Source organism: Bos mutus, chromosome 24 (genome assembly GCF_027580195.1).
Source record: "Bos mutus isolate GX-2022 chromosome 24, NWIPB_WYAK_1.1, whole genome shotgun sequence".
Lineage (NCBI taxonomy): Eukaryota > Metazoa > Chordata > Mammalia > Artiodactyla > Bovidae > Bos > Bos mutus.
In genome coordinates, this window is record NC_091640.1 from 26098818 (window position 1) to 26155961 (window position 57144).

At 39.9% G+C, this 57144-nt stretch overlaps 1 protein-coding gene across 4 annotated transcripts; it reads left to right on the forward strand.

The window, feature by feature from the left end:
• Positions 1-18410: 18410 nt before the first annotated feature.
• On the forward strand, positions 18411-56835 carry DSC2 (desmocollin 2). 4 transcript variants are annotated; one of them, XM_070361529.1, is made up of 17 exons: positions 18411-18928; positions 27205-27289; positions 28455-28654; positions 29761-29880; positions 31267-31422; positions 32650-32794; positions 33997-34163; positions 38257-38391; positions 38962-39147; positions 41341-41591; positions 41941-42074; positions 48188-48415; positions 50946-51182; positions 51568-51695; positions 53324-53614; positions 54149-54194; positions 54283-54420. In XM_070361529.1, the coding sequence occupies exons 1-16, from the start codon at positions 18860-18862 to the stop codon at positions 54182-54184; spliced, it is 2568 nt and encodes an 855-aa protein (XP_070217630.1). In that variant the 5' UTR covers positions 18411-18859; the 3' UTR covers positions 54185-54194; positions 54283-54420. The 4 variants fall into 4 exon arrangements, with proteins under 4 accessions (XP_070217630.1, XP_070217631.1, XP_005901100.2 ...); XM_070361530.1 differs by having other exon boundaries at positions 29770-29880; XM_005901038.3 differs by lacking the exon at positions 54149-54194 and having other exon boundaries at positions 54283-56835.
• Positions 56836-57144: the final 309 nt, after the last annotated feature.

The following is a 57144-nucleotide window of genomic DNA, read 5'->3' on the forward strand; positions in this document are numbered from 1 at the left end:
TGTTTACTTTTAGAGAATGGAATACGCTGTTATTTGGAAAATATTCACAATAGTTGTTCTAGAGTTGAGGACTTTCATTATCATAGAGAGGAAAAGCTAACTTTTTTGTTGTGTGTTAGTTATACAAGTCCTGTACTACTTGAAATTCCTCAATTAGATTAATGAAACAAACTGTATATTGCTGCATATTTTTGGTCTCTTTTATCTGCTTTTCTAATAAATCTGAAGGAACATTTTTCATTTGGCCAGACATTTCATTTGTCTTACTACAAGGTTAGATAAAAGAAAAGAGGACTATTTATAGCAGCAGAAAGCATTACTAAGAATGGATAGACCTTTGCATACTTCATAGGGCCTAGTAAATTTGAGCAAGCATAGTTTTAAAAAAATTCTTTGAAAGGATAGTGTTGCATGAGAAGTAAAAACCACAGTTGATCTCAAATCCTTGCTACTACAAATGAAATGATAACCACTTTATAATATATAAGTAGAATAATTGTTTAAGAAATGTTATCTGCCAAGTATATTTATAATATGCATTTCATTCAGGTAGATCAAATTATTTTAAAATCTTTACTTCTTAAAGTAAGTGTTTTGAACAATAGGAATAAAATGTACTCTATAAAGTCAATCTGTAAAGAAGATGATTATTTACTAATGTTAGAGGAAAAACAATTAAAAAATAAGTGTGACTGTCTTCTGTATTTGGCCTGAGAATACATGAGATTTCGAAATGTTTAAAGTTTAATTGTCAGAGTACAACAGTGAATACCTATAATCATGGAGTGTTTTTATTTGTTCATATTTAGGGACCGTTAAATGCTAAAACATGGAATTATTATTAAAAAGAAACTTCAATGCTTCCTTTGAGAAACCTGAGTTTTTACCTAGAATTCATACCAAAAATTCAAATAGAATTATTTTCTGCCAGGTATAGTTCAGGAAAAACTAAAAGGAACCCTCTGATCCAATGTGGAAATGAAAGAATTTTCTTGTTTTGATTTTGTCTTTCTTAAAATATATAGAAAACTTAGAAATTAAGAGTGAATGACATTTATATAATTCATTTACACAAAATTTAAAATCCAACTTCACAAAGACCTTTTGTCCATATTAGGCATTCCACAAGAGGGACAGATTATTGTTCTATACTCACCATATTTCTCACCTCTTGGAGATCCATAATGAAATTCTAAACCGGTGGTTCTTGAAGTGTGCTTCCTGAACTGGCAGCATCAGCATCACCTGGAAATGTGCCAGAAATGCTAATTCTTGGGTTCTTCCTCAGATTCACTAAATAAAAACTCTCAGGGGAGGCCCTCCAGGTGTTTGCAGTGTACAAATTCACCTCTGTACTGGGTCTTTGCTACTCAGTGCTGTTCACAGCACCTGAAGAAAGTGGATTCAGGCCCCACCCCAGACCTATTGAATCCTCTGTACGTGAAATTTTGACATGCACTGTGTAGATGACCCCTTGATTGGAACCTGAAAAAACTAATAGAAGAACAACATGATTAGCCAATTAAAGTGAGTGCCCAGAGTCTCAGACAGCAGGTCTATGGCTGCCAAGGGTAGGGAAACTTGTCCAGGCTCACCTCGCGACTCCAGTTCAAGACCAGCTGTCTTCTGTCCCCCCACACAGCAGAACCCTCCACCCAACGCTGTGTTATTCTGTACTTGGATAATTGACTCTCTGTGAATTTTGTACCTTATGGTGCCATATGTTGGAGAATATACAATGGTAGATTTTGACATTATTTCTGATCATGTCTAGGCAACAAATTTACCAAATTATGTTTAAAAATCAACTTGAATAACCTGGATAGTTTAAGCAATGCATGCAGTACCCTGAGATCATTTTAGCAAATAGGTGTCTTGACATATTCTTTTCTTACTAAGCCAGTTCATCACCACGTGCCTTTTTAACCTTTTATTTTTCTGGGTGTAGCTGACTTAGAGCATCATAGGTGTGGCTAGGAAGCTGTCAGAACCAGTTGTGTTTTACTGACTAAACATATGCTTTCATTATTATTTCTTTTAGTTTCAAACTGGAAAATCAAGCAGAAGAAAATGAAAACAAATTTTCAGAGTTACTTTCATTTTAACAATTTAATGTTTATACATGATTAATTAATATTAAATTAATTATATAATGTTAAATATATAACAAATGGACTTCCCTGGTGGCTCAGAGGTAAGGAATCCATCTGGCAATGCAGGCGACATGTATTGGGAAGATCTTTTGGAGAAGGGAATGGCAACCCACTCCAGTATTAGTGCCTGGGATGTCCCATGGACCAAGCAGCCTGGAGGGATACAGTCCATTGGGCTGCAAAGAGTTGGATATGACTATCTACTAAACAACAACAAATATGACAAATACTTATTAAAAATTAAATGTTAAATTGGTATTGATGTTTTAATATTAAACCTATTTAAAGCTAAATATTAGGGACTTCCCTGGGGTCTAGTGGTTAAGACTTTGCTCCCCAATGTGTGGGGTTTGACCCTTGAGCAGGGAGCTAAGATCCACATGCCTCACAGCCAAAGCACCAGAACCTAAACAACAGAAGTAACATCATAACAAATTCAATAAAGACTTCAAAAATGGTCCACATCAAAAAAAATCTTAAAGAAAATAAAGTTAAATATTAAGGAGACATTTGACACTGACAAACATATATCCCTTGATAGTTTGTGAGAGTCGACTGGGGGACACTGCTGATTGTCTACCAACTATCCCCTAACCTAGCTATCTCTTACAGATGGAGCTTAATTTCATTTGAGATTGCTATAGGAGACCATTATGTCCCAATCCCTCTAACTAAATTCTGGTCTGTGAGAAGTAAGTGAATTGCTGTGTCTAAAATTTTTGAGTAGGTCTTTTAAAGGAGCTGATTCAGCTGGAAGATGTCTATAGTTTTTGTGTTTGTTTCCCTTGGTTGCATTTCATGATTTCTGGAACACAGATGTGATACCTGGTGCTCAAGCAGCCATTTTATGATGCTGAAAATGGGAAACCATGAGCCACTTGTTGAGAGTGGTAGAGCACAAAGACAGAAGGAGCCTGGATCCCTAGTGGCTTTGTGGAGACTGGACTTCATGCCTCTAGACGTGTCCACTTGAGTGAATAAAGCTTTCTGCGTTTAAGCAAGGCAATTTTAGATTTTCTGTTAAAAGTAGCTAGTCTAATCTGATGTAGGGAGAATAGAGGTTGGATAGAAATAATTGTTTTACTTAAGTCATGATTCAATAAAACTAAAATTAATCTGCATTGGGAACTCATTTTCTTTAGGCTAAGATGTCAAAAATGGTTGATTTCGAAGATAGTTCAGTGTTCTCTGAAAAGTCCCGAGACAAAGTATTAATTATTTGTTGTTGTTTTGTTGCTTAATTTTGTTGGACTCTTTTGTGACTCCGTGAACTGTAGCTTGCCAGATTCCTCTATCAGTGAGGTTTCTCAGGCAAGAATACTGGAGTGGGTTGCCATTTCCTTCTCCAGGGGATCTTCCTGACCCAGGGATCAAACCTATATCTTCTGCTGGGCAGGTGGATTCTTTACCACTGAGCCTTTTCTGAGTCATTTGAACATACTCTTATTTTTTTTTTTTAACTCTTGAAGCCTGACTTTGTCAGAATCCATGTTTCTAGCAGTAAAAGATCTGGATTCTTCTATTAATCTGGTGTATGATCTTTAACAATTCATCGAATCTCATTTAATTCAACTCTTCAACTATAAAAAGGATTTTACTGTTGATTTTATCAGCCAAACAGATGTTCTTCAATGCAAGGATGATGTTTCAGCCATCATTGTGTTCTCCCTTACACCTGTGCTTGACAAGGGTTTTTATTTGTTTGCTTGTGTGTATGTTTATAGTATATATACACGACATTTAATATTTAATTGATGCATTAAGTTAAAATCTTTAATGAAAATATCTTCCCTAATTTTAAAACACACTTTTAAAGATTTAGCATACTATTTCTACTGCTTCAGTCTCTGTCCCTGTAAATTGTGTGATCAAATGGATGTGCTCCTTTAAGTCTGAGGGATTCAATGTTTGTTTGCATTCTAATATCCCAAGGCATTGTTTTTCACTTAATTACTATAGGTGTATGCTAAGTCGCTTCAGTCATGTCCAACTCTTTGTGACTCCATGAACTGTAGCCCACCAGGCTCTTCTGTCCACAGGATTCACCAGGCAAGAATACTGGAGTGCATTGACATGCCTTCCTCCAGGGGATCTTCTTGACCCAGGGATCGAACCTGCATCTCTTATGTCTTCTGCGTTGGCAAGTGGATTCTTCACCATTAGTGTCACCTGGAAAGCCCCAATTACTATACAGATAAATAAAAATAAATGCAATTTATTTTCCTATTAATCAATCCAACAAATTACATCACAGTCTAAAATGCTTCTTACTCCAACTCAACTAGACTTCACAATGAGTAAAGGTGAGTTCAACAAACACAGAAAGTTGAGGAGCTTTCAGCAGGTGACAAAGAAGACAACTATGGTTTTGCTGTATGACAAGTGGTGATTCCATATACTGATTGACTTAGATGGAATTCTATTCTTTCATATTAGAGACTATACAAAAAGATATTTTTAAATTGACCTCAGTGAATTAGCTAGGACTTGCATTAGACTACTTGATGACAGAGATAAAGTGGTTTATTTATTTATTTATATTTAAGTCATGTACCATCTGATCCTGCCAGCTCAGGGCATAGTGTCTTTCAGTAGTCCAAGCCAGAACCATGGGCATCACCCTTGACTCCTTCCCCCACCCCAGTATCCTGCATAGAATTACAGCCAGTTCACTCTACCTCCTAATTATCTCTTAATCAATTACTTATAAAGTGGTTTAAGAAAATCAACAGGTAAAAGTTGATTTTCACTGATGTAAAACAAGTGTAGAGAGTCTTGGACTTGTACGAAGGCTTCTTAATGCCATCTGTGTTCCAGGAGCCTTCCCTTTTTCTGCTCAACCATCCTCTGTACAAGTTGCTTCACAATCACAAAATGGGTAATGCAATGCCAGCCATCACATCTGAGTCTGGAGTAGAAACACAAGGAAGGAGGAAGACTTTCTTTTTAGGGAGCATTTCCAGAGACTTCCTCCAACAACTGCCTACATACACTTTGTAGAACTTAGCCACTTGTCTATCCCTATCTTCAAGAGAGAGTGAGAAATGTGGTATTTCAGCTGACCAAAGTCAGGGCACTGTAACTAAGGAAGATGTTTAATAATGATAGGAGGTAATCTTGGGTAAATACGATGGAAAAATATAGTTTCTTAGTCTTTTATAAAAAATCTAATTTTAATTTTTCTGGTTGTGCTGCACTGCATGTGGACAGAGCCTGCAACCCCTGCAGTGGAAACATGGAGCCCTAACCATTGGACTACCAGGGAAGCCCATGGTTTCTTATTCTTAACCAGTATTATCCTGCTCCAGGCAAATAAGGGGCTTCCCTGGTGGCTTAGACAGTGAAGAATCTACTTGCAATGCAGGAGACCTGGAGTCGATCCCTGGGTTAAGAAGATGCCCTGGAGGAGGGCATGGTAACCCACTCCAGTATTCTTGCCTGGAGAACCCCATGGAGGAGTCTGGTGGGCTGCAGTCCATGGGGTCACAAAAAGTGGGACATGACTGAGCGTCCAATACTTTCACTTTTTTTTAGGCAAATAAGATTCTTAGCAAAATATTTATCCCTTATATAATAGTTAAGGGCCTACAGAGTAGTTAGGCTGAAGGGTCATGCTCTTTCACTTGTCAAGTTTTAAAAAAATATTGCAAAGCATAAGTTTTAAAAGTCACATAAATAAAACCTCAGTTTTTTTTCAGAGATTAAAACCTGTTTACATCCTTAAGCCAGATGTGACCTGCAAATTTTGTTGGGGGAGGGGAGGGAGGAGTTGAGGTTGAGGAGAAGAGAAGCTTTTACAGTTGAAAATATTACGAGTAAACTGCTATGTTAAAAAACCAGGACATTTCATTCCACGTGCAAATTTGTGACTTCCCTTGAAAAATTGGCAGGTGTGGCAACACTAAGTCCATATTCCCAAAGGCCACCAATTGCTAAGAAGTGACAAGTGACTTCTTGAGGGCCCCCGCCAGCGCCCATGCCCTCTGAGGCTTGCCATTTCTGTCTCAGATAAGAAGGCTGTCAACTGCCATTTATCATGACACTTGTACTATTGTTCTCTGAAGGTAGATGTAGGAAAGAAAAGAGACATATTTTCTGTGCTTCTATCTTCTCAAAAGACTCTGTGGGAGAGGGAGAGGGTGGGATGATTTGGGAGAATAGCATTGAAACATGTATAACATCATATAAGAAACAAATCGCCAGTCCAGGTTCGATGCAGGATACAGGATGCTTGGGGCTGGTGCACTGGGATGACCCAGAGGGATGGTACGGGGAGGGAGGTGGGAGCGGGGTTCAGGATGGGGAACACGTGTACACCTGTGGCGGATTCATGTTGATGTACGGCAAAACCAATACAATATTGTAAAGTAAAAATAATAATAATAAATAAATGATAAATCGTTAAAAAAAATAAAGAGAATGCATTAATGGCCAAAAAAAAAAAAAAAGGCAGAGTAATGAAAAAGGACTGCTTAAACCAACCTAATATGTTTATTTTAATTACTTTCCTGGACCCTGCAGGCATTAAAGGTTATGACTGCTTGCACTCCATGTTTTTCAATATAAAATGGATTATGTTGCCATTTGCTATACAGTGTAATTTGCTTCTTCATTACGTTTGTTGTTATTGTCTTCACTCCCATCCTCACGTTTGAGTGGAAGCTCTATGAGGGCAGAGATCTTTGTGTCTAGAACAGTGCCTGAAACATGGAAGGAGCTCAGTAAATATTTGTTGGAGACATTTATTGAGCCCCTACTATGTGAAAGCATTATAGGATACATATACAAATGTTATCTCATTAAAAAAAATTATTAACATACTTTCAAGTTTAGATGTTTACTCTTCCTTTGACCAATAAGAAAACTGAGGCTGGGAGAGGTTAACTCAACTTAAGATCAGACTGCAAGGCTTCCGTAGAGCAAAGATTTAAATCCAAGTCTGAGCAAAGATGACCCCATGAGCGTTGTTCCTGAAATGGCCGTCTCGGGTCCACAATACAGTGGGAAAAGCATTTTAAGCTTATCAATCCTGAAAGAAAATATGCTTCCTATGAATCTGTGTTAAATATTAATATTTTACATACAACCTTCTATAATGTAAATTTTGATCTTCACCTGAGACATTTCTGTGGCCAAGAGGAAGACACATCATCTTCCTCACATCAGATCCATTCTCTCCACATCAAAATCAATGGGTTAAATAGATGGCTTCCATTTGGAGTTGCTCTTAACTCTTCGTATGCATTTCCAAAGCAGATGTCTCTCTTGAATTCCATATCCATACTGTTTATTCCAGGCTTCCCTGGTGATTCAGATGGTAAAGAATCCACCTGCCAATGCAGGAGACCCAGGTTCAAACCCTGGGTTGGGAAGACTCCCTAAAGAAGGGAATGGCTACCCACTCCAGTATTCTTGCCTGGAGAATTCTATGGACAAAGGAGCCTGGCGGGCTACATTCCATGAGGTAGCAGAGTCGGACACAACTGAGTGACTTTCACTTCACTTCACTGCTTTTTCTGATCTGACGGCTCCCAGAAATCTCAAATTCAATACTTTCAAAAGCAGGTGATTTAACTCCTACATGCACTAACACTTTCCTGCCATCCTTAACTTTGTTAGTAACAACACCATTGCCTCTTTGTCCAAACAAATATCAAACCCAGAATTTTGCAATTAGCAGGGCATAAAAAGAATAGCACATGAATGCATCCAAAGGAGGCAGATTAATAAATTGAATAATTACAACACTTTGGCCAGATAACAGATTACAGAGGCACACTATGAAAGCTAGTGAGCACACAGAAAACTCACAATGCTTCCCCTCCATGGGCAAGTAGAGAAAGCTCCTGAATAAAGTGGTAGAAGACATTCTAGGTGGAAAGAAAGTAAGGATTCCAAAACCAAGCAAAGTCAAAAGCAAGTGACCCAAAATGAAACAAGCAAAAACCAAGGTCTACTTGAGCTCCAAAAACCACAGTTTGAAAACCACTTGGGGGTGGGGAGGTGGGGTGGGCAGTGGGGTTGAAGAGCTGGAGGACCAGTGAAGATGGTCCAGAGAAGAGATGAGGGGTTAAACACAGCAATGAATCTGAGACTGACAGTATGTGAGGGTGTGAGGATGAGGCCCTAGTTACTTTCTTGAGTAAGTGGGAGGATCATGAAACCATTAACCACAAGGAGAGAACCAAAGCTGTTTTGTTGTGGAGAGATAGTGGCTGCTGTTTGGAATATTCTGAATTTGAGGTATTTACAGGAGACTGGTTGGATCTCCTTGCAGTCCAAGGGACTCTCAAGAGTCTTCTCCAACAGTTCAAAAGCATCAATTCTTCAGCGCTCAGCTTTCTTCACAGTCCAACTCTCACATCCATACATGACCACTGGAAAAACCATAGCCTTGACTAGATGGACCTTTGTTGGCAAAGTAATGTCTCTGCTTTTGAATATGCTATCTAGGTTGGTCATAAATTTTCTTCCAAGGAGTAAGTGTCTTTTAATTTCATGGCTGCAGTCACCATCTGCAGTGATTTTGGAGCCCCCAAAAATAAAGTCTGACACTGTTTCCCCTGTTTCCCCATCTATTTCCCATGAAGTGATGGGACCAGATTCCATGATCTTCATTTTCTGAATGTTGAGCTTTCAGCCAACTTTTTCACTCTCCTCTTTCACTGAAGGAGATCAGCCCTGGGATTTCTTTGGAAGGAATGATCTAAGGCTGAAACTCCAGTACTTTGGCCACCTCATGCGAAGAGTTGACTCATTGGAAAAGACTCTGATGCTGGGAGGGATTGGGGGCAGGAGGAGAAGGGGACGACAGAGGATGAGATGGCTGGATGGCATCACTGACTTGATGGACATGAGTCTGAGTGAACTCCAGGAGTTGGTGATGGACAGGGAGGCCTGGTGTGCTGCGATTCATAGGGTCGCAAAGAGTCGGACACGACTGAGCAACTGAACTGAACAAGAAGTTACTTCCTGTTCAATGAACAGACCTGATGCTCTGCACCCCCACCAGCCATTCTTTATTACTTAATACCCATGTAGTCCTTCCCCAAACACTGGATGCTCACTTAGGGCAGGGAGCACTTTTTATTAATATTAGTTTTCTATCTAGTTAATAAATGGTATAAATACTTTTTCCTGCATGTATATTCAAAGCATCTTTTCCTTCCTTTGCTGGGTGAGGACTGACTAGGCGTTCCCTTATACCTCTTTCATTCTCTGACCCCAACCCTCACCCCTACTCCTCACCCCGACTCTAAGCTAGAGGGTTTTGTTATGAAAATCAAGTTGTCAGTGGCATGTCAGTGAGGATTACTATTGGGTGAAATAAAATCGATGTGAGAAAGGATGTGGATTATATCTGGATAAATCTTTTATCGAAAAATGAAAGAAAAGAGATGGAAAAAAAAAAGACTTCAGAGAGTGAGGAGGGGGTTCATTTTATTTATGTTGTGATGATTGTCATTGCTGAGGCTGAGAAAGGAAAAAGTAGAAAAAAAGCACATTTAAATTTTCAGGAACCAGCAGCAAACTGTATAACGGGCACTCAGAAGGTTAGCCACGGGAAGAAAATATTTTTTTTAAATGTATTTATTTGGCTGTCAAATCTTGGTTCCTGCTCATGGGAGCTCCGTTGCTTCATATGGGATCTTTGTTGCTTCATATGGGATCTTTTCTTGTGGCCCGAGGACTCTCCAGTTGTGGAGCAAGGGCTCAGTTGCTCCTCATCACGTCGGATCTTAGTTCTACAACCAGGAATCGAATTCTGCACTGCAAGGCAGATTCTTAACCACTAGACCACCAGGAAAGTCTGCAAGAAAACAATTTAAAGGCGATTGCTGTGTATTGAGAATACCCCTGAAAAGGCTCGTTAGTGTCAGAAAGGAGGAAATTTCCCCTCTACCCTCTTGAGTTCTTGTGCCCAGACTAAAATCTACAGGTAACAGATTAATGGGAGAAAAATAAACATATTTTAATTTGCAAGCACAGAAGTGTCATAGAAATGAATCTGAAGAGTGGCAAAAGCAGGCAACTTTTATACTTTTTAGACAAAGAAACAAGAAATTTGTGACGAATTGACAGGACAAAGCAGCTTAGGTTTTGGTGCTTAATTGGTAAAGAATCTAAATAGAGTTTGGGCTTGGGGTAGTCAATTAAAGAACTAAAAGGTTTGTTTATACAGGTTTCTCAGCCCAAATTCCTTGTCTCTGTGATAAGGATGACCTTTCACCTCCAGATTCAGGAAGGCATGGAGAGATTTATTTCCCACTTTCAGGGAGACAGAGAGGAGGGCCAGAGTGTCCTTCCTGTATTGCACATTTCTTAAATAACTTTAACTCAAAATAATCACTATGCCATGGAGGCATGTTTTGAGATGGCCTGCCCTGAGCCCTAGCAATAGCAAAGATTTGGAATACGTGAACAGTTTTTCAAAATTAAAAAGAAATTTTAGATTAGTGACTATGTCTCCTAGAAAACCCACTCTGCTGGGACTGAACTCCGAGCGGGGGTAGGCTAAAGATACTAACATGGTAGCTGGCCAGGTAAATGTTTGGAGAATGATAGAAATTGTTTTGTTTTCAGTTTTATTGAGGTACAATTGACCAAATTGATATGCTTAAAGTGTACAATGTGATGATTTCATATCTGTATACTTTATGACATGATTATTGGAATCAACTCCAGTACCCTTGCCTGGAAAATCTCACGGACGGAGGAGCCTGGAAGGCTGTAGCCCATGGGGTCACTAAGAGTCGGACATGACTGAGCGACTTCCCTTTCACTTTTCACTTTAACGCACTGGAGAAGGAAATGGCAACCCACTCCAGTGTTCTTGCCTGGAGAATCCCAGGGATGGGGGAGCCTGGTGGGCTGCTATCTATGGGGTTGCATAGAGTCGGACACGATTGAAGCAACATAGCAGCAGCAGCAGCAGCAAACACATTCATCAACTCACATACTTTAATTTTTTTGTTTGCGTGTATCACAGAGTCGGACGCGACTGAGCGACTGAACAACAATCGTAATTTATTAACTATAGTCATCACACTGTACATTACATCCACACAGCTTATTCATCTTGTATTGAAGGCTTGCACCTGTTGACCAGCTTTCCCTATTTCTCTACATCCCAAATATCTATCTATATATATATATGTAGCTCTATGTATATATCTACCTGTGTATCTCTCCACATTTTTAAGCTGGCTTTCCCAAAACTGATCAGATGAAAAACATTTAACCTCAGTTTAGTAAATTAATCCCTCCTATCAGTTTCTTTGGAGGGAGTTACATAGAATTGTCTTTATGACAATTAAATTTCTATGCTTGTTATTACAAATCAGTGTTGTAACTAGAAGTTCATTTTGTGTATATACATACACTTGTGGGACATAGTCTGTGCTAAGTCGCTTCAGTCATGTCTGATTCTTTGTGATCCTATGGACTATAGCCCACCAGGCTTCTCTGTCCATGGGATTCTCCAGGCAAGAATCCTGGAGTGGGTTGCCATGCCTTTCTCCAGGGGATCTTCCTGACCCAGGGATCGAACCCGCATGTCTTGGGCCTCCTGCATTGCAGGAGGGTTCTTTCACCACTAGTGCCACCCGGGAAGCCCAGGGGAGATAGAGATGGAATAAACTGAAGGCATAGGAAAGAAGGAGAAGAATTGCTAGAGCAATGCTCTTGAGCAGGTGGGAGGAGACTGGAATGGATGCCCAAATGGAAAAGGTGACCCTAGCCATGAGCAGAGACAGTTCCTCCACGTATAGAAGAAAAGGCCATGTATACGGCACAGATGCAGACAGCTGGGTCAGTGTGGGGAAGCTTGATAGTTGTCCTGAATAATTTCTGTTTTCTCTGTGAAATAGAAAGCTAAGTCAGTAACAGAAACCGAGGGTAAAGGAGGGTGTTTGGGAAGCTTGAGCAGAAGTAAGGAAGAGCAAAAATACTGCCGAGGAGAGTGAGGAAGTGAAAGGATTAGACAAAGACTGAGACTGCTGGGCAGCTCTAGAGCCTACGTAAGCCACTGCGCATGACCTTACAGAGAAACTCCTGAACTTGGGTATGGGTTTATCTCTAACTGAGGTGAAGTAGAGAATCAGTTTTGTTTTTCTCTAATAATGAATCAGTTTTCCTAACACGACCACTAAATAATTTTCTTTTCTTTTCCGGTGGTGTGTACTGTCCATACTTTCATCATATATAAGTTCCTGTTTCTGCACTGGTGTCTTTCTGAATTTTAGTTTAAAGCTCGTTAGCCTATTTGTCTGTTTTTTGTGCAAAAACCATGCTGGAAATTCTTGGTTGGCCCAGCTTATATTTTGACAAATATACCAATACGGGTCCATCATGTTTGAGATCAGATTAGGAATGCCCACCCTGCTGAATTTGACTCAAGACAAGATTTATTTTAATAGGCCAATAAGCATTAAAATTAGGAAAACAAAGAGCCTGTCAGGAATCATTCATTCATTTATTCATTTACTCACGCATTCAATAAATATTTACTAGGCATCTATTATGTGCCAGGACTCATGATGATCAATGCTGGTGAGATGGGCAGAATCAAAAAAAGTCAACTGCAGTCATGAAAACGTAGTCTTTGGTGAATGTGTGTGCATGCTCAGTCACTCAGTTGTGTCCAACTCTTTGCAACAAGGACTGTAGCCCACCAGGCTCTTCTGTTCATGGGACTTCCCAGGCAAGAATACTGGAGTGCGTTGCCATTTTCTTCTCCAGGGAATCTTCCCAACCCTGGGATGGAACCCACATTTTTGGTGTCTCCTGCAAATATTAATCAAAGAATGACTAAAATTTAACATTGTAATTGTGACAGGTGTTCTAAAGAAGAGGCAGCTGTTTGGTAAGAAAGATTTGACCCTATCAGAGAGGGTTTGACCTTGTGGGGAAGGAAATAAGAGTTGCTATTTATAGGATGAGTTGGAGGAGAGACAGGAGAGAGACAGAAGAGAGTTCCAGGAGGAGGGAGGAGCAGATACAAAGCACCCAGCGATGGTAGGAGCCTCCTGAGTCCAAAGATATGAAAAGATGTGTTTGTGTGCAGTATTTAGAGATCAGATCATGCAGAGGAACGCAGGCAATGAGAATGCATAGACACAGCCAGCAGAGAAAGAAGAAAACAGGAGAAGCCAAGAGCAAATAGGTTCTAGGTGAAGTGATCCCACAAAATAGTGAGTTTCCTGTTCCTAGGTCCACTTCAGAAGAAGGTGGTTATTGTTTAGTTGCTAAGCCGTATCCAGCTCTTTGCAACCCCATGGACTGTAGCCCGCCAGATCTCCTTGTCCAGGGGATTTCCCAGGCAAGAATACTGGAGTGGGTTGCCCTTTCCTTTTCCAAGGGATCTTCCCAACCAGGGATCAAACATGGGTCTCCTGCAATGGCAGGCAGATTCTTTACCACTGAGCCACCAGGGAGACCCTCAGAAGGTGGTAACAGTTTGCAATTCATGAGCAGATTTATCAAATGATTTAAAAATAAATTTACTTTTAATTGGAGGATAATTGCTTTACCATATTGTTGTGTTAGTTTCTGCCACACATCGACATGAATCAACCATAGGTATACATATGTCCCCTCCTTCATCCTCTGTCCCACCTTCCACCCCATCCCACCCCTCTAGGTTGTCACAGAGTACTGGGTTGAGCTCCTGCATCATACAGTAAATTCCCACTGGTTATCTATTTTTCAGGGCAGCAGTGGAGATATGGACATAGATGACAGACTTGTGGACACAGTGCAGGGAGAGAGAAGTACAAATTGAGCGATTAACATTGCAACAAATGATTTTTATGCAAGGTGATTTTCCATCCTTATAGAATGCTGTTTATGTATCATTTTGCACTTAACTTATTCGCCTTTTCTTTTACAAAAGCATCAAAATGAGATGAATCGCAGATGAAGAGGGCTCCCTTAGGTGTTTGCCTGGAGCACAAGCCCTTTCTGTTTTAGGCACCACAGCAATCTCAGTGCTGGGAGCATGCCGGAGACAGAGTAGATACTGAATAATAACTTGTCAAAGTAGCCAGTTAGCAAAGTAAATAATTCAAAATTCTGTGGTTCTAAGGATATAAAATCACTACAGATGGTGACTGCAGCCATGAAATTAAAAGACGCTTACTCCTTGGAAGGAAAGTTATGACCAACCTAGATAGCATATTCAAAAGCAGAGACATTACTTTGCCAACAAAAGTCCGGCTAGTCAAGGCTATGGTTTTTCCTGTGGTCATGTATGGATGTGAGAGTTGGACTGTGAAGAAAGCTGAGCACCGAAGAATTGATGCTTTTGAAGTGTGGTGTTGGAGAAGACTCTTGAGAGTCCCTTGGACTGCAAGGAGATCCAACCAGTCCATTCTGAAGGAGATCAGCCCTGGGATTTCTTTGGAAGGAATGATGCTAAAGCTGAAACTCCAGTACTTTGGCCACCTCATGTGAAGAGTTGACTCATTGGAAAAGACTGTGATGCTGGGAGGGATTGGGGGCAGGAGGAGAAGGGGATGACAGAGGATGAGATGGCTGGATGGCATCACTGACTTGATGGACGTGAGTCGGGGTGAACTCCGGGAGTTGGTGATGGACAGGGAGGCCTGGCGTGCTGCGATTCATGGGGTCGCAAAGAGTCAGACACAACTGAGCGACTGATCTGATCTGATCTGAAGGATATATTTGTTCATAGCACTCCACAGTGGCACTTGTCAATGGCATCTGTTAAAGGTAAGAGCAGACATGGTCAGGTTCACCACAGCTGCCTGGGAATTCATTCATTGGCTTCTTTTTATTGCTGTGCTGTGCTTAGTTGCTGTGTCCTGCCCGACTCTGAAAACCCCTGGACTATAGCCCGCTAAACCTCTGTCCGTGGGGATTCTCCAGGCAAGAATACTAGAGTGGGTTGCCTTGCCCTCCTCCAGGGGATCTTCCTAACCCAGGGATCGAACCCAGGTCTCCCACACTGCAGGTGGATTCTTTACTCTCTGAACCACCAGGGAAGCAAGTTTATAATAAGAATTTACTTATTGTTTGTTTCACTTATTTATTTTAAAAATACATTTTGAAAGGTAATCGAAATTGAAAAGTACACTCTTCCTGAGTACAATTTGGAAGAAAACTTCAAAGAAATAAGGACAGCATTAAAAAAAAATTATTTATTGGATAATGCGGCATTAGAAAGAAAAAAAACAGTTTTTGCTGTCATAAAAGGACTTGGATGGTCCTTGCCCTAAGAAGCTCACAGTGTAAAGGACAAATAGGAAAAATAAACAGAATTTCTATTAAATATGTTAATCACAATACTAGGACTGCATGACAAGAGGGCTATGGAAATGCATGGTAGACATTCAATAAATGTTTGTTAAATGTTGAAAAATAATTGATCCACATTTTCAGTAAGTAGGAAACTAGCACAAGCTGTAGCATCTCATCTTAGGGTTGCATTGTTTAGTCCTTTTGAATCAGACAAGGTTTTAAGGTCTTGTCAACAGGAAGGAGGCTGAAGGATCTGGGATCGGTGAGTGCATTAATACTGGGTTTCAGCCCTCGACCAGGACCTGAGGAGAGATACTGGAAAAGTACAAACTAGGGAGCTGTCACAGGGATGAGGTGGGTTGTAAATGTATGAGGCTGTGGGGTAAAGAGGGATACCCATGTTAACCAACACTTACGGAGTTCTTAGAATGTGCTAGGTTTTATTCTGCGTGACTTCATGAACCTTATTTAATCCTGTAACAACTCTGAGAAGTAAATAGTCTAATTGTGCTCTTTTTACCATGGCTATCAGATATTTTCCTCTCTCACCTGTGAATAGCTAGACAATGTCCTTCAGTCTTGTTTTTGTTTTCTCCCTTCGGTCTGTTTCCTTTGCTTTGGGGTTCCAGCCTGTGTCATTGCCCATGCCAAGAGAGATGCACCCTGAACATCATGTGTCCACATGGACCCTTCTCTCCAGGCTCCAACAGTGGACTCGTGCAGCTCAAAGAGAGCTGCTGCTGTGTGCACATCAGTGATGAAGTGGTATTTTGTTGCTCTTGCCATTTATATTCAATTACCACTTTCTGAAATTAGAGAATTGTGAAGCGTGGTTGCAGAGATGTGCCCCAAGGGCCTGGGGTTGCTATTTGTTCATCTTTTTAAGAACAACTCTGGTTCTGACTTTCTCTTTGAAAAGGAACACCCATCTCCAGCCAACTTTCTCAAAAATCAGCCACAAAGAGTCTAAACAGTTTAATTTTAGACGTGGAAGCTGCCATAGACAGCATCCAGTATTATTTTAATTATCTTCCTTAATGAATGAGAGTGCTGAGGGCTGAGGTTACATGAGCAGCCCAAAACACGAAGGACCTTGGTCCTGACTGTTGGTCTGGTGCATCCTTTACAATAGCCCAGTGGAAGATCACTTCAAATCAGCAAAATCATGTTCACAGCCCAAAGACATTCTTAAAAAAAATTCCTCTTCTCACATTTCATGTCTCTTTAAATTATATCTGCTATTTCAAGATTGTATTATTAAAGAAACTATTTCAGAAGCCATATAGTCTAATCTAAAACTATTAAATAAATCTGGTCCCTTGTTTAGAGTTTATATTTCATTTCTTTAAGAAATTCACGAAGAAACAAACAAATTGCCATCTTAATAGCTTTAGTCAGTTACCTAGTGTGAAAGATGAAAATAAGGATCTAAGGCAAATTCTTTTCAAATTACCCTCTTCCCTTTTCTGGAATGTGGAAAAACATGAGTCACCCTTAGGTGTTTAAGGTTAAAGGGTAAGCAAGAATTTGAAAATGTTCTATTATCAAAGACCATAACAGCCTGAGTACATTTGTTGAACATGAAACTGGCATGATATCATCATTAACAGGACGAGGAGTGTTAATGAAATCACTGCTGGAAAAACATGAGGGTTAAAAAATGTGGAAACAGAAGGATGTCAACCAGAGTCTCATGCCGATGACCCAGGCTGATTTTACAAGCAGTTTCAGTGATAATTTTATAAATATGGAGACAACAGAACAGCTCACTATGTGTCATTCAATAATAAAATAAAGCATGGGACTAATACTTAGAATGTAAGACAGGTACTGTTTTACAATACTCTTGAATTTAAGTATATGGTCAATATTATAATAATTTTGGCTCTGTGTATAATGGTATTGGGACCACATATATTTTCAAGAGCTGAAATCTGAGTGTTATGGCTGGCTTTTCAAACAGGTTTCTCCACACACCCCTGTGCAGACAAACCAAATGAAATGGGACAGGTTTCTCCTTTGTGGTCAGACTTCTCTGGCTTAAGCCAGTAATTGAAAAGAGGTACAGCATAATGAGTCACAATGCCCCGTCATTGCTTTCTGAAGAGCTGCAAGAATACCACTTTTATATTTTAATCTTCCGGGTTAAGCACTCCTATAATTCACCTGGTTTAAGTATACTTCAAACCTAAACATAGATTTTATCCTATTCTTTTTCTTTGGGTGGTGGGAAAGGAAGAAATCTCAGTGAGACGTCCAGGAGTCCAACTTAGGAGATAAGTGATAAGAAGGTCAGTGGTTGGCTTTAACTGTGACAAAGGAGGGTCTTGGAGAAAATCATGAGGCCACATTAAGCCAATGTCTAGGATCTCAGAGAGATTCCGTAGTTAACTCACCCCTGATGCCTGGATTCCCTTATTTTAATTAATTAATTATTTTAATTTCCTTGTATCGTTGTTATTCTGGCCATGACATTTATTTACAAAAAAAAAAAAAAAAAAGACAACCCCCTCCCCGGAAACCAACGACCAAACAAGACCCAACAAGACCCCAGAAGGGTGTGCATACTGGTTGTCCGCAGGAAATTAACTCCAGGAGAGTGTGGAAAACAGTCTCCCTGGGTGCTTGATCGCTCGGGCGCGTCCGACTCTTTGCGATCCCAAGGACTGCAGCCAGCCAGGCTCCTCTGTCCATGGGGATTCTCCAGGCAAGAATACTGGAGAATACATGCCCTCCTCCAGGGGATCTCCCCAACCCAGGGATCGAACCCAAGTCTCCTGCATTGCAGGCGGATTCTTTACAGTTTGAGCCACCAGGGAAGCCCAGTCCCCCTGGGGCCAACCCTCTACTAGGTGGGCCTTAGGCAGCCGTGACACTAAAGTGCGACCTCTCGACCTCCCTCCCCGGCGGCCTCTGCGGGTCTGCAACTGACCACAGCTCGCGGGGCGGAGTCGGGCCGGGAGCGCGCACGGGTCCTCGCCCCCTTCCGCGGCCCGGCGCGCTTGGAGAGTGAGTCTTTGTACAGTCAGGGCTTCTGCTGGGCAGGGCCAGCTGTTAATCCTCCAGGCGGACACCGGGGCGTGGGGGGAGATGGGGCATATAGGTGGCGTCCGCTGGTGAGAAACACCTAGCGCAGGTAAAAGGGTGGCGGCGAAAGGGAGTTCCCACCTGTTGAGTTCTTCCAGAAATGAAGACTTAAGAAAATACCTAGGAGGGGCCGATCGGTGTCTTTCGGACGCGCCTGGAAACCCCACCCTCTGTCAGAGGAAAAGCCTTTGGGCTGAGAGGCTGGAGCTTCAGAAAAACCGAGAAGAAAAGCAGCTCCTCCGCGCGCCAGGTCCTCGGCCTCGCACTCCTGCGCCCCGGCCGCGGCCCTTTGCCCCGCCGCGCCCTCCCTCCCCCGGCCTCCGGGTGCCTCGGCCGGCGACCTGCCCCGGAGTCCTCCCATGGCGCCAGCGCGAGCCCCAGGCTCCCCGAGCGGGGCCCTCTGCCGGCAACTCCTGCTGACCCTCGCGGTGAGTGGCCGCCTGGACACTGGGCCCGGAGGGCGCACGGACAGATGTGGGAGAGAGGGCACCTTTAGGAGCAGAGATCTGTGGGTGGCGAGCCAGGCGGGGGCTCCTGGCGCCTGGGGCTGGCTGCAAAAGTGCAGCCGGTTGGGGTGGGGGAGGGCGGACAGAGGACGGCGACCTGGGCGCTGCGATCCCGTAGGGGACGAGGAGGAGGGTGTCTCCGGTAGCGGCTGCAAACGCCCATGCAAATCCGTGGCCCCTGGGTACGAGCCTCCGAGCGCCTCCAGCCCGCGCACCTCGCGGGGGAGGACAGTCCAGGCCGGCTCAGGGCCGGGTTCCGGTCACCGACCAGGCGAGCCGCTGGGCGGACGCGACCAAACCCGCCGATCCTGGGGTGAAAGAGAGGTCTAGGCGCCTTTTGGGGAATTTATCTTAGGCTGTGGGTGAAGGGGAGGGAAGCGCGGAGACCGGGCGGTCTGGACCCTCTGCGCGTGAAAATGGTAGACGGCTCCCAAATGGTCCTCAGTTAAGGTTTCTATTTTGGGTCCGTACGTGAGGTTTCACTCCCTTTAAACTTTGGGGAAATGGTCGCCTCGGAGGCATCCGGATTCTTCCTCCCACCGCCCGCCCCTCCTCGCCCTCCAGCTCCAGTTTTTTTTCCACTTTATGAAACACAGTATCTACGAGCCCACCTCCCCAAAGCTCTGAGAGAAAGTAGGGGTGGCCTTATTGGGAAAGGACAACGCCACCACCCTCACCCCGCCACCCCCGGGCAAAAAAGCCCGGGCTCTCTTTGGGGGAGGGGGCTGCAGGCACGGAATCTAGAGCGGGGGAGCAGCCCCTGAGAGAGTGTGGGACCAGGGGTTCCCCAGATAGAGCTCCCGGGATACCCTGGAAGAAGAAAAGTCACAGAGACCAAGAGCAAGGGGGCTAAGCCTGTAGTGGCCTTTTCAAGCTGAGCCGCAGGCATTAGGGCTCCAGGCAAACCTGAAGGACACGGGGACGAAACTGGAGAACAGACAGTCGGGGAATTCCTTCTGGGACTGGTGGAACTGGCGGCGTGAAATATCCAGTTTTACTCTACCGCTGTCCTGTTTCACGGAATTCCTGAAATTTTTAATGAATGAAATTGTAGTCGTTGCTATCATTAGAATGGCTTTCCTTATGGACTTCAAACCTTAACTCATTTCCTGGGGCACATTAATAACACAAAGGGCCAGGTACACAGCAATTAACAGTTAACTGTCGAGGAAATCGAGAATGGAATATGTAAATAACTGTCATAAAATGTCTCGATTTTGATTAGATTCTCAGTAAAGTCGACTCCCCCATCCCCCCTTTTTTTGGACACTTCTTTCTGAACCATTGCCCTTGAAGGAAAAAAAGCATGATTAGGTTCAGGCAATGAAATGCACAGGCCATAAATATTCCCAGGTGGCTCAGATGGTAAAGAATCTGCCTCCAATGCAGGAGACTCAGGTTTGATCCCTGGGTGGGGAGGATCCCCTGGAGATGGGAATGGCAACCCACTCCAGTATTCATGCCCGAAGAATTCCATGGGCAGAGGAGACTGGCAGGCTACAGTCCACCTGGTTGCAAAGAGTAGGACACAACTGAGCAACTAACACAGATATACTAACAGAAGTTTCTGTGTGTCTTCTCAGACTCTTTTTAGAAAAAGCAGATATAGGGAATAATCTAAAGTTGAATAATCGTCTTTCTTTGACCTTCCTTAGCTTCAAAGCTGTGTTAGCCAGAAGTGGGGTGACTCTGGCCGCACCCCTCATCCTGCTGCGTTTTTGCTGGTTGGGTTGGTGTGTCTTCAGCTCTTCTGAGGCTCCTGTGCACGTCTGCAGAGCCCTGCCAGCCTCAGATGGTTTCTGGTTGTGAGCCTCATGTGTGATAGACGTGTAGAGAAGAGAAGCATTACTGAATACAAATGGCTTGTGGGACATAATCTCTTCCTCCCCATGCACCCAAGTCATCCTTCACCATTCCATGAACCAGCTCCCAACTTCCTAGTCTTGCCTCACCTCACACATTTGCACTCCACGTCCACCTCAATGTACTTCCACTATGGCTCAGACGTAAAGAATCTGCCTGCAATGCAGGAGACCTGGGGTTGATCCCTGGGTGGAGAAGTTTCCCTGAAGGAGGGCATGGCAACCCACTCTAGTATTCTTGCCTGGAGAATCCTCATGAACAGAGGAGCCTGGTGGGCTACAGTCCAGGGGGTCTCAAAGAATCAGCCATGACTGAGTAACTTTCTGCCTAAACACTTAATGAAGCTTCTCTAAGGTCGTCAGGGATCTCCACTGTTAAATTCAAGTCATTCCTTAATGCAATTTCATCTTGTGATTGGAGCCTTTATGAAAAAGCTAATCTACCAATAGATAAAGAGTTCTTATAAATCAAGTCCAGCATTAACATGAAAAACCATAAAGTAATAAAAATGTCTCATAAAATATTTCAGCCTCACTCATAATAGGGAAAGATGAATTTTAAAACTACATTGAAATGTCATTTCTCATTTGGCAGATGTCCAAAAGTTTGAGAACAGGCTCTGTAGGCAAGAATGTGGAGAAGTAGAAGCTCTTAGATGGTTGGTGAATGTAACAAAAAATTACAACCTTATGATCTATATGGGTTGTAACAAATGTGAATAGAAACTGTTTTGTTTCTTCCTTTCCAATTTGTATGCACTTCCTTCTGTTGATATACCAAATGCTGCATTGTTTTAATTACTGAGACTTCGTAAAACCTTTCACTGTCAGCTAAAGCTAATATCCTTTCACTGCTTTTCTTTTTCATAATTTTTCTATTTTTAATTGTTTATTTTTTCCTTATGACCTCTTTAAAAACATACCAATTATCACTTCATTTTTTAAAAACCTTTTTATTTTGTATTGGGGTGTAGCTGACTGACAATGTTGTGATAGTTTCAGGAGAACAGTAAAAGGACTTAGTGATACATATACCTGTATCCATTCTTCCCCAAACTCCCCTCCCATCCAGGGGATGGTTCAATATTATCACATAATATTGAACAGAGTTCCCTGTGCTATTGAGTAGATCCTTGGTTATCCATTAAGCCTGAATTCTTTTTTTTTTGGCTGCACTGGGTCTTCCTGCTGTGCATGGTGGGCTTTTGCTCTAGTTGTGGCAAGCAGGGGGCTGCTCTTCGTTGTCGTGAGTGGCCTTCTCATTGCAGTGGCTTCTCTTGTCGCTGGGCCCGGGCTTCGGTCATTGCAGCATGGCATGTGGAATTTTCCTGATCAGGGATCGAACCAGTATCTCCCTCATTGACAGCAGATTCTTATCTACTGTACCACCAGGGAAGTCTGGTTATCCATTTTAAATATAGCAGTGTGTACATGTCCATCCCAGACTCCCTAACTATCCTTCCCACCCGGTTTATGCAACCATAAATTTGTTCTCTTAAGTCTGTGAGTCTATTTCTGTTTTCGGAGTCAGTTCATTTGTATCATTTCTTTTTAGATTCTGTGTATAAGGGATGTCATACACTCTTTCTCCTGTCTGACTTAAGTTCCTTTGCTCATTATGACAATCTCTGGGTTTCCTTATGATCTTTTAAGTTAGCTTGTCTAGTTCTGGAAAAGAAGTACTGTTGGGATTTATTAGGTTCATAACCTTCATAATTTAACTTTGTGTAAATTGATATACTTACATTGTTGATTTTTTTTTCTATTCAAAATAATGATACATATTTATTTTTGTGCAAGTCTTCTTTTGTGTCCTTCAGAAATATTTTCAGATTTTTCTCACATAAGCTTAAGTTTACTTTTTGGTATTCTAACTTTTTTTCTTTTACCACTTTTGAAAATGATTTCTTTTTTCCCAATATATTGCTTAACTGACTTTATGTGGATGAAGACTAATGATTTGTGTATTTTAGCAGTTATTTCTGCACCCTTACTAAAATTCTCTTACTGTTTTATGGTTAATTTGCTTGGGTTTTCCAGATAAATAGTCATATCAAATGCAAATAGTTATTTTTACTTTTACCTTCTTCTTTTCATTCATATATCTAATATACTTTAATGTAATTTTAGCTATAGGTGATGACCCTTGGGAAGTCCATCTTGTTTCTGAGTTTAGTGAGGCTATGTTAGGGCTTTTCTATTGGTGATGTGATTATAATGTAAAATAAAACTCATATTGAAATAGCACTTATCAATTCCTAATGGGGGCTCTTTTCTTTAAAAAAAAGTTTAAGAATGGTTATTGAATTTGGCCAAATGGTTTTCAGCAACCATGGTGCTGATCACATTCTAAGTCTACTTACTTAGTGGCTGGAACATCTGAATGACATGAGTGTGGCTCACAAGTCCATGCGAGGCTAGTTCACTTCTAGCTCATACCTACAGTGAAGGTTTTGCATTTGGGAGTCCAGATTAACATGAGTGGCTCTTCTCTTAGATCATAGGCAGGTCCATGCTTTGATTTTGCTCCCCTATTTGAGGCCAAAAAACCAAAATCTAATCTTTTCAGATTAGAAGTTTTTTCTGGTTACTCCTGTGTTCCATCTTAATCCTCAGTTTTTGCCTAGGACTTCCTTATAAGATGTTTTAGGATGGTTTAAAAACACGTATCCGTTATTTTTAATTTTGGCCTAGGGATTTGACTGAACACCCTAGGGCCCTTCTTGGCAAAGAAAATTGTTCCCCGAGTTCATTTGTCACACTGGTCAGAGTTACCTTATTCCAATAGAAAGTTGCTTATGTCATTTTGTGTGTGTGTGTGTGTGTGTGCACGCGCTAAGTTGCTTCAGTCTGGTCCAACTCTATGCAACCCTATGGACTGTAGCCCACCAGGCTCCTCTGTCCATGAGATTCTCCAGGCAAGGATACTGGAGTATGTGGCCTTGTCCTCCTTCAGGGGACCTTCCCGACCCAGGGATTGAACCCACATCTCCCATGGTCCTGCTTTGCAGGCAAATTCTTTACAGCTGAGCTACCTGGAAAGCTTGCTTATGTCATTTATCTGCTTAAAACAAATTTTTGGTTTCTTATTATCTTTAGGAAAAAAAAGATCTATGAGTGTACTGTGTGAAGGCTGTTCAGACTCTCTCCCACACCTGCTTCTCTGAATCCATTTTCAGTTCCTCTCCCTCTTGTGCTATATACATCACCATGGCAAATGGCATTTTCAGGTCTGTGGCCTCTCTGGGTTTGGGCACATGCAGTTCCTGTGCTGGGAACATATAAGCTCTGCCTTCCTTGGATGTGACTAACATGTCTCCCCTCTTCACCTGTCCCTTAGAAGGGGCTGGCTCCCAGTGCTCTCCCAAAGCACCCTGAATTTCCCTGTCATAGCTTTTATCTTCCTTTATTGAAATTGTAAATGTCTTACCCTTGACTTGAATGTTTCATGAGAACCCTGTTTGCTGCTTGTGTCTGGAACATACTAGACATTCAATAAATATTTGCTGAATGAATGAGTGGATGTCCAGGACGCTGTTATATGAGATGCTGTCTTAATTTGGCCATCCTCACCTTTTCCATCATTTTTACCTTAGTCCAAGTCACCACCCCTCCTCTCTTAGATTCCTCCCATTGGGTCTCCTTGCTTCCACTCTGGTCGTCTATTGTGTGTTCTCTGGTGGCTCAGAAAATAAAGAATCTGCCTTCAATGCGGAAGACATGTGTTCGATCCCTGGGTTGGGAAGATCCCCTGGAGAAGGGAATGGCTACTTACTCCAGTATTCTTGCCTGGGGAATTCCATGGACAGAGCAGCCTGGCTATTGGTAAAGATGGTGAAGAATCACATGGCAAAGAATGCTAAAAATCATATGGCAAAAAATCCGCCTGCAATGCAGGAGATCCAGCTTTGATTCTTGGGTGGGAACGATCCCCTGGAGGAGGAAATGGCAACCCACTCCAGTATTCTTGCCTGGAGAATTCCATGGACAGAGAAGCCTGGTGGGCTACAGTCCGTGGGGTCACAAAGAGTTGGACACGACTGAGTGACTAACACTTTCACTTTTCCGTCTGTTTTCCCGTGGCCACCTGAATGAGTCTATGTAAATGCTCACAACGTGATGCCATAGTCTCTAAACATACGGTTGCTTCTCTTTGCCCTCAGAATAAAACTGTACTCGTCCCTGTGGTCCTTTAGACCCTATCTAATACGCCCACAACTGTCTTTTCAATATCGTCCTGTCACTCTTCCTGTTCTGTGTTTACTGCTGTTGTTTGTTGTTTGAGTTGCTCGGTTGGGTCTGACTCTGTGATCCCGTGGACTGTAGCCTGCCAACCTTCTCAGCCCATGGGATTTGGCAGCCAAGAATACTGGAATGGGTAGCCATTCCCTTCTTCAGGGGACCTTCCCAACCCAGGGATCGAACCCACGTTTCCTGCTTGGCAGGCAGATTCTTTACCACTGAGCCACCTGGGAAGCCTGTGTTTACAGCTACGGGCTCCTTTGTGTTCCTTTGACACACCAGGTGAAGTCGCCTCTCAGGGCCTTTGGCGCGGCTTTTGCTCCACTTGGAAGGCTCTCCCCTGGTTAGTGAATTGGTTTGCTTTCTTGTTTCATTCTGGTCTTTTCTTTTATCACCCTCTCTCCCTGTTTTACTTTGCTTGTAACACTTACTCATGGCGTTATGTGATCTTGGTGCATTTGTGTATTGACTTTTTGTCTTTCATTATAAAATAATCTCAGTGAAGTCAAGGAGTTTTCTTTGTTCACTGTGGTAGCCTTTGAACACTGCCTGGCACCCAGGCGGCAACCAAGAAACATGGGTTGAATGAATCAGTGGGTGTGTGCTTCCTGTCACCTTGAGCTGGGCTCTTCACACGTCCTACTCCTATTTGCTCTAGACTAGGCAACCAGTGAGAATTCTTCTCATCTTTTTATTTCTCAATATTTTTATTTGAGTACAGTCCCTTGGTTATGTTCATTGCTCAGTTCCAATTGAAATGTAATCTCTGCCATGCTTAGTCCTTCATACACAAGTTAAATTGGATAATTAAATGGTCTTTAATGTGTTTTGGAGATAAAAATTTTCATTCCAATTTTGACGATTTTAATTTATGTTTATAGATTTGTAAATAACAATGTAAATGCTCGTTAGTTATTTTGCTTTTGGCCAAAAACCTTTGCAAAAATATAGGAAAAAAAAACTCTCAATCTTTCAGAAGCATCCGTTTATAGTTTCAGAGAGAACCGAATTTATTTTCAGTGGGCTCAGATACGTATTGTATTGGAACTCATTCACCATATATCACTAAATCATTTACATTTTTTAAGTGAAATATTTTTAACACTGACTTTAATTTTCATTAATGAGAAGTTCAAAATAAGTTCATATTTCAAAGTCTTGTGCTTGTATGTGTGGGGTCACAGGTAAATAATTTTTAAATCATTCCATTGCAGTGAGTCGGAGAAGCAATGGCATCCCAATCCAGTACTCTTGCCTGGAAAATCCCATGGACGGAGGAGCCTGGTAGGCTGCAGTCCATGGGTCGCTAAGGGTCGGACACAACTGAGCGACTTCACTTTCACTTTTCACTTTCCTGCATTGGAGAAGGAAGTGGCAACCCACTCCAGTGTTCTTGCCTGGAGAATCCCAAGGATGGGGGAGCCTGGTGGGCTGCCATCTATGGGGTCGCACAGAGTCGGACACGACTGAAGCGACTTAGCAGCAGGAGCATGGCAGTGAGTCAGGGCTTGTCTTTAAAAGTGTTGGGCTTTTCTTTAGGATATTTTTGATTTGGTACCACAACTCATAGGCAGTTCACAGATAATTGAAATGATTTGCTGACTCATTAGATTTGTTTTTATTTTGTTATTTTTACATGTCTGTGCTGCCTTCCTAATAGTTTCCAGTGTTTTCCCACAAAAGGGTGTCGTTACTGCTGCTACTTCCACTGCTGAGTCGCTTCAGTCATGTCCGACTCTGTGCGACCCCATAGATGGCAGCCCACCAGGCTACTCCGTCCCTGGGATTCTCCAGGCAAGAATACTGGAGTGGGTTGCCATTTCCTTCTCCATTATTAACTCCATTTTCAGACTAGGAAACAAAGCCCAAGAGGATAAGGAATTCTCTGGGTTTACATGCCTTGTGAGGGAGGGAACCATGGCTCTCTATTGGTTTTATTCTTCTATGCAATTTTTTTTTCTGAATTCTTAATCCCATTATATGCTTGGTATTTTATTTTGATAATTTTATAAACAGATTTATAATTATACAAATGTGTGCAAACTGTGTACACATGAAAAGGCTCTTTTTCATGCATAATATTGATTTTTTTAGATCTTAACATTTGCCTGTGATGCCTGCAAAACAGTGACACTACATGTTCCTGCTAAACTAGATGCTGAAAAATTTATTGGTAGAGGTAAGAAACTGCCAAAGTATGCAATAAATCCTAATTTGCTGTGATCTTGTAAAATTAGTGTAATCTTTAGAAGAGTGACTGTATTGGAATTAATAGGTAAAACTAATACAATACATTGTAATACATTTTAATACATGTGGTGTCAATCCAGTGAATGAAATATTGTTCTTTATTGAAAGACATGATTATACAACATAAAATTGTTTTAATTTGATTAATGAAGTAATTACTAATATTTACATTAGAGGTAGGTTATGGTATGTGTCAAAACATGTCTTTGAAATTGAGAAATAGTATTGATACTATTTCTTGAGTTTAAAGGTGTTGTTTTTGGATTTTTATCCTAAACTATTTTGGCATCTTCCTGACATTTATTTCCACCTTTATTTTTTTAATGGGCTTCTCTGGTGGGGAAGAATGGTAAAGATGATGAAGAATCATATGGCAAAAAAATGGTAAAAATCACATGGTAAAGAATCCACCTGCAATGCAGGAGATCTGGGGTTTGATTCTTGGGTGGGGATGATCCCTTGGAGGAAGAAATGGCAACCCATGCTGGTATTCTTGCCTGGAGAATTCCATGGACTTGAAGAGCCTGGTGGGCTGCAGTCCATGGGGTCGCAAAGAGTCAGACATGACTGAGTGACTAACATTTTCATTGCTTTTTTATCAATTAATTTTTTTCATATAACTCAAATGTATAACTAAAGATTGGATCAATGTAGAGACAGAATATGATGACTATTTAGCAACAGATGCAAAGAGTTCAGTAATAATTTAATAACTTCCAGTTTTAATTTCTAGGTTCTATTTAACTTACTTTATGTGTTTTATTGTGTTGCTCTGTGGCTAGTTTCAGCTAATATAGAAAAACTTCTTTTGGTGTGAGTTTAATATTCAAACTGTGGAGTTTACATGTCTTTAAGAACAAATGTCTCTTTTTTTAAAAGGATGTGAAGTCGGTAAAAGACATGGTGGATATGTTTAATTAAGAACAACTTAATTAACCATGTAGTTTCATATGTCCTTTTAAAAAATGCAAAATTTACAAGTGTCAATGTAGTCAGAGTTTTTGATTGTTCCACCTCAAATGCATAGCTTACAGTTAAAATTATATATTGCTTTGATTTAGCTCACAAATGATTGCTCTGTGCATTTTCTACAGTTAACCTGAAGGAGTGCTTTAAATCTGCAACTCTCATTCACTCAAGTGACCCTGATTTCCAAATCTTAGAAGATGGCTCAGTCTATACAACACATACCATTCTTTTGTCCTCAGAGAAGAGCTCTTTTACCATATTGCTCTCCAACACAGAGACCCAAGAAGAGAAGGAAATACTTGTCCTTTTAGAACATCAAACAAAGGTATGCCAAAGTATAAAAATGAAGTATAATGAATTGACTTCTTCAGGTGTAACTCACATGACCAGAGAAGATGTGAATCAGAAAAGATGGGGTTAGTTTAGCTTGAAGAAGAAGGAAAACCATGACTCAAGTTAACTGTTGAAATGGAAAAGAGTGGTTCAACCTAGGTTATCCCAGGTTATAATTTCCTTTTATTTGGGGCATAAAAGGAGAAGTTGGCATATGGGACAGAATGAGAACTTGAGATTAAACATGGAACAGTGTTTCTTGATCTTCACTGTGGAGTAGGTATCCAAAACAATAAACATTATTGCTTAAGATGTTCATATGTAATTTGGAGTATGTAGCTTTTAAAGATTCAGGAGCTCGTATGACATGTTAATGACTTACTGTGATGTCCTATTCAGGCAGCGGTACTAGGGTCATCATGTGGTTAATTATGCTCTGACACCTGAGGCCTTCAGAGATAGGTTTCATGTATCTTGGCATAATTTTTAATCTTAGAAAATGGAAGGGTATTTTAGGTTAAATTTCGGATCTCATGCACGCATTTGACTTTGTGACACCCAAGATCAAAATGACTTCTGTTCAGCCCCTGGCCATTACTCATGACGGCCGTCTGAGAGTTGTCCCCCTGTTTCTCTCCTCCTTCTGACACAGATCTCTCTGTTGGTCCCCTGGCTCTTCCTAGCTGCTGGTGAGTGGAAGATGCTTATGCTGAATTTAGAAGGGCACCTATCCACTTAACGTTCTTTGCATATCTCTTCTCCTGTGTTTCTGCATGGCAATGTGGCAACAGTAATTTTTTTTTTTTTCCAGTTTTGCTTCTAGGCTTCAGATTCCATCTCTCTCTCTTCTATGTTCCCACCAAGTTATTTTCTCAAGAGGATTGCTGAGATAACAGTTAGGGCAGGGCTTTCTTCTTCTTCTTTTTTTTTTAGTGGTATTGACATTTTGTTTAGTTTTCAAGCACTACCGTGGTCCTACGCCTCCCCAGCTAATCCTCATGAGATAATGAGAGAAGAAAGATGTATCACTTTTCAGGTTTAAAAATAAAGTAGCTGTTGACTTGATTATTTGTTGTTGTTGTTGTTTTCTAAATTGAGGTACTAAAGAAAAGGCATTCTCAGGAAAAAGTTTTGAGACGTGCCAAGAGAAGATGGGCTCCTATTCCTTGCTCAGTGCCTGAGAATTCCTTGGGTCCATTCCCACTTTTTCTTCAACAGGTACAATTTACTTTCTTTTCACTGTGAGAGTCTATGGTTTCCATCTCTTTTAAAAATTTGGACAATAAGTATGCAATTATTTTTTAAAATGTGTATATATGAATATATAAGTGAATGAGTGTGTCTATCATATGCTTCAATATATGGTATAAATACATCTCTCTATACCTGCATAAACTTTTTTGCAGTTGTAGTCATGCAAAAGCCATTTATAAAGCTGTGAAGCCCATCTAGCACTCTCAAACACGTGCTTCTTCAATGGATTTTCATATCATCAAGTGTATCTCAGAGCCTGGACGTAGTCTAGAAAACCCGCAAACATCTTCCATAATAAAGGATGAAATTGTCGATAAAAAGTCAAATGCCATGAAAGGGAAAGATGGTACACCTTTCCATGGTTTCTTTTCGAGTTCACTGTTTAAATCACACTGGGTCCACATTTTCTCTTTCTCTTTTAACTTTCAGTGGGAACCTCAGCAAATCTTTGTGCCTCTCTCCACTATCAGTGGTCACTACCATTCAGTCTAGCTCTTAGGTTTCTTTTCCACCAATTCTTTAATCAGTGAGAGAGATACCTTATTTAGAGCCCACCAATAAATACAGTGCAACCGAGAGAAGAGCATTTTAAAGTTGGGAAAAAATTTTTTTGAAAATAATTGTTAGTCATTCTGATAGGTAGTCAGGATCCTACTAAGAGGATGAAAATACTTTGGAAAAAAATGTTTTTTGATGTAGGATCTTAGTTCTCTGACCAGGGATGGAACACGTGCCCCCTGCATTTGAAGGCAAAGTCTTGACCATCGGACCACTGGGGAAATCCCAGAGAAAATTTTCTTTTTGAATCAAATATCAAAGTAGCACATTCACCAAGATATTTTCACTCTTTTTCATCCTGTTCAACCCCTATAATAAAGACAATGCTGAGAAATGAAAACTAATTAAGGAAATCACTTTCCAGATGTTTGCCCTGCAGACAGTATACGTTAAATCCAGTGTCTCAAATATTACATTAGATAAAATAAAACTTCAGGTGTTAAAACAATTGATAAAAGGATAACTTTTCATGCTCAGAATACTTTGTTTTCTAAGACAAGAAAAGTCCAGAATGCTTGATCCATGTAGGTACATGTAGCCTTTGAAAGTATTCATTAGTTATTCTGGAAAACTAAGGTGCTACTTCATTATTTTCCTCATGCCTTGCTCTTGAATTTCTCAGTTATTAGGCTTCCTTTTCCTATTGCTGTCTTTTATCCATATATAGTAATAAATTAAAGGGGGTAATTACTTATTGTAATGAAAATATCAATGTGATTGCGTAAATATGTAGATGAAAGTTTTGCTGAAATACAAAATTTGTCTTTTATGTATATATTGTCTACTTTCTAGATTCAATCTGATACAGCCCAAAACTACACTATTTACTATTCCATAAGTGGGCCTGGAGTTGACAAAGAACCTCGCAATTTATTTTATGTAGAGAGAGATACTGGAAACCTGTTTTGTACTGCTTCTATAGATCGTGAAACATATCCATTATTTGAGGTAACGTTTACATATTGTGTTAGTAACATTAAGCTTGGCTATATTGCCTCTCTTCCTCAATTCAATTACTCTTTTCTGTCTCCTGAATTTCTCATCTGTGCTCTGGTAGTATTGTATGGACCTGATAGTTGCCTGGAAGCAAAAAGAATTTTATAAAATAAATAGTCTTCAGTTTTATTAAATTGTTCTGGGAATTACGGTTTTACTATTTCTGTTTTCAAAAGAAAAAAGAGCACCACTTTGAAAGTAGTTATTTATTTGGCAGAAAAGATCTGTGAACCTCTTTATGGTACTGAGAGTGATGCCATAGGAGATAAGTCAAGCTCTGAAGTTAAGCCTCAGAACCTTTGCAATGAGAGACAATTAATTTGTGAGCGAGTAAGGAGTGTGGACAGTGCTTAACTAGGATAACAAGGCATTTCATCATCTAGGCAACCTCCCATTGTGGGATGACTGTTACTATGTAAGAATTTAACCTAATGTTGTATTGAATTTCCCACAGGAACTGGTCATTTTGCCTAACTCAACTTTAGTTATATGTTTTTGGATGAATTAATTCTTTAGTTTTAAAATTACTACGACATGGCCTTCTAAGTACCTGTGATGGTCTGTTCTTTCTATGACAGCTGTTAGGAGATAATATGGAATTTAAATTGATATTGTATGATCAAAAGAATCAATTGCATTCTAGACACAATGTATGGCCATTTGGTCCATTTCTGACTCCCCTTTTTAAATTAAACAATTATTATGAAGACAGTTATCTAAATATAGCCATCAATATGGCTAAAATTCTAATTAGAAAATAAAATAGTATCTCAGTTGACTGCACCTGGGGAGTTTGGAATCCTAAGAATTCAGTTATAAAAGATCCAGAGAATTGTATTTAAAATACATGCACTTGAAACTTTCAAGCAAAACAAAATAGTTCTCAGGATCCTTTCAAGAAAATAATAATAATAACCATTATACTCATGAACAACAATACAGAATGGTGAGGAAACTGAATTTATCTATGTTATTATATTAGCTATATTATAAAATGCTATAGTACACCATGAAATTAGCCATCTCTTGTGGCATTAAGATTATGCTCACATTCAAAAGTAGTAACATGGTAAAACCCACACTGTGATGCTCAACAGTCTCCAAATGAAAGGCAAAGCATAAGCAAGTTTGAACCATAATTTATTTTCGCTTTTTTTTTCAATGTTACTCTCTTCACAGCTAGTTGCCTTCGCAACAACTCCGGATGGATATACTCCAGAATATCCATTGACCTTGGTCATCAGAATTGAGGATGAAAATGATAACGCCCCAATTTTTACAGAAACAAGTTACAGTTTTGAAGTTTTTGAAAACAGCAAAGTTGGTGAGTCCCCACCTTGGCAATGCACGGCAACTTAGTGTTTCCGTTCATGAGTTGACTTTCATTCTGGCCACTGGGAGGTAGCATAGCCTGCTGCCAAGAGCAAGGGACTTGCCAGACGGGTGGCTCTGGGAGGCATTTTACTCTGCCTTTTGCTAGCTGTGTGCTGTGACCTTGGGCAAGTTTCCTATCTTGACAAGCTTTGGTTTCTTCATCTGTAACATGAGATATTAACATACAAGGTTAAGTGAAGTGCAGTATACCTTGAATGCCAAGCACAGTGCCTCAATGTTATTTTGCCTTTCTGTGTGAGATAAATACTTTGAAGAGGCCATATTTTCTAAATATTCTAAGAATATTTTTTTTCTGAAAAGAAGTTATTGAGCAGTAGAAGTCTTAGCCTTGAAGAGACCTGCTGATATTCTATAGTGATTAAATGATAGACTGTATTCTGGGCATCACTGGGCTTCTCAGGTGACCCTAGTGGTAAAGAACCTGCCTACCAAGGCAGGAGATGTAAGATATGTGAGTTCAATCCCTGTACCGGGAAGATCCCTTGGAGAAGGGCATGGCAACCCACTCCAGTATTCTTTTTTTTTTTCCACTCCAGTATTCTGGCCTAGAGAATCCCATGGACAGGGGAGCCAGCTGGGCTGTAGCCCATAGGTCGCAAGAGTTGTACACGACTGATGTGACTTAGCATGCATGCACACATGCATTCTGGACATTGTTAAAAAGGTCTTGGAGAATAAATTTTCTTAATCTCTTGAAAAATGGACCATTTCAACTAGGAGTTAGAATTAGATTTTTAGTCTTCCTCTAGAAAGATCTAAGTAAGCTAAGAATTTTCAGAGCAAAACTGACCCATATGATCAATTTAAGTGCAGGCTTATAAATAGAAAAAGCTTAAAGAATAATTGGAATTCTTTAGTTAAGAAATACTAAGGCCATGGGGGGATATTATCAACATTTATAAAATTATACAGTAAACGTAGTAAATATGGATATGGTCACCAAATTTCAAAATGTTGGAACATTGGGATATTTAAAAGGAAGTGGTACTTTATATGGAATCCTGAAAATGTACAAACGCTATTCTTATTATTAATTTTGTCGTGCGAAACTTTTTTGTGATAGATAGGAGTCAAAGGGAAAGTTGAAACTGTAAAGGTTTTGGAAAGTAAAGGGGATTTTTGTGTATGTAGGTACTACCGTGGGACAGGTTTGTGCAACAGACCAAGATGAGCCTGACACACTCCACACGCGTCTGAAGTACTCCATCATTGAGCAGTTTCCAGCATTACCCACCCTCTTTTCTATGCATCCAACTACAGGCGTGATCACCACATCGTCATCTCAGCTAGACAGAGAGGTAACAAATATTAACAAATAAAACCTGATTTGTTATTGTTCAGTCACTTAGTCGTGTTCAACTCTGCGATCCCATGGAGTGCAGCATGCCAACGCCAGGCTTCCCTGTCTTTCACCACCTCCTGGAGCTTGCTCAAACTCATGTCCATTGAGTCAGTGATGCCATCCAACTGTCTCATCCTCTGTCGTCCCCTTCTCGTCCTGCCCTCAATCTTTCTCAGCATCAGGGTCTTTTCTAATGAGTTGGCTCTTTTGGTAGTACCTATGTTTCTCTGTATTATCACCTGCAGATAAGCTTTTGAAAAGCATATTGTGAATCTAACAAAAATTATTTTAGGTAGGTTGATGGAGGTCATTACTCTTGCAGCATGCTGATTTTGAACTGCTAATTCATTCTCTCCTGAATTATATGATTTATAAAATCAAATTTCCTAATATAAACATATTTGTAGTTGGAAAAAAAATAAGAAATGTTGTAATTGTACAGTAAAACTTGGAATTTGTGGAAGTTTCTTATCTACAGATAACAATGCTTCTCTTTCTATCTGTGTAACTTCATTAGCAATCTCATCTACATTTTCCCCTTACATAGATTAAATGAAAGTTTATCTCTTGCTGATCTCTGATTCAACATTTTCAGTTGACTGACAGGAATCCTTATTTGAACATTTCACAGCTACCTAAGATGAAGGATATCTAGAATTCTTCTTTCCTTCTGAACATGCTCTCTTTCCCATGCTTTTAGTTAAAATGACTAGAATATTCTTTTCCTTTAGTGATTTTTCTATTTTCACCTTGGCTTTGTGTTCTCAAAATTGTATTTGATGTCTCCTCTTCCAAGTCAAATTACTTTCCAAAGCATGTTGATATTAACTCCACAATGATCTTATATTCACATCTATCCATTGTCCCTGCAGCTATCCTAGTTTAGTAATTACTCATTTTGTTATTCAACTGTTACTCAACTGTTAGCATTTATTTATCTGAATTCTTATAGTACTTATCTGGCCTACTTCCTACATTTATAATCCTTAATTTTAAAATATAGTAATACATGTTTGTCAGGTTTCTCTTTGATTCCTAAAACTCTGTATTAATTCATTTCCTCTCCCATGGATTAAGGAAGTGGTTTGCAAGTTTTCTGGTCTCAGGAGCTCTTTACAGTCTTAAATTTTATTGACAATTCCAGGCTTTTGTTTATGTGGCTTATATTTATCACTGTTTAATCCAAAAATGTTTAAAACTGATAGAAGTTAAAAAGTATATATTTACTTACCCATTTAAGATATTACATGTTAATATAAATAATATTTTTATAAAAATAACTACATTTCCAAAACAAACAATTGAATGAGGAGTAGCATTATTATACATTTTCCAAATCTGTTTAATACCTGACTTAATGTAAGAGTGATTAGTTTTCATATCTCCTGCATTCAGTCTGCTATATCGTTTTAGTCAAGGTATATAAAGAAAATCCAAGATGACCTGAAGTTAGAATAGAAAGGAGTGTTTTAATAGTAATTCCAGATCATTGTGGATAGTCTTCTTTGATATACTACACCAAAGCTTGACAGGTGGTAGGTTTGTAAATGTTTTTTGCAGTGTGCACTCTTAAGAAGCCTTGTCTGTGAACTTTCATACTTTGTCACATCAGGATCCACTGTCTTGTACTAAAAGTGACTAGTTTATTTACCACGTGAGGTCTTGTAACATCATGCACTGGTCGTATGGGAAGTACTGGCTCACCGAGTTATGCAGATCCTCCAAATATTGACACATTTAATTAAACAATATTAAAACAATCTCCTACTCATCTCCATTAATACCACAATAGTTCATAAAAGTTTTCTAGAATCCTTATTTTTGCTTGAAAGCTCCAGTCGATCATTTGCATCAGATAGCCTTTTCTTTAAGTGACAGATTTGCCTTATGTATGTCAAAATGTCTTCCAGATCCCAAATTGAATAACCTTAGGTGTCTTTTATGTAAAAACAGCTTAGCTTCTAAATCAAACAATCCTGAAAGTACTTTTCCTTGGAAGAAAATCATATACTATTATGCAGAAGGGCTTTTATACATACCTCCCATTTTTTCATGTGGACTGAAGGCTGAGATTTAATAACAGTGGTTAAAATTGATCATTTTTACTGCATTTGCAAGGACATTCCTAAGTAAAATTTCGATTTTTAAATTCGATTTTATTATTTTAATTCTATTATTTTAATTTCTATTTTTAATTCATTTTTATTGTTTATAATTTATACATTCTTAAAATGAGTCTGTGCCAGTGAAGGGGCTTCCTGGGTGGCTCAGGGGTGAAGAATCCATCTGTAATGCAGAGTGGGTTCAATCCCTGGGTCAGGAAGATTGCCTGGAGTAGGAACTGGCAACCGACTCCAGAGTTCTTGCCTGGAGAATCCCATGGACAGAGGAGCCTGGTGGGCTGTGGTCCCTAGGGTCACAAAGAGTCAGACACTGAATCGACTGGGCAAGCATGCATGCACGCACGTGCCAGTGAAGAATGGGGTATCATTTGCTAAATGAATGGATTGCTGTCACAGGTCTTCAGATTATAGAGATTCTTCATGGAATTTGGATGCTCAGGAAGAGCAGGTTATAAACCAAATTTTCTTTTATCGTCGAGTCTTAAATAGATTATTCTGATAAAACACTTGAGAACATTTGACTAATGAAGGAGTCTTAGAGTTCTTTTACCCAAGAAAGCTCTGGACTCACGTTCTGATCCCAGGTTTCTGATTTTTTTTTCTGTTGGCCTTCCACGCTTTAATCTCTTTAAGCATCAGAACTTTTCTTCCATCTGAAGATAATGATAGGTTGATATTTAAGTCCCAACCTTCATTTCTGTCTTTGTGTTATCTGCCAGTTGATCATTCCCAATAAATCATAGTTTGCTACAAATAGAATCCATATTTCCTCCTAGAAGTATACTAGTCTGAGCTTTTAAAAATTTTGAATAAAAGAAGACCATTAATTGTTTCAGCTCTACATATGTGATTGATTATGAGAGAGGAGTAAATCAGGAAAAATCAGAAGTGTAACAACTATAGCCATTGAGAGAAATATTATTAATAGTTTTATTTTAGGTAATATTGAGTCCAGTGCATGAGGACTAGAAAGTTTAAGAAGTCTAAAGGAAGGAAAGGGCTTCCCTGATAGCTCAGTTGGTAAAGAATCTGCCTGCGATGCAGGAGACCCCGGTTCAATTTGGTTTTTTAAGAGAATGGCAACTATTCTAGATGGAAGGTTAGGAAGTATTTTATATATTTTTTGTCTTATAAAAGGTTAATTACTTAGCAAAGATGTTATTATTATCATTTTACAGAAGAGGAAAACTAAGGGAAAAGACTTTCCCAACTGCCAAAGATTACATTTGCTGTTTTTGAACTTGGGAATAGAACCCAAGCTTCCTAATGTTCAGTCTAGGTGGCATTATTATTAGAGATGCTGTTAATCCTTCAATATCTCAATACTTGTGACAGATGAGACCATTATCTGTGTATCTCAAGAAAGACTCATCACTTAAACTAGTGATGAGTCTGCAATCTCTAAAGAATGGAAAATCCTTAAAAAAAAGACACTATTTTCCATGAAGAGAAAAAAGAAAATTTTACAAAGCCCCAGAACTTTCTTCTTATGCTAATTTAATGATCTTTTAATAAATGTCAAGTAAATATTTAAAATCCACCACTTTTACAAGAGGATATGTTATTGCTTTATTATCACTGTTAATGTATTTTTGAATGTAAGAATGTACTTTGAATAGGAGGTAAAGATTTTGATTAATTACTAGGCAATTTTAAGTGGCTATGACAATATTTTTTCTTTCTGTTAAGTGATGCAGAAACCAACTTGATTCTATGAGTAGCACTTTACATTTGAGAAACTATTATATTTGCATAAATTAATTGAAAATTAGTATGTGGAAATTATTCCTCTGCCAGTATATGAAAACTATAAAGTCTAATAGTGTACTTCTTAAATTTTCAATGCAGGGAAAATTATAGAATAAGTTATGATTTCATTTATAATGTTACTTTCACTCAGTAATTAAATTCTTACTTTCTTTTCAGCTAATTGATAAATACCAGCTGAAAATTAAAGTGCAAGACATGGATGGTCAGTATTTTGGTTTGCAGACAACTGCAATTTGCATCATTAATATTGAAGATGTGAATGACAACTTGCCAACATTCACCCGTTCTTCTGTAAGTGTGTGATTTTAATATAAGAAAATGTAAAAGGCAGAGTTAATTGCTAAATATGCACATCTCCCTTCATGCCCCATGATTTCAAATGAAGTATTCCCAGCCATATGTAAGTAGTTTGGACTTAGGGTTTAAAATCACGTAAATATAGTTTTGGGCTTCCCTGAAAGCTCAGTTGGTAAAGAATCCGCCTGCAATGCAGGAGACCCCAGTTTGATTCCTGGGTCGGGAAGATCCCCTGGAGAAGGGATGGGCTACCCACTCTAGTACTCTTGGGCTTTCCTTGTGGCTCAGCTGGTAAAGAATCCGCCTGTAATGCAGGAGGTCTGGATTTGATCCATGGGTTGGGAAGATCCTCTGGAGAAGGGAAAGGCTACCCACTCCACTCCAGGCCAGGACGGTATATATGGTCCATGGGGTCACAAAGAGTCCAACACGACTGAGCAACTTTCACTTACACTTTTCAAACATAATTTTTGGAAATTAGAAGAGCCAGGCTTACTTTACATGATGTTCTGCTTTTGTGAGAGTTACTAATTAAACTTCTTTTGTCATTTTTTGTTATTTTAGTATGTGGCATCAGTGGAGGAGAATAGAATTGATGTGGAAATCTTACGTGTTGCCGTTCAGGATAAGGACTTAATTAATACTGCTAATTGGAGGGCCAATTACACCATTTTAAAGGGTAATGAAGATGGAAATTTTAAAATTGTAACAGATTCCCAAACCAATGAAGGAGTTCTGTGTGTGGTTAAGGTAAGAATAAATCAGCAGATTAGTTATTTGCAGCTTATAATATGAAAGATTAGTATACTAGAGCTTGATGAAAAGAAAGGAATTCTAGTAAATGTAGATCTAAAATAGACAGTTAAGTAAATGTAAATGCTGTGTTCTTCATGTATATAGTGGGATGATTGTACTCATTTTGGGGAACATTTTGAAAAGATATGATAGTTTAGAATTATTATATATATGTATGTTCAATTAATAAGATATAGTACCCATTTTGTAACGAGTATCTCTGGTTTTTTTTTTTTCCTTTTTTTGTTTTAACCAGTTATCTCTTAACAATTAAAAAGCCAGCACAATTTTGGCAACAGTGAGACACTGCCAGGCTTTCCTAGTCCATTCTTTCTATCGCTGTGTCAAGGAGCTGCTACTTCATTACTGAATTTCCCAAATAATGAGTTATTCTTGGTCAGACTCATAGGGAAGCTGTTTTATAGATCTTTACTTTTGGATACAGTGTACATTATGTTCTTTACTTCCTGGTTTGGAACAGGAGTCCTCAACCATTCAAAATGTAAATACTTCCAAAACCTCTTTCTAATAATCTCTAATTATCTCAGGAGACATCACTGCTAATTCAGGTGGCAGAGTTAACCCATAAAGTCATCTGAGCTCTGGCTTTGGACAAAACCATAGGAGCCTATGGTTCTGCTGCATCTTCTACTAGAACATGATTCTATCCTGGGTTTCTGGTTTCCCTTTTCTTCATTCACAAGGAGAATGGGTTAAAAATGATGATTGGTTTTTCTTACTGTGATGAAAATTAGCTGCAGTCTGTGGGTTAATTTCTGCTTCAGATAGCAGAGGGATTGTCCCTTAAATCTTGTTTCTTTCTTCATCCAACCCTGCCCTAATCCTTGGCATTACAGAAAGGAAATTTATCTCTGTGAAATCTAAGACTTGACAGCACAGGGAGCCCAGCTTGGCACTCTGTGATGACCTTGAGGGGTGGGATGGAGGGAGGGAGGGAGGGAGGGGAGGCTCAAGAGGGAGGGGATGTATGTATAGTTATGACTGATTCTGAAGTTGTTGTAGTGCAGAAACCAACACAACATTATAAAGCAATTTTCCTCCAATTAAAAAATAAAGGAAAAAAAAATTCTGTCTTCTGGGAAATGGTTTCACCCATTTTCAATACAGCTATGAATCAGGCAAAATAAAATTAACACCTTCTATTAAAGTTGGTACTACCCATTTTTAAAAGGGTAACTCCAGCACTCTTGCCTGGAAAATCCCATGGTCAGAAGAGCCTGATAGGCTACAGTCCATGGAGTCGCAAAGAGTCGGATATGACTTCACTTCACTTCAATGGTATTAGAAGGTGGAGTGTATGGGAGGGGCCTAGATCATAAGGGTGGAGTCCTTACGAATGTGATTAACGCCTTATTTAAGAGGGTCCAGCGGAGAAGGCAATGGCACCCCCCTCCAGTACTCTTGCCTGGAAAATCCCATGGACTGAGGAGCCTGGAGGGCTGCAGTCCATGGGGTCACTAAGAGTCGGACACGACTGAGCGACTTCACTTTCACTTTTCACTTTCATGCATTGGAGAAGGAAATGGCAACCCACTCCAGTGTTCTTGCCTGGAGAATCCCAGGGACGGGAGAGCCTGGTGGGCTGCAGTCTATGGGGTCGCACAGAGTCGGACACGACTGAAGCGACTTAGCAGTACCAGTAGCAGGGGTAGAAAAGGTAGAAAAAGAAAGTGTAATGCCCATGATCTTTCTATTTTCTTGTCTCTTAAAAACATCTTATAAAATTTGACCCACCTTTTCTACCTTAAACAAGATATAGATATTTGTTTTCATCGCAGGTGGATAGGATAAACTGTGCCCAAACTGATGGAATAGTAAGTTCCTGTTGATTGGGGCATGGAGTCCCAAAAGTAATATTTCAAATAATAATAGTTCATTAAATACGATCTGAAATTGCCATTAGGACCTGTGATATTGTGTTAAATTTGCAATTGAGGGATTTTTTTTTTTTTTTGCTGGCTCTACCCAAATACTGAATCAGCACATTTGCGGGTATACATTTAGTATTTTCATGACTCTTCCTGAGCCAGCACTTAGTACACATTCCCAAAGCTAAGTAGTTACACACTAGTTCACATGGCCAAATACTGCATCTTGATCTCATTTTCAACATGCTTGCTTTTGTAGCCACTGAATTATGAAGAAAAACAGCAGGTGACCCTGGAAATTGGTGTAGTTAATGAAGCTCCATATACTGGTACTTCCAGATCCACCACGAACATGGCAACAGTCACTGTTAATGTCCAAAATCAGGATGAGGGCCCTGAGTGTGACCCTCAGGTACAAACTGTTCGAATTAAAGAAAACGTACCAGTGGGAACAAAGACCATTGGTTATAAAGCATACGACCCGGAAACAAGAAGTAGCAGTGGCATAAGGTACTTGTGATTCTATTTTAGTGAAGGTCAAATTGACCATGCTTTTTTTCTTAGAAAAGAAAAAAAAATTTCTGTATACATTGGGCTTCTCTGGTGGCTCAGCTGGTAAAGAATCTGCCTGCAGTGGGGAAGACCTGGATTCAATCCCTGGGTTGGAAGATCCCCTGGGGAAGGGAAAGGCTACCCACTCCAGTATTCTGGCCTGGAGAAATCCACAGTCCATGGGGTCGAAAAGAGTCAGACACGCCTGAGCAACTTTCACTGTTTAAAATGTATAATTTATTTTGATACTAGGATTGTAATTTGACTTATGATCTGTTTTGCTATTTTAACTTGTCATTATTCACAGGTATAAGAAATCAAGTGATCCAGAAGGGTGGGTCCATGTGGATAAAAACTCAGGAGTAATCACAATTTTGAAAAGACTCGATAGAGAAGCCAGAAGTGGTGTATATAATATTTCAATCATTGCCTCAGACAAAGGTAAGGACTTTGTGTTTAAGCTGGCTATGTAGACTCTCAATCATGTGCAGCCTCTGTTTTAAAATTAACAATGTACATTCAAAGTTTTTTCCTCCCCAGATGACAAGTATTGAGGGGTTGGTTATAATTTATTAACTCAAGTTTGCTTTCCAGTAGCACCTTCAGTTTTCTATGTAAGTATCAAATAATTTCAGAGAAGGAAATGGCACCCCACTCCAGTACTCTTGCCTGGAAAATCCCATGGATGGAGGAGCATGGTAGGCTGTAGTCCATGGGGTCGCTAAGAGTCGGACACGACTGAGCGACTTCCCTTTCACTTTTCACTTTCATGCATTGGAGAAGGAAATGGCAACCCACTCCAGTGTTCTTGCCTGGAGAATCCCAGGGACAGGGGAGCCTGGTGGGCTTCCCGTCTATGGGGTCTCACAGAGCCGGACACGACTGAAGCGACTTAGCAGCAGCAGCATTATAAAATAATTTAGTCATAGAAAATATATGACTGTACTTTATTAAAATTAAATAACCATTCATTTTAGTGAAGAAAATTACTTTAGTAAAATCAGTTTCAATTTATTTATTCATATATCTTAAAAAATACTCACTTCAGCAGGAAAGTTCATTATAGAGATAATATACTTAATTTCCTCATAGACAGTCCTAAAAGGGCTTCCCTGGTGGCGCTAGTATTAGAGAACCTGCCTGCCAATGTCGGAGACATAAGAGATTCTGGTTCAGTCCTTGGGTTGGGAAGATCCCTTCGAGGAGGACGTGGCAACCCACTCCAGTTTCTTGCCTGGAGAATCCCATGGACAGAGGGGCCTGGCAGGCTACAGTCCATGGTGTGCAAAGAGTCAGACATAACTGAAGCAACTTAGCACACACAATCCTAAAAACGTTGTATCTTTCTACAGGAAACTAACAATACTTGGGGATTAGTATTCTGATACTATAAAATTAGAATAACAAATACTGTGAATCCACAAAATCATGTAAAATGTAAAGTCATTTCTGTGAGCCCTGCACGGAGAAGGAAATGGCAACCCACTCCAGTATTCTTGCCTAGATAATCCCATGGACAGGGGAGCCTGGTGGACTGCTGTACATGGGGTCGCACAGAGTTGGACAAGACTGAAGCGAGTTAGCATGCATGCATGCATTGGAGAAGGAAATGGCAGCCCACTCCAGTATTCTTGCCTGGAGAATCCCAGGGACAGAGGAGCCTGGTGGGCTGCTGTCTATGGGGGTCGCACAGAGTCGGACACGACTGAAGTGACTTAGCAGCAGCAGCAGCATGAGCCCTGCAAAATTGGAATGTGAGCACAAAGATCAGGAATGGGATCCTCTTATTACATAAAATATAATTTTTACTGTAACATACACTTGAACTTTGTGCCTCTGTAAAATAAATGTTAATTACAGTAAACATAAATTATTATACCATAGCTTGCAAAATAAGATTTTAGAAGTGATTTTGGAAGACGTTTTAGGCATTTCAGCTTTTTCTAAATTAATGAGAAGTGGCTCATATACATTGATTGATTTGGTAAAGTTGAAACCATTGTTAATTTGACTTCATCCAATTAAAGACTATCTTTAAAGACCTCAGCTTCCTTTGTCCCTTTGTCAAGATATGCTTTTAGGTCAAAGTCAGGTGAAAAGAAGAGAAGTAATATGAATTTGAAGTCCATTATTTTTACATTTTATATTGCAGTTGACAAATGATTTGTTCATTGATGGGATAAAAATTAGTCTGGAATGAGAGATTTTGGATATGATTTTATTCCACATTTTCTTCTGTTGCAGAGGAGATAAAAATAAGCGAGAGAGCAAATGTTTCATGGTGTTTAGAGAGGCTCTGTATCATCATTGTGGTAGAAAATAAATGTGTAATGGGGTCTTTTCCATTCATTTCTTTTGAAGCTGGTCAGGGTAACTCCATGTATTTTTTTTTTTTAATATGAACTGAGATTGTACTAAAGTATGTTTATTGTTTATTTGTTTTTGCTCTTTACCTTTTAAAAAAAATCTATATCAACTCATTCCCTTTGGACCTTCCCCACCCCACCTGCTTCCATATGAGAAATCTGTCTTCTGTGAGCACTGATCTCTGTTGCTGCTGCTGCTAAGTCACTTCAGTCGTGTCCGACTCTGTGTGACCCCATAGATGACAGCCCACCAGGCTTCCCCATCCCTGGGATTCTCCAGGCAAGAACACTGGAGTGGGTTGCCATTTCCTTCTCCAGTGCATGAAAGTGAAAAGTGAAAGTGAAGTTGCTCAGTTGTGTCCAACTCTTAGCGACCCCATGGATTGCAGCCTACCAGGCTCCTCCATCCATGGGATTCTCCAGGCAAGAGTACTGGAGTGGGGTGCCATTGCCTTATCCGACTGATCTCTGGGCTTATGCTAAATTCCTCTCTCCGGCTTCCCTACAGCTCTTGCTTCTTCCTCTTTTAAAAATTCTCCCTCAAGTCTTCAATGTCTCAACTTTTCCACACATTCCTCTCATATCGCTGTAGTTTTTAGTTGTACTGCCTTCCCCTCTTCTAAACATAGGTCTTTTTTAAGCTTTGAGTTCAGTTTCCTTTCTTGATCTAACCTCGGTTGGCAGTTTCACCCAGGTGTCTCCTCTGTGTAGTTGAGTTTTACATTTCTTCTGTTCTAAGATTCACAGTGTTGGGAGGAGGAGTGTGCTTTCAGATTTGTAAAAGCATTTAGCAGGAGAGTGTCATGCACATAAATTGTGGACCACCTTCCAGGACTTTTTTGAAATTGGTATTTACCCATATAGAATTGGAACCAGGACTTCTCAAGTGGCGCTAGTGGTAAAGAACCTGCCTGCCAATGCAAGAGACATAAGAGATGCGGGTTTGATCCCTGGGTCGGGAAGATCCCCTGGAGAAGGGCATGGCAATCCACTCCAGAATTCTTGCCTGGAGAATCGCATGAACGGAGGAGCTACAGTCCATAGGGTTTCAAAGAGTTGGACACAACTGAAGGGACTTGGCATGCACACAAGCTTATAGAATTATATTAATATTAGAAGGTGAGCATTACATGCATATACTCCAGTAAATAAAATAATATTATTTATTACTAACACATGAAGAACAGAGCTGTGAGGCACTGAGTTAGATGTCTAAAACCTTTGGTTGACATATTCTATACCAATACTGATCACAATGTGCAAAAAAAAGGTTTATTGAACAACTCTACACATTTCATGAAAGGGGAATTCAAGCATTTATTACAGTGGTAGAACAGCAAACACTGCAGAGGTCAGTTTTTAAAGCCATTACAATTAATCAGATTCAGTCAGTAAGACGTGCTTTCACCTCTGTGTGTGGACCCAAATCGTGTTCTGCAATCCGTATTTTCAGAGAGATCAGGAAAACACCACGCAGCATGAGAACCAGGAAAATCTGAGGGAAGAGAGTATTCTGTCCTAATAGGAAAGTTTGTCAGGCAGATAAAATACATGTTTGCATATATTCCTGCTACCTTTCTGTCTTTTTTTTTAGAGTTGTCCATAGTGAGAGGTAGTTGCCTTGTTTCTTGTATCTCATTTCTTTTCGAGTTCTCTTTTCTTCTTGCTGGACTGTATCCTTTACCAGTTCTTTCAGTGATGCGATGTGGGTGATAAACCCTGTCAGTGTTATTGTTCTGAAAAATATTTCAATATCATCCTCATCTTTGATTTTGTCATTTGACTTGCTTTAAAATTTTGAGTTAACTCTTTCTTTGCCTCGGTACCCTGCAAGTGATACTCCATCGTCCTTTGGCATTTCTTGTTGCCAATGCTTATTTTAGTGTCTATTGTCTTTTTGTAGGTCATACATCCAGATAACTTTTGTAGTCCCTAGGTTATGTTCAATATATAGTTTTAATTCAGTGTTTATGCTGAGAATTTAGTTTTATTCACCCAGCAGATCAGAACATTAAAAAAAAAAAAGTCCATGTTTTTCTTTAATTCTGGGATATTCTCAACCAGTACTTCTTTAAATATTGCTTCCCTACCATTTTATTTATCCTTTTCTTCTAGAGTCCCTATTAGATGATTATTAGGTTATTTCTACTGGAATTTCAGCTGTCAATTGCATTCTTATTTAAACAGTTAACTTTATGTTTTTGAAGATAGTAAATATGCATGATTTGAAGCTATCTTGCATACAGTGAGTTAATCTTCTGATTAGTGATTTTGTTGGCTTTCCTTTAAACATTAACCTTGCTCATTCTGGAATTTTAATTTGCAGGATATTAAATAGGAGGTATTGACTTGCCTTCAACTTCAGACTTTTCCTCTATTCCACTATCAGTTCAGTTCAGTTCAGTCACTCAGTCGTGTTGGACTCTTTGTGACCCCATGAACTGCAGCACACCAGGCCTCCCTGTCCATCACCATCTCCCGGAGTTCACTCAGACTCACGTCCATCGAGTTGGTGATGCCATCCAGCCATCTCATCCTCTGTCATCCCCTTCTCCTCCTGCCCCTAATCCCTCCCAGCATCAGGGTATTTTCCAATGAGTCAACTCACATGAGGTGGCCAAAGTATTGGAGTTTCAGCTTCAGCATCAGTCCTTCCAATGAGCACCCAGGACTGATCTCCTTTAGGATGGACTGGTTGGATCTCCTTGTAGTCCAAGGGACTCTCAAGAGTCTTCTCAACACCACAGTTCAAAAGCATCAATTCTTCGGCGCTCAGCTTTCTTCACAGTCCAACTCTCACATCCATACATGACCACTGGAAAAACCATAGCCTTGACTAGATGGACCTTTGTTGGCAAAGTAACGTCTCTGCTTTTGAATATGCTATCTAGGTTGGTTATAAGTTTCCTTCCAAGGAGTAAGCGTCTTTTAATTTCATGGCTGTAATCACCATCTGCAGTGATTTTGGAGCCCCAAAAATAAAGTCTGACACTGTTTCCCCATCTATTTCCCATGAAGTGATGGGACCAGATGCCATGATCTTCGTTTTCTGAATGTTGAGCTTTAAGCCAACTTTTTCACTCTCCTCTTTCACTTTCATCAAGAGGCTTTTTAGTTCCTCTCCACTTTCTGCCATAAGGGTACCCCAGAGCAATTTTGTAGTTGCTTCCACCATGTCCTTTTCTGTGGCCCCCAGTTCAGCACCAGTTTCTTAACTTGATGGGCTATGGCTCCTGGCCCAGGATGACCCTGGAAATACAAGGGATCCTGTTGTGGGGTTGAGGTAGTGGCTGCAGGGCTCTGCCTGGTCTCCTCGCTCTCCTTAGGAGGGCAGCTTCGTATGAGACACAGCCCCAGGTTGCAGATGGCACAAGTTTATTTCATCCTCTTTTCCACTCCTCATAACCGTGCCCTCCTTATTAATAAGCAGAAAGAAAAAATAGTTTAGAGACACAAGTCCTGGATTTATGTTCACTTTTAGGCTTCACAACTGTGTTACTCATTTGTAGCCGGGACCCATGCCCACTTCATCTTCGAATCTCCCAGGTTTTCCACTGCAGTGCTCTGTACAAAGTAATTACTCAGTAAGTTTATTGACTGTATTGATAGATGGGTTCCTTAGGCTACCTCAGAGTGATTATTCAGGTTTGCAAGTGATTTCCCACTTCTGGGGTCTTTTGTGTGTTAAACATTCCTGTGTACTAATTTTGTTCTAATCTTCCACATGCATATCTTATGCCTTTTACCCGTTTTACTTTTCCTGCCCCCAAACCTTAAGTGCTTTCCACATGCCTTCCCTTTCATTGTGTCCAGAACATAGGTCTGTGCATGTGATTTCTCACCTTGTTAAATCTCCTTGTGTTTTGACTATACCAGAAATGCCCTTTTTGGCCCTCTCTTCCTTCCTCTTTTGAAAAATCTGTCAAACCTCACCTCTACAAAAATTCCATGTCTATTGCAGCTTTTTAGTGAATGGGCGACAAATCTAAAAAGCAGTTATTTTCTGTACAACATCTTTGAAATGGATTATGTCTTTCTTTTAACGTAACTTAGCAATGTAACCTAGGACTGTGCCTGTTCCTGTCATTTCTATGGTACAAGTGCCTAATAATGTGTAATTTTCAATGTGTAATTGCCTAATAGAAACTCAAAAATCAAGAAATTGTATTTTCATATTCAATTTTCTAGATGGGAGAACATGTAATGGAGTCCTGGGGATTGTTCTTGAGGATGTGAATGATAACGGCCCAGTCATACGTCAGCAGACGGTGGTCATCTGTAAAACCGTCATGTCATCGGCCGAGATTGTTGCTGTAGATCCTGATGAACCCATACACGGCCCACCCTTTGACTTCAGTTTGGAAGGTGTTTCTGATTCAGAGGTACTTAGAATGTGGAGACTGACAAAGGTTAACGGTATGTATTTCTAAATGTAACTCTGTGTTTTCAGCATCAAAATGTCTAAAATATAGAAGAATAATTTGCTGTATGGTAACCACCAACGAATGAACGTGAGTTTCTCAGCATTGGTGTGGTGGGAAGAGCCTGTTTCTGGTCAGTCCTGTGCCAGGATTCCCTACAGTTTGCGTGAATTCTCATTCCCATGCTACACTGCTATCCCTCCCGCCCCCGACCCCACCAGACTAGATCTGATAGAACCACTGCCAGGCTTGTGTGCCTCCCAGCCACACAGATGTTTCACATGACGGTGGTTTCCTTGGTCAGAAGGGAATCCCCATCCTTTGCAGGTGTGTTCCAGGGAAGCGGACGCTGAGGCAATCTTTCTAGGCTGAATGTTTATCAAGGCGTTTCCTTGGCGTCAGTATATGTGAGTGGAAAGAAAGCAGAGTGGAGCAAACAGAGAACTCAAGCTGCAGCTCAGGCCAAAGGACAGCCTTGACTAATGCATGAGTCATCTCCATTCCTCAATGGCCATTCTGTTCTGCGCTCTTTCGTGACTCTGTCTGTGATTTGGGGTGCCCAAGGGGGCATGACCTTTGGCAGGAAGGCCCAGTCCCTGGTGGTGCTGATAGCCTCCCAAGCAGCTGGGACAATACATCCCTGGTTGGGGGGGATCTGGGAGCACATCACGGTGTCCACTGTATTAAATCTTCTCTGTGCTGGCGTTGACTTCTGACCATTTCTTATCTAATGTTTTTTACGTGGGATTCTTCCCCCACTTGGTCCCAGTGTGTACTTCCGACTTTACCTTTGTTAAAATCCACGGTGACAAGAATGGCAAAAGCAAAAGGAATTTCTCTCCGTGCCACCGTTGCCTCACTCCCTACATCAGCTCATAACTTTCCAGCACGTTCTGTGTCTCCTGACTGCACAACCTGTGCACCATGTCCTGTCACTGCAGCTTTCATGACCCTAACCCTAACCTTCATCTACTGTAAACTGAATGGGGGTTGCCTTTAAAATGCCCTTGAATGGTTTTCATCCCCATGCTTTCAGTGAATATTTCTTGATTTCCTATTATAAATTGCTCTGTGAACTGACAGACAAAATTTTCAGTGTTTTTAAATAGCATTCCAGTGAGTCCCAGGTGGAGCTAGTGGTAAAGAGTGTGCCTGCCAATGCAGGAGACATAAGAACCGTGGGTTTGATCCCTGGGGAAGATCCCCTGAAAAAGGGTATGGCAACCCACTCCAGTAGTCTTGCCTGGAGAATCCCGTGGACAGAGGAGCTTGGAGGGCTATAGTCCATGGAGTCGCAAAAAGTTGGACACAACTGAAGCGACTTAGCATACCAGTGAATGTGTATTTGAGAAGCAACCTTATATTTAGATGACCTCTCTACTTTGGTGTCATAATATCACATCTTTTTTATATAATGTTAAAAGAGGCAGTAATTAAAACAAAATTCCTACTTAGTACAGTGAAACGTTAACAGGATTATGTTGGTCAAAACTGTATTAGTTTAAAGTTTTGCTGGGCTGTGAAATAGTCCAAAGCCTGAAAAATGCTAAGTGAAGACTGTATCCTAAGGAGCCTTTAGGTCTCATTATGCTATTTACTCTTTTTGGGCATTCATTTATTCATATGTAAAATGGGATTATAGGGGGAAGTAAACAAGATAGGCAATCCAATAGACTGTGGTATGTTTTGGATCATAAATTTTGGTTTTGTTAGTCATATTATTATTTCTTACACATTCATGGACACCGGGTTAATCATGCTTTCCTTTAAAATTGACTCAATTCAATGATTTATTTTTTTACCCAAGTATTGAAGGTTTACATTTAGAGCATCAAATATGAAATAATAAAAATGTCACACTGGGCCAGCTAACTTGGGAGGATTATTCTTGGGCATGGGCGTGTGTAATCTATATGTAAAGTAGTATATTTTTGGCTCTGTCCCCAAGACTGTTGGATTTTGATCTGGATAAAATATCCACTCTTGACTTAAAAAAAAACATCAAAAGCAAAAAATATAAGGTTGGTCCCAGTGTCTTATAGGATCATGAGAAGAAGTTCCAGCATATGACTGATGCCTTGATAGTAAGTTCATGGTTTGGCATAATATATGAAAATAAAGTAAGGAGAAACATCCGGAATTCAGACTATGAAATTCTCTGATGAATAGTGCATAAAAGAAGATACATTAAAATTAAAATTTTGGTCATATTAAAATTTTTTAAGATATGATAAAAGTCAATCTCTTAACAAATCTATTATTTGTGATAAGAAGGACTTGTGTATGGACAGATAAAATATATTATTACAAAAGCCAAAAGACGTTTATACAACGAGGCAGCATAAACAAACTTGTATATGATCAGAAAGACTTTGTCCATGCACACTTACAATCGTGTAGCAATTGTGCCATTCCCATTAGGAATATCCATGGTATGGAAATAATGCTGAATATCCTGTCACTAGTTATTTATGCTCAGGAGAAATCAATGGCAATCTATAAGTCATGGTTTTATTTCCTTTCAGATACAGCAGCACGTCTCTCCTATCTGAATGACCTCCGGTTTGGAAAATATACAGTCCCTGTCAGAGTTACAGATAGACTTGGCCAGTCACTCGTCACTCAGTTAGTGGTGATATTATGTGACTGTGTTACCCCAAATGACTGCAGCTTTCGGCCAGTTTCGAGGACTAGCAACGGAGAAGTGATACTTGGAAAGTGGGCCATCCTTGCAATGTTGTTGGGCATAGCATTGCTATTTTGTAAGTCCTTTCATGAATTTAAAAGATAACCTTTAAAATAACTTTCAGGACACATTCTCAGAATCAACACTGTTATCTATGGCTGCTCATTTGTATATAGCTACGTTTCTATTTAACACACACATATTTAATTCTTATATTGAACGTGCATGTAGGTATCATATTAGTGCTGTTGTAATTGGTGCAGACATAAAATTTAACACAAGTACAGCACTGAGCGTGTCCTTGTTTGTGGCATATCCATTTAAGGCAGGCTTTTCTAATGGATGCTGCTTTGACTCAAGCAATAATATTTATGTTTTCTGGAAAGTTGTTTTTCTATTTGTCATCATAAATTCATAATAATCTTTTATGATAAACCAAAGTCATCTCTCTTTTTCTGCAGGTATCTTATTCACCTTGGTCTGTGGGGCTACTACTGGGGCAGACAAAAAGCCAAAAGTATTTCCGGATGATTTAGCTCAGCAGAACCTCATTGTGTCAAACACTGAAGCTCCTGGCGATGACAAAGTGGTAAATTGTCTTTTCAAAATAGGCACAGATGATAGGGAATTCCCTGGCGGTCAATGGTTAAGACTCTGCGCTTCCACTGTGGGGGCGCTGGTTCAGTCCTTGGTCAGGAGTTAAGATCCCTCCTGCCACGTGGCTCAGCCAAAATATTCGAATATTCAAACAATAAATTTGCCTAAACAACTGTAGTGATCTTTTCTGGGAAAAGTTTTTTTGAAATCAGATAGCTTACAGTATATAACATGTCATCAGTTGCAGGGGACAAATCAAATGACATTGATCCCATGGTGATATGTGGCATTTCAATTTGGCCATGTAATGTTACTTAATAGTAAAATCCTTTGGCATATTGTTATTTTTTTCCCCCCCTATTTCAAGTGTGTCACTGCTTCAACTTTAAATCCTGTCTTTTTTATATATTGAAGCTGCCGGTTGTGCTGTAAAAGGGTTTCATTTAGTTATTCACGGATCATCAGCATAATAATTTTAATTTTTTTTCTGGCAGCAGCCATAAAATGACTACAGGCTTTGATCATCGTGGGAAGAACTTTAATGGAGGCTCTCAGCCTCTACTATGGGTTAGAGAGGAGCCTGTGGTCAAATATATGAAGCAATCATGCTAACAGGTGATTGCACTGCTTCAGCTTTGAGTTCCAGCCTAGTATGTGGATGAAGGAAAAAAGTGAAGTGAAAGTCACTCAGTTGTGTCCAACTCTTTGCAGCCCCATGGACTGTACGGTCCATGGAATTCTCCAGGCCAGAATACTGGAGTGGGTACCTATCCCTTCTCCAGTGGATCTTCCTGACCCAGGAATCAAACTGGTGTCTCCTGTATTGCAGGCAGATTCGTTACCAACTGAGCTATGAGGGAAGCCCCAGTATGTGGAGGAACAAATAAATTCCCTACCAAAATGTAATTGATGATTAGAGCAGGAAGGATCTAGAAAACAAAAGGATGTTGGCATCTAGGAAGGTATTAGAAAAAATGAAACTTAGAGTTTCCTAGAGAAACATAACATGGAAAGTTAGTGTCCAGAGCTTTGGTGTTCTTACTTTCTCTGCTGATTTGTCTTTATTTAATTAGATGACAAGGATTTAGTTAATTAGATGACAAGGATTTAGTATTGCCGCTTTTTATGGCAACTTGTTATTTCTGTTAATTTTGTTTCAGTTGAAGGGAACTCAATTAGGCACTGAATAAAAATACCGATTATTATTTCTGTTTCTGTTCTAGTCAGGTGAAGGGAATGAATTTAAGCAGCGTTAGTCTGTGTGAGACAATAGTGTGGAATCCTGAGCCTGAGATGTGAGATGCTGGAAGGATTTCACAGATGAAGTTGTACAGTATTCTAAGAAGTTATTAAACAAGGAGTACACATCAGGTTTTCTGACTTGTCTCAAGGCTCAGACCACTTGACATCTTGCAGTTGGCTTCCTGTATTGGAAGCTACCTAGTGAAGTAGTAGAATTAAGGTAGTTAGGTACCCAAGGTTGCCAAGACAGATTGAGTTCCAGCCCTTGGAATGCTTACCTCCTAGCACGAAAATTCATGGCATTATCTGCTTGATTTGTTCTTTTTCTCATTTTTTGTTTTTCTCTGTATTTCCCCAATGCCACCTGTTTTGTTCCAGTATTCCACAAATGATTTCACAACCCATGCTGTGGGTGGCTCCTCTCATGGAATTGGTGGCACCCTGGGATCCAGAGTGAAGAATGGAGGGCAGGAGACCATCGAGATGGTCAAAGGAGGGCACCAGACCATGGAGTCCTGCCAGGAAACCGGGCATCATCACACCCTGGAACGGTGTAAGGAAGGTGGACAGCACACTCTGGATTCCTGTAGGGGAGGACCAGTAGCAACCGACAACTGCAAATACACGTACTCCGAGTGGTATACTTACACTCAGCCCCGTCTTGGTGAAGTGAGTTTCCCATAAATCTGTTTTGCTTTCTTTTCAGCTTTCTAAATGATTATGAAATGATTATGATCTTGATTTTTCACCCAATTAATCTACTCATTAGAAATTTGATTTTCCTTAATTTTGATTGAATTGCAATCAGAGGTTAAATGGGTATTGACTTTTCTTCCTATTTTGTTTGGTTGTTCATTCTTTCTGAAAGAATAAGATGATACTTAAATTCTTTTTCTCATGGCTTTGTGTTACCATTTCCCATCAGACAAATCAGGTCTTAGAGACCAACAGTGGCATCTGAGGCAACTCCAACCTGCAATCACTCTGCCTATCTGGAAAGCTTTGAGCCACATGCATTCGGGTTCACTTGTACGAATGCATTTCACATTAGCCATAATCTGGAAAGGGAAAACAATGATAACTTAAAACAAATGCTTGCATACTTGCTGCCACATGTGTGACTTTTAGAAACCTGCTATGTAGTGAATTAACTGATGGTGTGATTTATGATACAGACCAATCATGTGCATTTTTTATACGTAGGAATCCATTAGAGGACACACTCTGGTTAAAAATTAAACAATGAAAGGTAAATCAAAGCAATTATTTTTATGCTAGTAAGTCTTGGTGTTTAAAATAATAATAATAAAATATGTTGTGTTTTATCCTCTTGGCAGAAGGTCCAGCAGTGTGATCAGGATAACACCCATATGCAAGCTCAAGACTATGTCCTGACCTATAACTACGAAGGAAGAGGATCGGCAGCTGGATCTGTGGGCTGTTGCAGCGAACGACAAGAAGAAGATGGGCTTGAATTTTTGGATCATCTGGGACCCAAATTTAGGACACTTGCGGAAACATGCATGAAGAGATGAGTGCCTTCTAGATGGTCTACAAAAGCCAATGGGTTTATCGTCTTTTTTTGTTTTTATAAGCTAAGATTTTTTTTTAAACATAGAAGATGCTATATTGGGGGCTTTTCCCCTTTATTTTGTTGGGATCTCTTTAGCCAAATGTGCATTCACCGAGGGATGCTGTAAATAGCTACACAAATTTCCTGGCTTTTTCATATTGTTTAATTACTTACTGCCACCTAAGGACACCTGCAGATAGACAAGAAAGTCTGCGTTATTGTTTACATTTGGGTATAATGACAGCAACCAATGTATAGTGCAATACAGTGTAAGGAATTCATGTGTATATCATAGACTACTTGAAGTAGAACCAAATGGAAAATTGTAGAGACCTTGCTCTAATGTAATCTTCAGTTACCTGATTCATTAATCATTTGTATGGTATTTAAAGACTGCTGTTCTCCTAAACATTCTGAAGTGTTTATACTGCATTCTTGATGTTGTCTTAGTCTTGTAACATGACCTGTCTTCATAAAGCAAGTGTTGACTGTTATTCTAATTCCATTTTGGTGGAGTTTAGTTTCTACCTTGTATTCTTTGTGAAATCTGGCACTGAATTACACTTGCTCTTTTATTCACCTTCTCCAAACATTTACATTTTAAAAAATGCTTCAAGAGTGTATTTTTATTTCTGTGAGGCTTTGGTCTTTGGTCTCCTCGGCCCGGCTCTCCAGCGCCCCCTCGGCCTCTGTCTCTCACCTTCCCTCTGCTCCCTTCGTTCCCTTCTCCCTCTCTCTCTCTGTCTCTATCTTCTTTGTGTTCTTAAAAGTTTTTATTTGGGCCGAAGAATCTAAATATAGTTAAGAGCCATCTCTCTTTCCTCTCGTATGAAGTTCTGTGTTTCTCTTTTATATAAGCACCTATATATTCTTGGCTTTTCTTAAAATCAATGTAATGTTGATTTTATTGTTTGAACTGTTTTGGTGCTTGCTTCATTATCTTCTCTACAAAGACCCTTTAATTTTGTCACTAAATTGTAGAAATGTATCATGCTTTTATTAGATGCAGCATTTTATGTTAACAAAAGGAATACTGTAATTAAAATTGGGATGTGGGCATTTAGTATATAGTAGTATATTTGTTTGGTTCTCAGTTGCTCAGTGGTGTCTGACTCTTTGTGACTGCATGGACTGTAGATGCCAGGTTCCTCTGTCCCTGGGATTTCCCAGGCAAGATTACTGGAGTGGGTAGCCATTCCCTTCTCCAGGGATCTTCCCCACCCAGGGATCAAACCTATGTCTCCTGCGTCTCTTGCACTGGCAGGCAGATTCTTTACCACTGTACCACCTGGGAAGCCCAGTAGTATATTTATAGTTCCTTATTGCAAAGATCCAGTTTATAAATGCAAAATAGTGATGGTTTTTGAAATAAGCTTTGAAATGCAGGGATCTTGAAAGCTGTCTAGGAATAATATAGCTTTTTAGATGAGATGGCTAGTTACATCTATGTGTTTGTAAAGTTTTTTTTTTTTTAATATTATAAGAGTAAAGTTTTTAATGAATGTAGAAGTGGTTCAAACTGTTTAAATTTTGAACTAATAAGACAAAGTTAAACTTAATAGCTAACCAAATTCCAGGCTAGGTTTCACAGCTGATTTCAATCAATGAATTTTCTATCTATACTAACCACTGGACATTTAAAAATATTTCTAATATTTAGAATAGTTAATAATATGCCTGCTTTTGGATTCACAAGATTGGCTTATACCAATTATTTTTAAGAATTAACATTGGGTAGTTTATTGAATAATCTGTTTATCTTTTCAATAGTTTCATTGCTGCTCAGTCAAAAATACAGTTTCTCAATATTATTTATAAAATTCTTGTACGTGACTAGTTATGATAAAGTAAATCAGGTAGTTTTAAAAATCTGTGTGTTTGTTAATCATATGTCTGATATGAGCTTATGGGATGGTGTTTTTCTTAAAGAAGTGGTGCTCTTTTAGAATCCTGTTCTACACATTTTAGAATTTTAGAGGTTGATTTGGAGAGGTCTTCGGTTGTTACCATCACATTTATCTAATTTTACTGTTCTAAAGACTGTAATGCTATGGAATGTTGGTGAAGTTGCATTATTTCTCCATGTCTGGTTTTCTTCATCTAAAATGGGGGATAATAAATAGAACTCCTTTTCTAGGGTTCTCCTGGGGTGGCTGTAAGACATTTGAATAAAAAATGGTTTTTAAGCATGAAAGTCACTCAGAGTGGTCCACCCAAAAGGCACTCCTAATAGAACTAAACAATTTTAAATAAGTTGCATTAATAACCCATTTCATGTTAACAAAAATCAATTAAGAAAATAAGATAATGGAAGGATTGTCTTTGTAGTTGTTATTTTGTTTTTGACTTTTGAATATCTGTCAGCTGAGCATATGTTTCTCTGTAATGATCATCCAGTGACTGAGTCTTCTATTTCCAGTGTTTCAGAACACACACTGCAAAGACTGCTGAAGTATCTGCAAAGGATTGCTTTGTTGCAAATAATATGAAACTTTGTTCAAATTGGATGGAAAGAAGAACATTCACTTCTTAAAATGGGCACTAATTCTGGACCCCTGGGAAAATTACATGTGCTTAAGACTCCTCCTTCAAGCTTATTCTTAGCTGTTCTTCTAGCTTCTTCTGC

Bases quoted from the DNA above. Each gene is read 5' to 3' on its own strand.
- DSC2 (XM_005901038.3), top strand. From the start codon at position 18,860: ATGGCGCCAGCGCGAGCCCCAGGCTCCCCGAGCGGGGCCCTCTGCCGG. The intron at 32,795-33,996 runs GTGAGTCCCCAC...TTGTGTATGTAG, and splicing joins TTTTGAAAACAGCAAAGTTG to GTACTACCGTGGGACAGGTT. The intron at 48,416-50,945 runs GTATGTATTTCT...ATTTCCTTTCAG, and splicing joins GAGACTGACAAAGGTTAACG to ATACAGCAGCACGTCTCTCC.